The 66,577-nt window shown below is 39.9% G+C and overlaps 5 protein-coding genes across 11 annotated transcripts in view; 1 reads left to right on the top strand and 4 right to left on the bottom strand.

The window, feature by feature from the left end:
- The window catches only part of mpzl3 (myelin protein zero-like 3), a 16,201-nt gene extending 15,024 nt beyond the window's left edge, over nt 1-1,177 (bottom strand). For 2 of the 3 annotated variants that reach the window (XM_046074071.1, XM_046074070.1), the window contains exon 1: nt 934-1,177. Coding sequence is in view for 1 of the 3 variants with exons in the window: in XM_046074070.1 (XP_045930026.1) it covers nt 934-1,009 (76 nt within the window). In the remaining 2 variants the exon portion in view is untranslated. The remainder of the gene's footprint in view (nt 1-933) is intronic. The other variant, XM_046074072.1, reaches the window with a different exon arrangement.
- Nucleotides 1,178-5,955: 4,778 nt separating this feature from the next.
- LOC123986373 (myelin protein zero-like protein 2) lies at nt 5,956-24,898 on the bottom strand. The gene is made up of 4 exons (XM_046074585.1): nt 24,693-24,898; nt 10,247-10,416; nt 9,679-9,889; nt 5,956-8,445 (listed from the first exon to the last, which is right to left on the bottom strand). The coding sequence occupies exons 1-4, from the start codon at nt 24,745-24,747 to the stop codon at nt 8,270-8,272; spliced, it is 612 nt and encodes a 203-aa protein (XP_045930541.1). The 5' UTR covers nt 24,748-24,898; the 3' UTR covers nt 5,956-8,269.
- An 829-nt stretch (nt 24,899-25,727) lies between these two features.
- Nucleotides 25,728-31,171, top strand: LOC123986374 (T-cell surface glycoprotein CD3 epsilon chain-like). 3 transcript variants are annotated; one of them, XM_046074588.1, is made up of 5 exons: nt 25,728-25,849; nt 28,162-28,347; nt 28,439-28,582; nt 28,853-28,905; nt 29,593-31,171. In XM_046074588.1, the coding sequence occupies exons 2-5, from the start codon at nt 28,194-28,196 to the stop codon at nt 29,650-29,652; spliced, it is 411 nt and encodes a 136-aa protein (XP_045930544.1). In that variant the 5' UTR covers nt 25,728-25,849; nt 28,162-28,193; the 3' UTR covers nt 29,653-31,171. The 3 variants fall into 3 exon arrangements, with proteins under 3 accessions (XP_045930544.1, XP_045930543.1, XP_045930542.1); XM_046074587.1 differs by lacking the exon at nt 25,728-25,849 and adding an exon at nt 27,644-27,828 and having other exon boundaries at nt 28,165-28,347; XM_046074586.1 differs by lacking the exon at nt 25,728-25,849 and adding an exon at nt 27,644-27,828.
- Nucleotides 31,172-35,396: 4,225 nt separating this feature from the next.
- LOC123986667 (T-cell surface glycoprotein CD3 delta chain-like) lies at nt 35,397-39,549 on the bottom strand. 2 transcript variants are annotated; one of them, XM_046075056.1, is made up of 7 exons: nt 39,476-39,549; nt 39,078-39,152; nt 38,878-38,898; nt 38,525-38,707; nt 38,172-38,315; nt 36,417-36,481; nt 35,397-36,323 (listed from the first exon to the last, which is right to left on the bottom strand). In XM_046075056.1, the coding sequence occupies exons 2-7, from the start codon at nt 39,130-39,132 to the stop codon at nt 36,267-36,269; spliced, it is 525 nt and encodes a 174-aa protein (XP_045931012.1). In that variant the 5' UTR covers nt 39,133-39,152; nt 39,476-39,549; the 3' UTR covers nt 35,397-36,266. The 2 variants fall into 2 exon arrangements, with proteins under 2 accessions (XP_045931012.1, XP_045931013.1); XM_046075057.1 differs by having other exon boundaries at nt 39,078-39,221; nt 39,476-39,517.
- A 1,459-nt stretch (nt 39,550-41,008) lies between these two features.
- LOC123986666 (transmembrane protein 25) lies at nt 41,009-46,506 on the bottom strand. 2 transcript variants are annotated; one of them, XM_046075053.1, is made up of 7 exons: nt 45,922-46,506; nt 45,530-45,820; nt 45,212-45,343; nt 45,064-45,097; nt 43,442-43,551; nt 41,740-41,823; nt 41,009-41,609 (listed from the first exon to the last, which is right to left on the bottom strand). In XM_046075053.1, the coding sequence occupies exons 1-7, from the start codon at nt 46,298-46,300 to the stop codon at nt 41,536-41,538; spliced, it is 1,104 nt and encodes a 367-aa protein (XP_045931009.1). In that variant the 5' UTR covers nt 46,301-46,506; the 3' UTR covers nt 41,009-41,535. The 2 variants fall into 2 exon arrangements, with proteins under 2 accessions (XP_045931009.1, XP_045931011.1); XM_046075055.1 differs by lacking the exon at nt 41,740-41,823.
- Between the last annotated feature and the right edge of the window lie 20,071 nt (nt 46,507-66,577).

Here is a 66,577-nt window from a genome sequence, read left to right as displayed (position 1 = left end):
ATCATATTCTGATAGTTTGAAATGTTCTGATGTGACCCTGGCAGGGAAACGTTGCAACATTTGTATGCCTTGGCAGACACTGCTCTGAGAAGAAATGTAAGACAAAAAAACTAAATTAAGTTAAGTAATAGCTATTAATAAAATATAAAACCACAATGATATTAATTGGTTCCAACATTTACAGTACAGTGATACACAAAAAGCCATTACTGTATGTATCTCTCTCTCTTTATCTTTTTACTTCTGTACCAGGCCAGAGTCTTTCAAAGAGAGGCAAACAACTGCCCACAGTTCAGAGCCATGTTTATAATGTACTTGGCAAAAAGACAGTGTCTTAACTCACTGCATACCAGTTGTCAGAATCCCTCCGAGCCTGGCTTTTACACTGGCCGGTCATTATTATAATAATCCTTATTTGTAGAGCACTTTTCAAAAACAAGTTACAAAGTGCTTTAACAAGTGTAAAGAATAATAAAAAAAGATAAGAGCATATGGCCTGCACCTGTATCCACAGGGGCAGCCAGCTGATTTCTAAAGGCTATTCTGACTTATTCCCGCAAAATGCGATCATTAATTGACGGATATGACTTAAAAAGTGTCTGCAGTTAAGTTCTCAACAACCTCACATGCTATATTCTCATGGGAGGTCTGCAGTTTTTTTGTTAGTTTTTTTTAAATCATGGCGTTCGCCTTTAAGGGGCTGTAGAAGTTTCTTTCTTTTAGTAGGTCTTTTCATGGACTACTGTAATGAAACGTGGACTATTAAAAGTGAATAAACTTAAATTATCTTAAGATTCCAACTGTAAATGTCGACGCCTTTAATCGAAAATGACATTACCAGTGTAGCCTACACACAGCTAGATCTAGTTTCTCTCTGTTTGAACTTGTGTTGAAGCAGTGGCATGAAAGCGCAGCTGTGGCCTGTTTACTTACCGAATAAGCCGACCAGATACAGCAGCAAAACGAAATTCTGAACGGTAACCTTATTCCCTTGGCGAGGTCGACGCATTTTAAGTTGTTAAAACGGGTTTAATCGTATGACGATTTAGGAGGAAAAAATTGTTGCGTCAAAGCTTCAGTAAAATTCCTCCCATAGCGTATTTAGTCATGACTCAGTGTGTCTCGCTACGCCTACCTGACAAACAGGTGTATCAGGAAGTGGAGCTGTTGGAACACTGGGAGCAAAACAAGTAGCCTAACCTTCAAGCTTTTATAGAAGGACAGAATGGAATAAATAAAGAATGACAGATAAAAGTTAGAATATGCTATAACTATGATGTTCGTAGTGTGTTTCTAATTCAACCGCAAATCTGCGTGATTGTAAGCTACATAGACCATTTCTGCTGGGGACATTTCCCCACCACATTTTGAAAGCATTTGTTAAAAATGTTCTGAAAAATAACTTGCTCCAAGAAATGTTAACTAACAAATGAAAGTGCTTTGAGATACATTTATTTGCACAATATGAAAACATAATACATTTTAAATATAGAAGAAGCAAATGAGCATTCTCCATGGAAGTAACTTAAGCCAAAAAAACAACAAACAAGCTGCTGATTACTGTATTATATTCCGTTTATTTTTATATTGATGAATTTTACCCTGCCAGCTGAATTCTTTGTTTCTCTTTATACTTGTTTCTCTCTAATAAAGACATTTCCAACATAAATTGTAAGAGAAAATGTCTTCAGAAGGCAAGAAATGTAGTGTTTAATGCTCCAAATTTCTGGGGGACCCCCAGTGCCCCACTCAGGTTTTTGAGCATTTATCAAAATAGTGTTAAGAATGTTCTTGTCTTGGTCTTGTGCATTGTCATGTCTCCCAAGTGTGCCATCACACCACTAATCTGAACCCTTGTCCCCACCACTTTTCAACACAAAGTGACGCCCTTGTGATTATTTGCAGTGGTTGGAAGTAACTAAGTAGGCTACATATACTCAAGTACTGTACTTGTATGTACAAATTTGAGGTACTTGTACTTTGCTTAAGTATCTTTTCATGCCACCTTCTACATCTACTAACTACTGTACCATACTAACTACTTTACAAATTAAGTAAGTATTAACATTTTGTATGGTGTTTAGTAATAAATTTAACTACCCAATAGTTTATACAAGTACAGGAAAATGTTTAGTCAATTAATCAGTTAGTTGATTGACAGAAAATTAATTAGTAGATTATTTTAGGTTGTTCTAGCAAAACAAATGTAAATGAAATTTTCAGGAGATTAATATTCAGTGGTATAATAATAATAATAATAATATAGTAGTACAGTAGTTCTTTTCAAAATAAAGTGGCTTTTTTAATGTAAAGACAAAAGGAATTATTGCTGAAGTTGTTAATGTTAATTAGTTAGGCAGTTTAATGTTGATCATGAGCAAGAGGGCATGAGCGTGACTCTTTTGTCAGGCATCAGCTGTGGAACTAAAATGAAACCATATTAAAATATAATACACTCTCTTTGCACATCTCCATCCCCTCATGTGACCCATCCATTTGGAGGCCTGTGGCCCAGTTCTTCCCATATCTCCCCAGCCAGTGTCTGTATAAAACCTGTGGATGTACTAGTGGGACACCTCTGCTACTGCTGGGCATATTATTCCACTATCCCTGTCCCCAGTCTCCTGTCTTTACTGATGTTTAATTATCACTAAGGAATTTGTTTTTTCAGTTCAGTTCAATTTCACTCTGGTGTAAGTTTGAAGTTTATTTATGCCTTTATTTGGTGTGTATTGTCAGTTCCAACTTCACATCTGGTCTGTCAGGAGTGTCTCCTCCATTCAGACCACATGCTGGAGTCGTGTGGCATAATGTCATTTCATCTCATGTCATATCCAAGGATATTGTATTGAATGAAAGCAGCATCCACTATTACTCTGGGCCTTGCTCCCTTATATACACTGTGTGTGTATCAGCTGTACATCACAACCTATATAGCTACAGATATTGTTTTTTTGGGTTAGATACATAAAAGTATGGCACCATAAGAAAACACAACTCAAAGCAAATAATCTCATGTGTACTTTGAAGATAGCTAATTGTATAGCGAAAACTAATCTGATGTAGAGTTAATGAGTTTCAGGAAATGCTTATTCCTCATAGTAAACATTGCACCCTAACTTGATTCAAATGAAAAAGCAGCTGTGCCTAGAGGCTCTCTAATACGGGACTGTGAAAAGTGGGGTTTTCATACAATAAATGCTAATCACTGTACAACTAACATCTAATTTGGTACAAACCGTGTGGGAATTATTTATGTGGGAAAAGGCCAGAGTCAGATGTAATAAAGATGATATGTGGGTAAAACAATGTCTCTGAAAGCAATGTTTCATCACTGTTTACCTTTTGAAAGAGATCCAGCATTGTCTTCATAGACAGGCACATCAGTATACACAACTTCTTTGGCTTATGCTCTTACCTGCTTGTACTTTGTGACGCTGTCACAAACGCTGTGGATGCCCACTCTAATATGAGACAAAGATGTAGGCACTGGCTTGCTCCTCCCTGCATCCATTCACAAGTACAGTGTTTGTATTGTATCTGTTAACAATGTTATGTAATAGTTCCCACACTGAGGCAGGGATACCGCTTCCCTCTTCTGAATAGATGCTGAGTTAAAGGGGTTGCTTTACCTGGGAGCATTCACATCTTATGCTTTCCACAGTGTAGTATTGTGTTAACTATATTACATAATCTGATACAGACTCCTCATCATCTGTTAGAAGATAAAAATCTGCCTCTTACCTAGGTACTCACACACACACACACACACACACACACCATTGTGTTATATATTGTGAGTGATTACAGGGGCTCAGTTTCAGCTGAAATCTTCTCAGTCACAATGAAGGCTCTCCCCACTTACTGGCTTTCTGGCGACTCTGGGCAACAACAGACCTGTTCTTCTGTTGTCAACACTGGAGGAGACTAATAAAGGTGATTCAAATTGTTGGGGCCAGAAAATTATATTATGTAACCATTATCCTTCAGCCAAAAACGTGACAGTCCCTTGGTCTTTTCACCACTTTATTTGCGCTGAATAGTTGATGAAAGGTTGTATCTGCTACACTCCAGCACACTCATTGTCTTTTAAAGGTTTCCCATTCTGAGAAACTCTTCTCAGGGCTTGCACAAACATGACAGCATTACTCATTAGCCTCAATAGCTACAGGAGGCTCTACGTTATACAACACACTGAGGCAAATGAAGCAGACTCCTCACCTTTAAAGTGAATGGATTCATAACTGCAGTGTTTGCGTGCATATGTGGGTGTATGTGTGTGGAGCCATCAGTAGAAGTCACAGTTTTACATTCAGTCTTATAGTTGCATAAAAGTGAGGTGGTTGCCTCATATTCCGCAATCTGTTGTGCCAAACCCGTGTGTGTGTGTGTGTGTGTGTGTGTGTGTGTGTGTGTGTGTAAAGGAATTTAGTGCCTTCCCACATTACTGTGCCAGGTACCGCCCATCCTGAGGGGTGTAATTCAGACAAAAAAGAGAGAGACATGAAGCAAGACAGAAACCCAGTAGGAGGGAGGAAGACAGACATAATTTCCTTTTCGGTAAAGACTGCACACTATGGTTCATTCCCTTCCTTTACCAAACTAAGCCCACATTTATATGTTCTCTGCAGAAATTACTTACATGTGTTGCAGTAATAAACATAATGTGGCTTATTAAATGAGTCATGAAAAAGGGACGATCTCCCAGGAGTTTGGTTCACATTCATCTTGTAGACGCAACAATAAGGCAGACAGATGTTGATACACAAAAATCAGTTTGGACTCTAGCAGACAATTCTTCAACTAGTGATGTTTAACATTCGATATCTTTCTTCTTTAATTTGTTGAAGTATCAAAACCATCACCAGTTGGAGGGAACAACAGCCAATATCTGTCGGGTGTGCCAGCTGATTGCTCAGCAGCATTGAATGTTTAACCAGCTTTCATGCATTTCCCAGAATGCCTTTTTGGCAACCACCTGAGATCAGGCATGAACTTGTTGCACACAGATGTGGTTCTGTTTGTCTGGGTGGAGACAGTTACAGCAGTGATGAATTCATAGCAACAATCAAGAACAGAACAGTCTTTGTGTTCTGCGTGTAGCATTCTGGTCTGCTCAAGATGATGAGGAGCAAATGGCATATCTGCTTTTTCTACAAAATAGATGATTGTTGAGCATTGGTGCAAACATCTGATGTTTATGTGTTTAAGATAGCTAGACCCTGCTAGAAAGATCTTCACATTACGTCTGCAAAATGTTAATTTACCATATGTGACAGTCTTAACAAATTCTAGAAATGGCTTATAAAAGCTCTGCAATAGGAACCCACAGAAGCTTTTGTGATACATTAGATTATCTAGGGACTGGTTTGTCAGTTCAACACTAGTGGCCTGTCTCTAGAACAAAATTTAATGATTTAGCTTGGAAAAACAGACTCCCACCCACCCTGTCCCTCCTTTTAGTGCTTTTCAACCCTGCTCTGTCCTCAGCTACACACTCACACATACACACTCTCTGGGTCTGTCAGTCAGTAACTAAAGCTGCACTCCCAGGGACAGACTTTGATCAGTGCACACAAATGGCCCCAAATCACACATAGACAAAGTAAAACATTCATAGTCACGAACAATATCATCCAACAAACAAGCAAACTCAAACTGAAGTCACAAAGGCAGGCGTAAGCATACTAGACGTGCAACAAATTAAACAACAATTCACTGCAGTAATGCTTGCAGCTAAACAAGTGAGGAGCGCTGCAGACAGACATCATAAGCACACAACTGGAGTGCATTCAAGATAATGATACATAATAAATGGTGGATAACAAGATACCTCTCTTACATAATAGATGAATTACATTAAATCTTGCCAAGTTGTGTGCGATTCCCTTTTTCATGGGCCAACTAGTGTCTTCTCAGATGGCCTTTGTGTGACGGAATGTACATGACATGATGTGGTCAAAGGCATTTTTATTAGAAAACGGTTCTTATAAAAGCTCTATAACAAACACGTGCAGCGACATTTTAAACAACATGACAAAATACTTCTTGCATTTTCTAAAATAACACTCACACACAAAAAAGACAAATCTATAAACAAGTTACTCAGTATTACATCACAAATACACAACTCTGTCATGAAAAGGAAAAAAGGTATTACAGTCATTCATTAGTAGACGTGATGCATTCACAGACGCATGGAGTGAAAACAGGCTCTCAAGGACATTTTTTCAATCAAAGGTTTCAGATCTGACTGTCCGCTCCCACACAACACTCAGGACAGGTGCGTGCATGCGGTTGCTCGCTCACTGATCCTGTATTTGGCTTTCAGACAATATTGCAGTAACAACACATTCAAGCTTTTTTATCCAAGTAATCTGATGTGACAAGCCCCTCAGCCTACAGGAAAAACATGCTTTTAACAAGTTCTCTGAGACTGGCAGGTACCATGGTTGCGTCCATAACTGACTGAAATACAAGATCCCCAATGACTCTGAATTGTAAAACTATAATAGGAAGGACGATCCAACAGATCCTCCTTGTTCTTATTATGTCTCATTATGGCAGAAAACACCGTCATTCTTACTACTTTAGTTTGGGGCTGATTTTGGTATTGACATCCCACACTTAACAAGATCCATCACTAAAACAACGGACAGTTATTGAACACAACCCCCTTCCCTTTAGGAAAAAAGCCAAACTAGCTCCAGGACTGCAGTGCGCCACACATCTGAAGCGCTGCTGGTTTAATCCAGCATTTCGCTCCTCATATGAATATTTCTGGACTCTCTCGAAAGTAAAGTTACTATACTTTGATCCTGTTTCAAAGCCTTGATCTTCATGAAACGCATCACTCTAATCTCTTTGTTCTTATTCGGAAACTTTCAAACTCAACTTTCTTCACTTAGGGAACAGGGAGACATGCCCCTCTTACCAGGGGGAGGTAAGAGCAACACACACAAATGAATTCATGCATGACACACTCGTGAATTATTTATGTACATGCATGTGCATAAGTTGCACACACTGGAGATGAACGCAAACACAGCAACGGGGTCAAAGGGTTAGCCTCACACAGTGTTAAATCGTCCAAAGTTCAGAGTAAAGGTTGGATCAAAATCACTGTTTACATGTCTGCATCTGATTTTGGTGAAAGGATTTCTTTCCTTTGCCAGGTTTTTCAATGAAAGATTCAGTTTGAAGTCTGAATGAAAATGTGGTGCATGCAGTGAGTTATTGCAACCCAATTTTGACTCTAACAAGTAACAGAGTCTCTCTGCAATAGAGATCTGAAAACCCAAGAGAGAAACAAACATCAAGAGAGAAACAAGTCATGTGCCCAGAAAAAAGATGCATTCGGCCACCCGAGAGGCGACTGCTTGATAAAAAAAAACAACAATTTGCTACTTTGTTTATGAAATTTAGAATTGATACTGCTATTAATTAAGTGCTAGTAAAAGATTTTTACAAAAGTGCTATATGAAATGTTTGTTTCCAACAAGTGCTCTCCATCAGTTTTTGATTATTTCAGCATCAGGCTAATAACACCACAGAATGTCAGGCAAATAGAGCGATATAACTTCGCGAAAACAAAAACAGGAATGTACAACAGCATCGTCCTGGATTCAGAAGAACCACATTAGGCAGCTGATACTGTAAATACAGGGTTTCATGTTTCCCATCATCTGGTAATAGAAACTGAATTTCAGTAGAAGCTAGGAAACTGTTTATTCATTGTTCTAGGGTTTCTGTCGTTTTCTGAAATAATATATTAAACAAGTGCTTTGTCTATGTTGGTATGTTGGTTGTTTGAAATGTATTAGTCTGAAAATAAACAGCAGGAATACACCATTGTTCTAAACATTTACTCTAAACAGGAAATTTGTTTGGACGCCCGTTTAGCTGGACAGGAAAAGATGAACCGATAACAGTTCTCTCTCAAGAAATGAAAAGGCACATAGTGATGTAAAAGAAACACAGCAGTCTGGCTAAAGTTCTGCATCTACAGCTTTCTACACGAAGGCACATTCTCAATTTATGTCTGGTTAAGGACAGCTGCCCATCAACTGGTCCAGATCTCGGATTCAAAGACTGCAATTGGAGAGGAAGTAGAAAGTGAAGTGTCCAGTAGGGAAAGAGCCCCAGGCCCCAAGAAGGAGCACCACAAGCCTGATCCCCAGAGTTAGATGGAGAGCGAGAGAGAAGGTGTGTGATTCCTCTGTTCCTCTCTCTAGCCATCTCTTCTGCTCCCTTTGTCTTTCTCTTGGTCTTACCACACGGTGGGGTCTTTAGTGTCTTTACTGGGAGCCTCCTCGTTCCCTTCCCTCTGTCTCTGTGTCCTCTTCTTGCATCTCCTGCAGGACAAAATGATGATGAGGAGGATGACCACAGCGGCTATACCGCCCCCGATGCCCAACGCCAGAAGGAGAAGTTCTGAGAAAGAAGCTGTAGGGGAGAAGGAAACAGAAATGTAGACTGCATGTGCTTGTTTGATAAACCAAAATTGCCGTCGCTGCTCAGAGGCATTTTATTGTGCAGCAGTGAGCTGTTACAAATAGAAAAGAATATTTTCATTCTTAGTTAATGGTTTGGTCAGCAGACAGTGATTGTCCCCAGAGAATGAAGATGATTTTGTTGATCCCTCGACCTTTCATGTAGGGCCACCAGTACATTGACATTTTTAGCTTTTAGTGAAATGTCTTTGACAGTCACCAAATAGATTGCCATAATATTTGTAGCAATATTCATTGTCCCAAGAGGATGAAGCCTAGCAACTTTGTTGATCCTCAGCAGGTCTACATTTTCACTAATCCTGTGAAATATGTCAACGTCTGCTAGATGGACTGGTACTTGATATCCGTGGATCCCACAGGATGCATTGTAATGAATGAGGTTAACATTTCTGGTTATGAGTGGAATGTCTCCAACGACTATTGGATGGATTGCAATCAAACAGGACACAGATCCATGTACCCCACAGGATTATTTGTAATAAATCTCCTGACTGTTCCATTAGTGCCACCATCAGGTCAAAATTTAATACTAAAAAAATAATACTTTTGTTTATGACTAAAGACTTTATGTAGAACTAATGATAGCATCAGCCTCGACTGCACTTTTTTTCTAGTGCTAATTAGCAAATGTTATTAGCAAATGTTAGCATGTTAACACACTTATCTAAGATGATGAACATGGCAACATTATATCTGCCAAACATTCCCACGTTAGCATTGACACTGTGAGCACATTACCATTAACATTAGCTCAAAGCATCACTGTGCCTAGGTACATTTACTACTTAACTGTAGACCCATAGTCTTGTTGATATATTGTTGCCTGTTTAATATTTAAAGCTAAAATAATTGATTAATGCATCTTACAATCAGTCATTGAATCATGAATACGATAACCAAATGTCACAGTACAGGCTGTACCTTTACTGTAGCACCCTCCTTTTTCAACTACTGTTTACAGACTATTGAAAATAACCTTTTAATTGTTTATTTTTTAAGGTCAATATGTCTGTAACATTTGCAATCTTTTTATTTAAAATGTGTCAGTGCTGTAATATGAAATGTATACTACATCGAACCAAACAACATCCATTCTAAAATTAGTTCAAAGAATGATTGAGTGGTTTCTCTGACATGTAAATGTAAATATGTTTTCCTTGCTGACCTGTGGTGACCACACGGAGTCGAATCTCACCAACCGTGCCGTGGACATCCGGCGGATTTTTGACCTGGCAGATGTAAGTACCATTGTAGGTGAACTTGACCTGTTGAAGTATGATGGAGGCATCACGGCCCATGACATCACCAGCCCAAGCGATACGCTTCCTGAAAATGCCCTCTAGAGGAGGATATGGTCGCTGCTGGTAGTGGAACACCTAAAAGAGGAAATCAATAGGTCAATTTGACTGTTTGGATTGTCACAGATAGAAAGTCATACCAAACTGAGTCTGGGGAAGGATGGTATTTTATTCTCACAGAGAAAGAAAGACAACACCAGACCTGCTGATTCTTTTTCTCTCTATTCTCAATATGCACACACACACACACACACATACACACACACACAGACTCACAAAGGCTGTCTTGGACGCTCTATAGGGAGTCTGATGACTCACCGACTCCTCTCTCAGTTTGCTGAGGGGGTGGATGCTCCCTGACACAATGAGGGAGGTTTGAGGTTTTGATCGCACTTTCTCACAAACACACACAGACGCACGCACACATGCACTCACCGACTCTTCTTGGCCTGGTTTAAATGGCCTGAAGCTCCAGGAGATGACTATGGTGTTGGGGTTGATGGGGGAGGAACTCTGGAATGTGCACTTCAGACGAACATCCGTCCCGTTGACCGCCTCCATGTCCCCCGATGTGTATATACGCATCCCGCTGACCTGCAGCACGCCTGCAATATGCAAACATATGGCACAGCAGCAGAGTTTACTTCAACAGCAGAATGCAGGGCATAAAGAGAAAAATCAATATATATATATTATAAATTGTTTGTGAAAGAAACTATAATACATATACAAAAATACAATGAAAAACAGATGCGCTATGAATTCACCATCATCAGTAAATCCTGCCTGGGGAGTTCATGCAGTGTACCCAGTGACCCTATCTCTGCCTACGCAGTGCTGCTGCAAGAAAAATCTAAGTTGTCACAGTAACTGTATTAGACACAAATATTACAGTATATACTGAAATCCCTCAGATTGGTCCGAATGCTCAAAGTACATGATCAGATCTGGGATCAATGAGTGAACTGCTTTAATACATCCTGAAAGATCAGATCAGCAGGCCATATCTGTGAAGATTAATGATTAATAGCCACTTTAGCTACACTACTGCAGCTGAGAGGGGGCTGAAATTGAAAATTTGCTGTATCTAATATGGATATGGAGTATATCAATCTTTACAGTACATGGTAGACTTATTAGATGGAAAATGAATGGACTGGAAGAACGGAGGGGGATATTGGCAACGATTTGACTCTTCCACACAATGATGGATTGAGCTCCCCAGCATGGACTGACGCACACATACACTGCACAGACACACACACACACACACACGCATGCACTGTCCCAGACAGAGACATGCTTAATGCTGAGTCTGGCAGCCAGTCAACATCACATCAGGTACCAGGCGATCACGTCTTCATCTCCCCGAGATTGCATAGTCTTGTTTATCGAGGTAGATCCACCCTTATTCTAAAGCAACCCAGTGAGTCTCGGTGGAAGTTAATGTGCCGGCTGTCTAGTCCAAATCACCTGGTCTATTTATAGAGAGAGCTCTATACACCTGAATAATATCAAGAGCTGTGTCTAGCCTTATTCAAGTCAATGCCCAGGTACACGGCGTCTGCAGAGCTAACAGCCACAGTGAGCTCAGGGTAGCCAAGAGGGTAGCACACTCCATACTGTATATCCTCTTGAGACCTGGCAAGTCAGTTTTCAAACATGCAAACTCCACCGGGATTTTCAAACTCGGGACCTTCTAGCTCTGAGGCCACAGTGTTATCCACAGGACCACTGTGCGCCGCATATTTATGGCTTATAATGTATTTTGTTTGTGTCAAATTAGACATGATTTCCCCTACAAAGGACTGGTGATAAAAACATAAATGAAATAAATTTTTGTTTCTTACATCTCAATTACTGGAATTATGTTAAAGAAATCAAATTTTAAAACCTTTTTTTTTTCTGAGTCTCAAGAGGAGGAACCTGCAGAACAAGCCAAATCCTTGATGAGAGCTCTGACTATCTGAGACACGTCAATCTGACAGACACCATTTCATCCCAAGCCTCAGTTTTATATGAACTAATAACTTTTTGTTGATGCAATCAGCCTTATTCTGTAGTCTGATATAAACTAGATAAGATGCAACTGCTAGCTGCCCATTATTAAAAAAAGGTTGCACAATATTTGCAGCAGTTTCATAGAGCTTACTATAATGGATTTGAATTAAATTAAGAATTTAAACGCTAAAAATGTGGGTAAAGCTCTATTCTACTATTTATAATGTGGGATAAGGGACTTGAGGTGGGTTCCGGGCGTAAGTCCATGGAAGGCGATTTGAGCCATATCACTACCCCTGCATCATAAATACAGTGAGCATTAAGGCAAGAGGTATCTGGGGAAATCTCAGCAGGGGCTTGGCTTCTAGGGCAGCATGTTCTGTTCTTTATCAGACTGGAGAGAGTTTCCTGTGGGCTGGGATGAGAGAGCGGGGCGACCAGACGGCCCCATGCTTCTCTCTCATCACTGGGCCCTGACAGTGCTCTAACAGCCTAATGTGTTTTAAATGAGCCTGATGAAACCTGGGAAGAGTGTGTATGAGTGAGCAATACACTCTGCAAGAAATGTCCATCTTTGTAAATCTCTGGGTCTTTTTTCAGACTGAAAATTGTACTTTTCTTGAATTAAAAAGACATATGTTATTGCAAATCTTACCCCACTGGCAGACATTAGAAAAATAAGACTTTAACTTTTTGTATTCAGAATAATGCTTCGGTGGATGGACTTAAAAGGGAACAAGCCTCCACCTTTGTCTCGCTTCCTCGTCTACCTGGCACTGGGAACACTGAAGCAAGTGGATTAAACTGCCAGTGTTTAGGATATTCATTAGGCAGATAAGATCAGTGCTGGCTCTATCAGTACAGCCAGTAATGACTCCCTGCTTGGCTTGACTGCAAGCATTTGTGTTTGTGTGGTGTGTGTGTGTGTGTGTGTGTGTGTGTGTGTGTGTATGTGTGTGTGTGTGTGTGTGTGTGTGTGTGTTAAAACCTATTAAAAGAGTCAAAGCCACCCGCTAAATGTCTCATATTCCACGTGAAGGTTGACAAAGATAAAGAGAGTGAATGAAGTGGGGGAGGAGGAGTGGGGACAGAAAGTGTTATATAATGTCAAAGAAATGACTACTGCTCTGGTTAACAAGTACCTCTAAGTGCCTCTAATTTCAAAATAGGAATACACGGTTTTCTGTGTTTAGGCATGCTAGCCACTTTGGTCCAGACTGAACTGTTGGACGTGTTGCCATGATATTTCGTACAGACATTCATGACACCCAGAAGATGAATCTTTTGGTGACCCCTCCTGATATCATCTTGGTTCACATATTTGGGTTTTGAGTGAAATGTCTCGACAACTATTGGCTAGAAGGCCAAAAAATTGGTTCAGGCATCTCTCAAGATGAAATTATGAAGTATATTGGCGATCCTTTAAGTTTTCATCTAGCGCCATCATCAGGTCAACATTTTAATTTGTCCAGTACTTTTGGTTTATGACCAAAGACCTGCAAAACTGATGACATTCCCAGTTGTACTTTGTGTTTATAGCTAATCAACAAATGCTAATTGGTATATGGGTAATATTATATACATTGGGCATTAGCATTTAGCCCAAATCTCTGCTATAGTGCAGCCTTCAGACCCACTAGCATAGCTGTACTCTTGGTCTGGTTTATACATAGCAGAGAAGAGGTAAATCGCTGTAATTTCGTTTATTATCAGCATCCAACCCCTCCATTTCAACATCCTTATTTCAGAGAGTAGCGCACATAGAGGATTAGCTGAGCAGTATAGTGCAATGAATATCCTCCTCTACCAAATTGTTTAAAAGCTCATGCTGAAATGATTCATCATGCTTCAAATATCAGGAGAGAGAGCAGGTCCTCCAGGCCATAACACCTCATTTCAAATTTTTCCCCTTAACCAGTCTATTTACAGTACATGAATTCAAATAAGCGTTGCTAATCTCCATTCAACAACAAAAAAAGTCACACGCTTTCAACTACGGCATCCTTTGACGCAAGCTGAGCTGATTAAGAATTAATGTTAATTGGGCCTTTTTGAAGGCAAAAGGATATTAGCAGAATGACAGAACAGTTAGGGCTATGTACAGTGCCTCAATTACAGTATTAATTTGTCCTTACGGCTAAAAGTGCGTGATCACTATTTAATTGGTCGTTAGCAGGCACTAATTCCTGAGGAGGATGCATGCCATTACATGACCGGAGACATTAAGACTGTAGAATTTAATTCATTTAGAGAAAGAGAGAAGAGAGATAAACAAGCAGAAATGAGTTTAAGTGATGAACAACAGCAGGAAGATGAAGGAGTGTGTGCTGTATGGATGGAGCTAGAGGATAACACCATGGAAATCGTATTCTTCTACATAATTGCAGTCTGTAAGGAGAAGATAACATAGGAGATGCTTGTTTGTCTGTCCGTTATTGTAATCCTGCATGTCTCTCTGTCCAGTCGCTCACTTGTTTATATCTGAACATCCTGTCCGGCCAGCGCTGACCACACCCAGCTTCCAGAGAGAGAAAGAGCTTTCACAGCTTATTAAGATCAAGTTATGCACCCTACAGAGGAGGGCAGGGCCAGAGTGCAGACAAATACATGGATCCATCCTAATTATGTTTCAAATATTATTGTTGCAGAACACTTTCAGAACAATGTAAGACAGGGTCATTAGATGTTTATTTCCAAAAACTACACATTTTATGCAGAAACAATTAGTATGAACTTGCAAGCGTATATCTTTCATGATCTTGCTAAAGGTAGTAGGTGATTTATATGTTTAAGTGATTTAAAGGCTCCGTCCCCATGCTGAGGTCTGTCATGTTGGCACATTTGTAACTTCTGAGTTTTCTGAAGAAAAGAAAAGAAAAAATCTAATTTTAGTACAGGAAAAAAACTAATCTTATTCGTCAGTAAGATTGTGTTTCTACTCATATTACATATTTCCCTTGTGAAACTTATGAAGGGGATCTGACACACTCTTCACCTGTCATTAAAAAGACAAAATTAGAGTCTTTGGGTAAAGTGTGTTAACTTTTTTCTGTCTTATTGCTTGACCTTAAAACTTCTACAGCAACAATTAAAGACTTTCTCACGTGGGATTTCACCTACGGTACACGCACATGTGCGTGTCGGTTTGGCATCTCTCAGGGGGCTCAATGTTGGCACACATCCACAAGCACACATTTACTATTAGATGTACCTTTGTTGGCATTAGTCCAAAATGTCAATTTGTTCAATATATCTCAATAAAATAAACTTGCTGAACCTTTAATTCACATTATTCTACCTGTCAACACTACTTGCTACAAACTGCAGTGGTCCACTGGTCGGTCTGAAGTCAAAGAGACAAAATTCTTTCATCTGAAAAAAATATATATATCAAACCAAGCCTACAGAAGTGTGATTAGGTTTGCTTGGCTTGGCAGTCATCCCAAAATTGTATAAATGCCTCCCAGAGAGGCAGAAAAAATATCAAGCAGTGTTTGACCTGCCCATATATTTCACCCAATGTCAGAGAGTGTAGGCAGGTTTAAAACTGCATAACCTCTACCATGCTTTACAGTGTCTTTAGTCTCGCATTGCCAGATATAGTGAAAAAACAACACAGAAACTGATTTAAGATCTACTTTAAATTGAAGCATGTCTTGTGTGAGAGGTCAATTAAGATTTATTTTTTATTGATCAGAATTGACTGTTCACTAAGCTACACCTGTGCCACAATGTATTTGACTATACGAGTTTGGTTGGGGTTGTTGGAGTATAAACTTGCCCATATGAAAAAGAGCAGGGCAGAGCTGCTAAGGTAAGTTTACTATAACAGCATTCAGGGTCGGCCCTCACACAGTGGGGAAATACTAAACAGTGGATGTGATTTTTGTGAAAAGCGCTTTTTTTAATATAGGCCTAACATGTAACCCCACATTAGATGCTACATCTGTATGTATAAAGATAGTTAGACGGACATGCTAAAATCTCCGTTAGAGAAGATAAATGCAATAATCCATTCCTTACAAGGCTGCTCTTGTGTTATTGGTTTTGGATATTTAAAAAAAAAAAAGACACCGCTCTCCAAGCTCTTTAGATCATGAGTAGCGCTCTTACATCAGCCCTGTCTAGTTAGAGTTGCTGAAGTAAGACTGAACAATTGCTGTTCGGGGAAGCAGTCAGTTGTCAAGGCTGCCATATTGGACAGTGCACTCAGAAAGTGTCACTTCTTCCTAGGACCAATGCCTAACTTTCCACAACACTTCAGCTCAACTTTCTGTGATATTCTGCCAACTAACAGACAAAAAACCAAACAGAGCTATCTAATCAGATTTTATAATCCTATTTAGATAACGTTACCAAGCATTTTCAGGCCCTTCTGGGTGTGTTTGGCACTGCAGATAGGAATGGTTTATTGAACTTGGGTCAGACCTGCTCAGTAAATATTCTTTAAATATTTTCTTTGAATGTCTTAAAAACAATCCACAGAATGAAGAAACCATGCCTGCCTTATTGCACCATCAAAATCTTCATCAAAGTTTTTGTGTCGCCTTATAGCTTGAGGGTGTGTTGATGCAGTTGCTCATAATTATGCAGATTTATAAATAGGGAAAGCAGAACTTACAGAGCTATTTTTATATTTGCATAGTACATGATAACCATGGGGGGCACCATGGGGCTACCAATCACTGTTTAAGTATTTCCTTTACAGTATATACTGTAGACAAAGTCTTTCCATTTGCCAAGAGGATGTTAAGCCTTCTTGGACTTTAATAAAGGGGAAGAAACGCTGCAGAAAAATCAAGCAAGGCACAACTCCCTAAATCAGGAAATTGGTTTCATTACATTATTTCCTAGACGATGTGTGTTTGTGCCTTTCCTCTCTTCATTATGCCTCAGAAACAAAGAGACTGTCGGAGGAAACCTGGTTCTCAGTTGCACCGGTTTTGGAGGAAACACTTAGGACAGGACACACAAAGAGCTCAGTGGATTTCAAAGACCCTCTTCTCTCCTTTGTGAGAGGTTTCACAAGCCCAGTTTAGTTTTCAGTTTGATTTTTTTTTTTTAACAAGGCCTGTCTTTCATGCAAGACTGGACTGAGGGCTGGGAATAGTAGGTTCAGGTAACAGTGTGGTCGCAGAGGAGGACACAGAGTTGAGCGAGTGGGGGAGTGATGAGTGGTGTAATAGGAGGGAACCCCTGAGATGGACACAACTGCGTGTAACATACTGTGCACTATATCTTCTCCATACATTTTTCCATTCATTCCACTCAGTCATGAACATGTAGATACGTGCCAAAACACAAACACAAAGTATGCCCAAAGGCATGTGTTCACAAATTTTCTGGGGCTGTTTTAAATCTATACGGTTCTAATCCAAAACACTTTTTGTGAAATTCCTAAATAGCGCTGCCTCAGTAAATGTAACACAAACAAAGTGGCGAGCCTGAGCGATCCCCCCACATTAGCAACAGGTGGCGGTAGCACGCTCAGGCACAGGAGCAGTGGGAGAGAGAAAGTTCTAAACAAGGAACATGCTGGATTCAATCCGGGACTCCAGGCACTGTCAAGAAGGAGCGAGAATGAGGGAAAGGTCTGATGAGTACAAATTGTGAAACAAGTCATATGAGCAGGTAAAGGTGTGTTGATATCGGTGAGATGTTTCAATGCTGGACAAACCTCAGAGATTTCCGAGGTTGCTCTGTTTCTGCTGGACATGAGTAACCTTAGCTTTGCTTATTGTCACACTTCACACTTTCTACAGTATTGCAAAAAACATGCCACCTTATTGAGACTAACGTGCCCTGGGCAAGCAGACTGTGGATTCTGCCATAGTTAAAGGTTAAGTGTCTAAGATTTAGTGGCATCTAGCGGTGAAGTTGTGAATTGCAACCAACTGTCTAGTCAAAGGCATAGTACAACAATGACAAATGGAAATACGTTACTTCTCTCTGTGATTATGGACCCTCACCAAAACTGCCCGCGAGTAATAATATCTGGTAAAGAGCTTTTACTTTGAAAAATTCTGAAAAACAACATTAAAAAGAGTCTGTTGCCTGCTTCACACACCTCTGAAATCGCCGTCAGAAAACGCGATTCCCCAAAATTTCCTCCGCCTGGAGATACTGGAGAAATGAAAAAGTGCCTGTGGGTTGATGGAAAAATATCCTGATGTGAGATCGAACATGCAACTTTCTAGTTGAGAGTCTTGCACTTTACCAACTGAGCTAACAAAACAAGATAATGTTCATTTAAAACATTGTCTTATGTTCTTACCCACCATCTAATGGATAAAAAAATTGCTCCGATGCAAAACTTCTTTTCCAACCCCTGCTGTATATTACTTCTTCTTCTTTGAATGTATGTATTCAACATAGTGATGAGCGTCTACACTGCCAGAATTCTACAAGAAGAAGAAGAACGTAGTGATGAAATGTGCTCTGCAGAGCAGTTTGTCCGTTTTGGGCTACTGTAGAAACATAGCAGCACAACATAGTGATGTCCATGTAAGGAGGGACCCGCGGCTATGTAGATAGAAATATCTCAATCTAAGGTAATAAAAAATAATTCATTATGTAAGATCTTTATACACCACAGAAAACATAGATATGGATCTTATATTGCATTTATGTCAATAGATTCTTACACACTGGAGGTTTAAACAAAATATTGGGGGGGTGGAGCTTCTGAAGGAGCAGTGAAGGCAGGGGTGTGTTTGTTTGAAAACTCTGCAGTATCTCTTCAATGGTTTGGGCCCCTAAGTTCTAGTTAAAAGAAATATGTGTGCTACAAAATAACATGATGCTTGTATCAACAGTCTGGGGAAGGTCTTTTCCTGTTTCAGCTTGACAATGCCCCAGTGCACAAAGCCAGGTTCGTAAAGAAGTGGTGCAGAGGAACTTCACTGGCCTGCCCAGAGACCTGACCTCAACCCCATCCAACACCTTGGGCATGAACTGGAACACCGACTGCGAGCCACCTCGCTGATGCTCTTGTGGTTGATTGGGAGCCTTCCCAGAAGAGTAATGCACCATGCACATGGTTTTGGGAGTGCCAGTATGATACGAGTAAACACATGCACATACCAGCTACTACATCTTTCTCTTCTCTGAACAGAGTGGGGGGGACTTCCCATCGATGTTCTGTTGGTGACTGTCTTTGCTCATGCATATATCTCCTAATGAAGCTGAGGTATATAATGTATTACTACCAGAGAGATGTACCAGACACTAGCCGTTTAGAACAGCAAACCTAAAAGCTTTCATTAACTTGATTTATGGGGAATCACTTTTTTTATAGAAAAAAACACTGACATTTTTCTTTGTATGAAAATGCCACAAATTGCAATTTTCATTCAGCCTTTACTATTCGTTTTCTGCTTTTAAACCTATATACCTATGAACTATACCAGACTTTAGAAAACTACTAAAACCTGTTTGAATATACTCTAAAGGTCAGTTCCAACACAGACCAAGCATCAATCTCTTTTTCTAACTCTTTCTTCCTCTCCCTCTCTTCCCCCTCCTGCTTCCTCCAGGCCAATTGTAATTCATCAGGCGGCAGTGTCCTGAGGAAACATGTAGCGGGTGAGTGAGGATAAGAGTTTAATCCATCAAACCTCTTCCACTCCCACCTCGCAGCTGACTCAACAACTTCTCCCAGGATTACAAACTCCTGAGGGGGGCTCCAACGCATACATTTTAATTCAACACACCCACCGGCTTCTGTTGGACGGACGGTCCAACACTCAAAAGACAACCTTAGTTTCACATGTTTACTACAAAGCTAGACTAGCCATATGCTTAGTGTCCTGCTGTGGTTTGAGTCAGAGCGAATCCAGTCCCACTGTGACTTCCACCTCTGCTCCTGAGCAGATGAATAAGTCAGTTACTGACAATATATACACAGATCAGAAACCACACTGTGGAGGAGTTAAAGACCACTTCTCTTTGCCTTCTGCCTTAAAGGGGCATGAATAAAGATCTTAACTTAGAGTTTACATTTCCTACAGGTGACGAGATGAATTAAGTAGCCCTGCTCAGTTCTATACCCTGACTGCGTGTCTACACAGAAAGTGTTTCACATGCATCTGATGGAACTGATCCGTCTTTTTTAATCAATCCTGGCTACAAAACAACTCATTTCACTTGCTCTCTCTTTACTTTCATTTTACACATGTTACTACAGTGATTGTGTGTTGTGCTCTGATCGCTGCCAAAACCTTACCTTCCTGTGCCTGAACGCATCCTTCACCCTAGACACAGACGGAGCACTGAAGCTGCTGCTGCTGCTCTGTTCTGCTCACGCTACACCTCCTGTGTGGACACAATGTTAGGGGTTTTGCTACTACAGCCGCATTTGGTCTTGGTGTGACCAGTAGCTTTTAGTGGCTAATGTTATAAATTTATAAGGGAAAGCCTGTGTTACAAACTTGTAACAGAATTTGAATTGCTAAATTATTAGAGAGCCTTAATTCACATCAGACCATAATTGAAAAAGGGCTAAAAGAATGCTAAAAGTAGCATTACTTGCACATGCAGCTACTATATAACTAAGGATATAAACGGGCTAGATAATGGACTGCCGTGCTATTTTTTGCAATTGTGCCAGAGTCACCAAAACCAGAAAAGCACTCTTGTAGCACATGGAAATTAAGACAGAGTAACTTCCCAAGCCAGTGAAATTCTGTCATCATGACAGCTTTGCATTTAATTACAAATATTTAACTAATGGCAAAAAATCTGCTTGGCTTTCTACATATCATATGACTTAGAAAGAACTGCTGATATTCTGTAGAAACAGTTGATTTAGTCCATTTGCCGTAATCCTAGTGGAGGTTTCTTTAACAGGAAGATCTACTTGTTTACCTTACCTCTAAACAGAGTTTTTGAGAACGAGTGACCAGCCAACAGAGTTTGTAAGAAAGTGACTACACAACCAGTAACCCGTGTTCACAAATATGCAGTATTATGCATTTGCACAGATTCAGATGACTCTGTGTGTGTGCACAGGAACGCAAACCTCGGATGAATCTGTAAACACAAACACTTTCAATTCAACGAGAAGTGTATCTTTCAAATCCCTGTTTACACTTGGAGCCCAAGACTTTAAACATCACACAGCGAGTGCTTTGCTCTCACACTCAAACACTTCACAGATGCGACCTAAGCCCACTGTGTTGGGGATTGGTGTGTTCTTGCATATGAACGTGTCATTGTTAACTCTACACACCCCTACCATAGGCAATCCCATCAACCCAACACAAAGGCCAAACATCCTCCTAGAGTATGTCAAAATCCGTAGCAATGCTTTGTAGTAGTGACCTATTATTGTGGCAACACCATGGCAGAGAGATAACTGGTATATCCCAGTAACACATACAAGGAGCTGCTTGTCTGCTGTAAACCTAACAGGGTTAAACTGAAGCCTAAACAATCAGTGTAAGCACCTGGTACGTTGTTTGCAGTCAGCAACAAACATATGTTCAAGTATACGTGTGAGTGCGCATGCGAGTGCTAAACCTGAAAGTCAGGACAGGTTGGCACATGTCAGCCTGTGAGCATTTCAGGTTTCTGGGTAAAGAAGAAAATGCTAGAGGAAGACAAAACAAAATATAGCCGCAAGCAGCCATTCCAGGTTCAAAATTTTTTTCTGTCAACCGAAGGAAGTAGCTTGATCAGCCAAAACTAAAGCCGCAGGCAAGAACGAGAGGGTTTCAGGCTCCACAAAGCTGAGCAATTTAATTCTGTTTACAGGGGTGAGGCCAATCACACACTTGTTTCATCATCACACTGAAAGATCCGTTGTTTGGTGTTGATCGAGTCAAAGTTCTATTGATTTTACTGTTTTCCACATTATGCAATGCAATTGGCAAAAAATCTGTCATGGCTTTTCTGAGCCGGACTTGTGTGAGAAATTTCAAGTCAATCAGAATTACAGTGTGAGGAACATGGCCTTTTTAAAAAATTGTATTTTGGGGCCTTAATTAAAGCGCCACCATCTGGCCATTGGGGCTCATATTTCTCCTATCATTACAGTTGGTAGCCCAATAAGTTTTGTGTTTCCTGCTCCTTCCAGCACATGGCAATTTGAGCCAAGGCATGAGACAAATAACAATAATAAACTGACACAAACTCAATAGGGTTCCACAGCTTTGTGGTTTTGATGAAGCACAAAAAAAAATATTACAGATTTAGATTCGCCTCTGTATATGTTTGGTACAGGTGAGAAATGAGAGTAATCTGGTCTAAGTTGTTAAAACGTAGGTTTCCTTTTCTAATTAGCCAGTCTCAGTGTGTTGCTGAGTTGTTATTTTGCCAGGATTTAATCCAAATGTCTTTCAAAGTCAGACACAGGGGAAAAAAACGTTTAAATGTAAGCTGCTATGAAATTACATTATATTTAACAATTAACGATAACAAATACCAGTACGGAACAATGACGAACATGCAGATTCTCTGTACTGAACGTGGCATTTTCCTTACTTCAAAATGGAGATTTGTCCAGGGGAGTCTGACTATTAAAGGAATGTGAGGTTGTGGAGGAGACGGACCACACCACACAACTGTCAGTAGACACCAGCAATAGCTATGTTTGGGTTAAGTCATTAATTAACTGATTTACATTTTTTGAAATGTCAATGTAGAATGTGTTTATAAAGAGGCCAACTGCCCCAGACGACCAGGGGCCCTAAAGGCTCCATCTTAACTTTATGTCTATTATTTTCGGTAATTTGCATATGTACAATATGGATTTGTTTTTATCTTTTGGCCCTGTCTACCAAAGGGATCCTGTATCGCAATGTAATATTATTCCAGCGCAGGACTACAGGTTGGGTTTCTGGATCTTTGTGTGTACTGTACTTGATGGCGACTTTGGGTACATACACAAAGTATGGTTACAACTATTCTAAAAAGCAGATTAACACTTTAAGGGGACATATGACATGTTTTTACCGAGACAACACGTTTTCCTTTTATTCTGACCTTTTGATTGGGCTGTGCCTCCATGAGACTCCTGAAACACCAGAGCTTTTCAATCATCCTGTTTCAACATTGCGTCCAGCACACCACAAAAATAACACTTTAAAAAGTCCAAATCTGGTAATGATCACATCTGCTCTAGAACACAATCGGTGTTGTGAAAAGCAAAAATATTGCACCCGAAACTATCCTGACACAAATTATGGTTTATTATTTTTGCTTAAAAACTCCTGCCAAACACACTTTACAAAATACACAAAGGAGCATTGCATTTATTTTTGACAGCGATGAAGGATTTTTACCACTGCAACACTTGCTGTGATAGTGTTTGGAGGAGCAGGAGGAGAGAGAGATTATTCTGTTTGGTCTAAATCATATCTCCTTAAGAATATAGGCTCTTTGCAGCAAGTCTGCAAATGAACACTAACTGTGTTTGATCAGTGCAAGGCAAGTCAGAACAGTGGAGGGCTGATGGGTAAATACATTAGCTGTGGGCTGTTTCAAGTCACATAACCCCTCTCTGCCTGCAAAGAGGGGTATTGGGTAAAAGAGAGGTTATGAATCTGAATTATTTTGCACACATAATTGCAATTTCATACCACGCATGTCTCAGGAAAATGAGCTGGGTCTGCTGGCTTGTTTCATCTTGCCGTGCCGTTTTGTCAACACAATAAAGCCAAAGGCAATGGAAGTGATTACAGCATTAACACAGACATGAGAGCAGAGATGCTGCTGAGCTGTAATCAGTTCCAACATGCTTGTCTTTATCCACATTACTGTTTTTTGACTATCTATCCCTCTGTAGCCACACAGTATATTTATACCATCCTCCTGCTCGGCCTGTTGTGACTGATCTGCAGGCACATGCTCCTTGTAAACATAAGCAGCTTGCTATAGTGAATCCCTACATGGTGCTTTGGCAGTGGATGGACATGTTCAATCAATATAATCCACTTAACTGGGATGGCCACAGATTACTTCAAGGTTAAACAACCTGGCATCTGCTGAATGAATTGCCACTGATGCACCAATTTGTGCTATTAAATCATTTTCCATTAGCAGTGCCATTACAACGTTTAGATGGGAGCAGCTCTAACAATCGGATATAGTGTAGTCTACAATGTTTATTTCCATTGTTATGCGTGTCTGTTGTTACGATCCACCTAACATATCCTGGACCCCAGTGCACGGGAAGCAAGTGGACTTATCTGCGTCCAGTGGGCCAGTTAGGCTACTTAAGTACGGATGCACATTAATAGGCAGGAAATGAGTGAGGTTGCATCCAACCAAAACACAATGCGGATTTGAAATACTGTAAAGTCATTATGTTGTAAATCGTGACCCCTGCTGTGGCTTTTTAAAAATAGTTTTAACAGGAATTCTTCAGCGGTGTCACCGTGCCATATTCTCCACTTCCCAATGACGCACGACAGGCGCTCAGAGATGGCGGTTAAGGGTCCCTGTGGAGCCTTCACTAATGGAAAGAGAATCAGGGTTATCTCTTTTACTCTGAAACTCTATTGTCGGGGGCGTCTCTGAGGGGTCATCCTGTTATGTCTTAAGAACACTTCTGGGACGTGAAAAAACACTGCCAATGTAAACTTTTGGTTAACCCAGATATGACCAAGCAGACACCGACTAGTTTATACCGTAGAGACGTTTCATTTGTTTATTAACTGTTGGAGAATGTATTTATATATAGCTACTGTATCCTTGGATGAACATATAGCAATCAAAACAATGTGTTATTGGATAACTTTTAAAAATAGAAAACATACACGTGAATTAATCACACTAGACCACATAATGCCAGTACAACTAAAGTGTCGAACAACACACCACCCACATTAAAATCATCTTTTCACTCGGTTTATCCACACACACTAAACCTGGGTCTCACCTGAAGCTACGAGTCCAGACAGGACGGTGAGGAAATTGAGCCCTTTTACGCACATTGGATGGACGGCAGGCTGTCCGCTGACCAAGAGACCAGTAGTCAACTAACCCACTGAGACACCTCCGCCGACTCACAGAGACTTAAAACCCGGCCGACGAGACTGTGGATACCCTTTCGAGAGGGATAAAAAAAAACGTGCACTTGGCTAAGCGTCCTCTCCTCCACCTTGTCTCTCCAAAGACGCGTCCCAACTCGCTGCTGCCCTCGTACATTTCTTTTCTGCGCCCTCCCACCACATTTCCGGGCGGAGTAACAACGTCGTCCACTCTGCTCGCTGTCTTCCTAGCTCTCTCTCACATGTTAAACCCAAAACCGGCAATTTTTTTTGATGGTCACCCAGCCTGTTCTGTTGCTGCGTAAAACGCAGTCTCATATGCGGTGCCATACCGAAGCTGATGCGCAAACACATGTCCAGGACGGTTCATCACTATTGTCTAGATAGTGTATGCACATACCATGCATACTCTAATTATGATTTAATGTGATATGATCTGATGTATCACGATACAATAAAAGAACATGACATAGGCCTATATATCCATGCACTTCATGACACTTTATAATGTAACATTTTGTAGGCTTTAATGATATGTTTAAATTTTATCACTGTGTGACTTCCTGGATCAAACTTCATTTGTTTAAATGTCTATGAAGATTCGTTTAAATGTGTTGACTTAATCATCAACTTAAATTAAAAAGTCAAATTCAGTTAATTAAGTAATTTTAGTTTATCAGAGAAAATGTGGTTAAAGGGGAATTCCACTTCACCAGGTAACAAATTGTAATAATAACCAGTGAATCTGTGAACATGAACAGTTTCAGCTTCACTGTAAAAACAAACCAGGAGGTATAAGGGGAGTTGGTTCTGTCTGAAACTGGCTGTTGCTGTACTGGTTTGAACCACTTGGGGGCAGAGCTGCACTGTGATGCACGCTCCCTCTGTAACTCTGGCCTGAAGCCTGTCAGAAAGATCAAAGACGATGACATTCAGTTTTCAGCTTTTATGGCTAACATTTCAACAAATGTCCTTTACATTGGGAGTTTAATCTCATGGAGGAGAAGTGTGTGACTGTGAAATGACAAGTGCGTTTGCAGTTACGGTATGTTAACTTCACACACAAATCTCAATAGTCAATAGTCATGACATTTGCTCTGTAACTTTTAAACATATAAGTTTATGAGCTGTGATATAAAATGATGAGCTTTAAAAAACAAAACAAAAACAAAGTTGGGCGGGTCCTCGCGCGTGTGGAGCGTCAGGGTGTGACGGGGTAGCGCCACATATTCCAAATCTCTGCCGGTGCGGCCTTGAATTGTCACACGCTTTCTGAATTATGTGCAATGTTGTTTTTTGCCTTTCAAAGTGACTTTTTATGTTCAAGGACTCCTGATTCTTGTGTCTGAACACTTACAGAAAGGTTTGAGAAAATCCTACACGTGTTAGGAAGTTACAATATGAGGCCAAACTGTTAGCATGATGTTACCCTTAAACTTATGGATGACACAATTTTGTTAAAATGGCAGGGACGGGGTCATTTGAGCCAAAAGACCTGGGGGAAGTTGAGTCAGGTATTTTACTGTAATTTTACGTTGTATTCTTATGCATCACCAAAATGATGTGACATTATGCATTTTAGTCCAGAAACCATCATGTCATGCTTCTATAAATGGAACAGGCTTCAACCGGCTTCAACTCCTATTGTTGGTTTGTACAGAGTAGTGGGAGAGGCACAAAATGGGAAGTCCATTCATCAGGTGGATGGGACATGATGATAAACAGGATGGCTTTAAAGCGATAAATTGATATGAAACAACTAGTACATAGTAATGTTTCACTAGCTAAGTGCAATTGAATGTTGGGACCTGGCATTTGAGTTTGTACGATGAAATGACACTGTTGTCTGCGACCTCCATGTGGCTCCACTTATCCTCTCCCTTGGCTCAACTTACCGCTCATATTTCACATCAGTTTATTTTCGATCCAAATGGATCATTCCCAGGGATGCACCACATCCTAAAATATATGTACATATTTTAGTTGGAGACCTTAATGTCATGTCCTCACTTTAAAGACACCTCAAGTAAAAACTGGCTCAACTCACCCCGCTCTCCCCTGCAAACACACTTTACTGTAAAACCTACACAAGAGAGCCATAAGCATTATTACCATACCATTTATTATCACAATGTCATAAAGATCTGATTGATCACTTATTTGTGTAAAGTACATTTACTTCCATCAGATATTCCCAACATGCTTTCAAAGAGAGATGGTAAGTATTTAAATAATATACTGGAAAAACAATAAAATACATTTGAACAGAAAAGCATGATGCGTAACAGAACATAAAACAGAATAATAAATGAGTAATAGAAATATAAGTAAAAACAGACATAACTCATGACTTCTCTGTTTGATTTTTGATAAAGAATCAATAGGAATAAATACAAGTGTTTCTATGTCATACTCATTCAGTTTAACATCTTGAGGTTTAACCGTGAATTCATCTTGAAAAAACGCTTCCTGTGGGGTGCAAGGTGTGTGTGTGAGTGTGTTTCATGTTTTTATATCCCGGTGGGGACTTCACCTAAATGCTTTAATTAAGACATGGTCTTAGGGTTCATGTTACAATAAGGTTAAGGTGAGAGTTAGAGTTACGGTTAGTCATGTAGTGTGATGGTTATGGTTAGGGTAAGGGGCTAGGGAATACATTATTTCAAAGAGATGAATAGCAGAACAAATGTGTGCGTCTGTGTGTGTGTTCATGTGTGTGTGTGTGTGTGTGTGTGTGTGTGTGTGTGTGTGTGTGTGTGTGTGTGAGAGAGAGAGAGAGAGAGAGAGTCAGAGCGCAAACCACCAAGTCTACTTCCTTGAATCTTTTTGTCATATGGAACAGTCAGGCATTGATGCTTTTTACATCTTGCAGTGGATCCTTTAAAAAATCTGATCAATAGAGTAGAAAGCTCTAGAAAAACTGTAAAAATAACAGAGGTCATCGTGAGAAAATCAACATCATGGGTGTTCAGGCCGTGCTCGCTGTCCTCCTTCTGTTCACAGCTATCGTGAAGGCTCAAGAAGGTAAATATTGTATTGTATTTCAATTAACTTCATATTTGAAAGTCATAAAGTTTTAATATTTAGATAAACATATTTGTCAAAAACATATTTTGACAAAGAATATGACAATTAACAGCATTTTCAAAAACAACTTCTCCAATTTCCTGTTTTTAAATACGCCTTAACTGCTCTAACTGCTGTGTTGAAGAGTTGTGTCTTTTTCTGTATGCAACCTCAGCTTTCTGATCATGTTCCTTTCTACCTGAAAAGTAATGAGGATGAAGGGTCTTGATGAAATGACAAACTACAAGAAAGTACACTGAAGTAACTTAACATTTGTCCATGTGTTTTAAGGAGGAGTAACATTCTGGAGGAACACATTCACAATGACCTGTCCAAAAGAGGGGACCTGGCATGGCGAATCACTAAATAACAGTGAAACAAAAGAACAAACAATGACACTTACGTATGGGAATGATATGAAAGAATTTTACTGTACATATGGAGACACAAAATATTATTTCTACGTGAAAGGAAAGGGTGAGTAAAACAATCATGATTTCTGATGATGTGCTATCTGTGTTAGTTGACTGAGAAATCACTTGTTCAAATGCTGTTCTTTGTCCCCCAGCGTGTGATAACTGTTATGAGCTGGACGCAATGTTGTTTTGGCTGGCCATCACTGTGGATGTGATCGGGACAGTACTGGTGATGATGATTATCTACAGGTGCACCAAGCAGAAAAGCTCAACTGGACTTACTCCTGCTTCCAAACGTAAGAATCAAGCAGATCATAAAATAACACGGCATTACACTACTGTACATATCCATCTAAGAAGGGACCTAACGTGCTTTTCTTAACTGAAGCACGGTGCATCTTTAGGTATTGATGCATACTGACTTTGCTTTGGTCAACAAGTGTTGTTAACTTGAACTTGAACTTGATTTTAACTCTTGCACAATCAGCATTCGGTTAAGTAAGTAGGCTACTGTGTCTGATAGCACAAGTGATTGGTCACACATTCTTCTGTCATTTGTCTTGTAGCTCCCGCTCGTCAAGGAGGCCGGGCCCCACCTGTCCCATCTCCTGACTATGAGGTAGGGATCATGACATTACATTCATCTGATTTTACTCTTTTGAGTATGAGCACAGAAATAACCTTTAATTATGTTTCAACCAAAAACTGTAATTAACAAAACATAAAGAGATCAAAAATCATATTGTCCTAGAATTAAAATTAAAATGAGAGAGGATCATTAAAATTTGTTTTTTTATTTTTTATTTTTTTTATTTTGGGATTGTGGGATCGATACCACAGCTATGCTACCGATGGTTAGCTTAGCTTAGCATAAAGAGTGAAAGCAGGGGAACAGCTAGCCTAGCTCTGGTCAACAGTTTTAAAAAAACAGTCTGCCAACCAGCACCTCTAAAGCTCACTAAGTAACTCATTATACATGTATATTGTATGTTTTTATCCGTGCAAAAAGTGCTTTTTATAACTACAGGGAGTCACTGTGCCAGGCTAAGAAATAGTCCAGCATGTAATCCATGGTAAAAAAGGAAATCGAACTCTCAGCAATATAAAGCAAATTAGTATATTTCCCAATTTTGCAAACTGTTTTTGTGAATCAAAATAATTTCATATTAAAAATCTGCTGCCTGACAAAGTTTATTAATCCCCCTGGAAGGCAAGTGTGACCATCATAAAACGAAACATTTCACACATTTTAAGGAGTAATGTGACTGTAATTGATTCTAACGCTGTTTATATCATGTTTTGGCAGTTACTGAACCCTCGCACAATCTCCCAGGATGCTTACTCTGTCGTGAACAGGATGGGATAGAGACAAGTCGCCTGACTGCGCCAGCTTACTGGTTTAAAGACAAGACAACATTCACAAACGACACACATGAACATCACTTATGCTTCCAGGATGCAAACACAGTCTTTCGTTATTCTCAATTTAAAGGATCGTTTAACCCAAATGGCAAAAACAAAAAAATGCTCTCACTTACCCCGGGTATTACCTGGCTTGATACAGCAGCTTAAGTTTCAGTTGTCCAGGTAGGCTGCCGCCACTGTACAACAGAGGTGAGTGGTATTAAGTTTGTGGTGCTCACAGTATTTAAAAATTACGAGTAAAACTACTTAAAGACTACTTTCTTATGAAGAAATATGCCCCATGATCCAGAGTACTGGGGGCTTTGTTTCTGTATGTTGCTGTAGATTAGAATTTACCAAGGGTTCCTTAAAAAGGTTGCAACACACAGCTAAGCTAATTTAAAAAAAAATTATATTATAATTTGATAAAACATTATATATCCTCACATTTGTGTTAATGAGGAAATTAAGTACAATCCCAGGAACAGGAGTACAAATTTGTGCAACACTAATATTCAGTGTATTTATTGTCGCGATAAACTCTCAACTCTATCAGCGATCGTAGTCTGACCTGACCTGACTCAGTTGTAATACGCTAAAGTGTTGTATTTGAGAGTGCATGAAAACTAGAAAGCAAATGGCAGACAAAAAGCTATAAGTGAGATATAAATGGCTGAAATGTGAAATTGCCACCACATGTATCCCTTTCCTAGAAAAGGGGTACAATGAAGGGGTACTATAGCACAACTGACGGGGCTGTGTGGGGTACATTAGACCATTTAAAATGTAATCTTTCAACGCTGTGAGCACCATAAACAAATGTCCATTCACGCAAACCAAAACTATTAGCATGGCTATATAAGATTAGAGGTAGGTGACAAAAAAAATGTTCTTTATGTTTGTTTGTTTTTTTATATGCACTGGGTTTCCACTTCATTAGGTACACCCGTCAAATGCAATCCATAGTCCCTCCATAAAGTTCACTTTTATGATGCCTAAAAGGTTCAGTTTTTATGACACTGTCATCATACTGGTGTTTATTAAAAAAATATGTTCTAACATTGAGGTCATAGTTAATAAATATATTATTGAATTAAAATTTTCAACAGTGTCACCAAAAATGCGAACTATATAGTTTGCATTTTTATATATGTATATATATATATATATCGTACTTTGAGTGTACTGAACCTTTAATATAACAAGTTAGCGGAGAACTCTTTAACTTACAATTACAATCATTTCAGATAGAGAGATACTGATGTACCTGTTTTCTGTACATATTTTATGTTTATGTCATCAAAAGTTATTACACTGTAAAAAGAGGAGCTAATTTTTGTCTGCCATGTAAAATGTTACCGCGCAATATTGGTTGCTGTTGTTTCTTTTTTGCTTTTTCATTCTAATCTGCCATGTTAATTTTCTTGTTACTGTAATGGCCTCAACATGTGTCACTAATAAATAAACCACAGTCAACAATGTTCTCATTGTCTTCTTCGCTCATGGTGGTAAGCAATACTGAAATGCTTCGACGGATGTAACTATTTGCGACCTCAAAGCCTGCAGCTCATATCCGTAGCATGCGCAAGCACACGATCACCATCATTGTGTCTTCATCACTAAAGGCTCTCAGGTGTGAGTGACATGCCATCCTGTCTTTGGAAATATCTGACATTTCTCAATAAAAATACATGTATTTTATATCTATTGTGCACACGATGGAAATGTTGTGTCATGTTTTGTGTTTTTACAACTGCATTTTTCCCAGCAGTGACTGAGGACATCTGTGCTGATGGAAACGAAAGCGGGAAATGCCATGCAGTCTCTCTTCTTCACGAAGACTACTAATAATTGATAATAACTGATAATTCTATGACACTGTATGTAGCTCAAAGGTGTAGCCTTTAGTGGAAACACTCCCACACTTACTGCTCGGTTATCTTCATCTACATCACATCTGCTGTATGTTTGTGTGAGAAAGAAACAAAGAGGTAGAGGGGAAGGGGGGAGGTTGTATACAATGTGCTCCTCTTAACTTAAGTCAAACCGTTCCCACACACAGACCTACATCTGCTCGACAAGCGTATGCGGTTGTGTGAGTGAACGTCCGTGCACAACGTACACATGAGCTTCTGTGTGAGTGCATGAAAGTGTGTGCTCGTGCATTGAGTCAGATGTTGGTGTGCGTGTGTGTGTGTGTGTGTGTGTGTGTGTGTGTGTGTGTGTGTGTGTGTGTGTGTGGGTTCATCAGGGTTGTGTTTCTGAGCCGAGCTGTGTAAGTTTCGTTGACTGATCTCTCTCTTGTCTTCCTCGGGTAGAAAACTTAAACCGCTTGTAGCTTTGTCACAGCAGCGTCAAGAGGAAGGCGAAAGACTCCGAGCAGTGATCAAAGAATTTAAGATATTAGATTATCTGACTTGGGGAGACTTCCTCTAAAGTCACTCACAGTTTCTCTCCTCCTCGTCTCCATTTCCACCTCCTCTTCTTTGTTAGTTACTATTTTATCTTGATACATCTTTTATCTTGTCTTTTTTACCTTTCTCTCTGCTCGTCTCTATACCCCTGTGTTGTGTAATTCTTTCTAACACTGCTCTCTCTGTGTCTCTATATTCTAATCTATTTGGATCTTTGGCTCAACAGACTGAAATAGACCTCTGATAGACTCTCACCCTTATGAGATGGTAATGAAAACAACAAGAACAGCAAATGGTGGTGGAAGTAATCAGATCCTTTACTTAAGTAAAAGTAAAAATATGATAATTTAATCCTAAAAGTATTGTATTATCACTGAAATGTACTTAAAGTTATAATCCTAAAGATTTTTCTCCTGGTTGATTTGGCGACACCTGTGGTTACTGGTGGTAAGGGAGATTGCGGTTCACAGTTTATCAGATGCTTTGGTACATTTCTCAGATCAGAAGTGAAATACTCAACACTACTTGTTCAACCTCAACATCATCTAGTTCACATCAAATGCTTTGACACATTCATGCAAATGATTATGAACTGTCTGCTATTTCCATTATCAATTGCTCATGTCATGTTGATCACAATATATTATACTGGTACTCTGGTGAATAGTCGTACCTCCCCAAAAATATCAGGGTATGGGTTCATTCACTGCAGGCAAAATGGTTGAACCACTTGTCAATAATCTGACAAGCATATTTTCTATTGTTTATTAGACTTTGTTTTGTAAATGTTTCCATAATTGATGACAAAATCTGTGAGAATCTGTGGCCTCACAGACTAAGGGGTGTTTCCCATCACATTTCTAAGTGTGTAATTTTTTCCATTGTGCTATGCAGTGCTGTAAAACAGTCACATCTTTCTCTTTTCTGTGTCGTAATGATGTGCTCTGTCAAAAAATCTCAGTACAAATAGTAAAGGCGTGAATGTGAATTGTGTCCAATCTCTTGCAGTCAATGTGTAACTTTGTACTGTTGCAATTGATATACACAGTAAAAGTGCAGACTTGTGCATTTTCAATCATTGTCATCCAAACCTCAGCCATAGTTTACACCAGAAAACACTTCCAGAGTACACTGTTACATTGACAACATGACAACACTGTGACATTGACAACATTTTGACTATCTTGTTTGTAAACAATGACACAAGTACTCGTCATTCTGATGGCACTCACATATTCACTGTCATAAAGATTTACTTTTGATAGATAGACTAAGGAATTTGAGGTAGTTACGGGCTTTTGCAGGTAATGCACTGTTTAGTGCTGTTTGTACGATCTGCTTCAAGAAATTCTCTTACTGTTTTGCATATGTTAGGGCCAAAGCCACTGAGAGAAACTGTAATAATATAGGTAGATTAATGCATCTATGATACGGCTGCAGGTGAGTGAACAGTAAACAGTAAACAATGAGATAAAATTATGTTAGGTTTTCGTAAGACTGAGGACCGGGGTGCGGATACAGAACACTCAAGGCCAGTTAAAGTAAAGAGTTTATTTACAGAGAACTGAGGGGCAAGTAGTACAGAGTGGTAGTAGGTGAGATGTGAGCAGGGGCAGGCCGTCTTGGGCAGTGGCAAACAGCTCTCCTAAAGATCCTCCAAACATGACTAAAACACACCAGATTCAGTAACTTGAAAAAGGAGAACAACAAAAGAGGCATGTGTTCTGGGTTCAGGCAGAGAACACACTAGAAACAAACTAAATGCTCAAGTAACAAAACTGGCCTGAAGTACTCAACCATGCGATGCCTAGGAATACTCTGGCGATGAGTCTTAGGGAGCCCCACATCTTAAAGCCAGGTGTAGATGAGGATTGGCAACAGGTGTGTAGCCTCACCGGGTGATCAGCTCCCTGCCAGGTGAAAGACACCCACACACGCCCACAGAACACCACAGGAGGAAAAAAAGGAAGTGTCACAGGACCAACTGTGACAAAACAGTAACACTGGATTACATGCATGTCAGATTCTGTGGGAATGGCTGATTCCTCCACTAAAAAGGAAAACTACTATGTACAGAGTTAATTACAGAATGCAAATATATCGAATGGTTATGCAGAAAGAGTAGCAATCATAATGGCATCAAAAACTGGGTTTGAATTCAAGAAAATCTTGAGGATTATAACTTTAAAGAATGAAAAGTAAAAGTACTCATTCTGCAGAAAGAATTAATATGTATAACAGTCATATGACTGATATATCACTTAATTAGATTAGCACTGATGCATCAATGTGTAAGCAGTTTTACTGTTGTAGTATTACAGTTTCTCTCAGTGGTTTTGGTACATATATTGGCACAATATTTGCAGAACAGTAAGAGAATTTCTCGAAACAGATCGTAAAAACAGCACCACACAGTGCATTATCTGCAAAAGCCTGTAACTGTCTTAAAATCCTCAGTTTTTCTCTCAAAAGTAAATCTTTATGTCAGTGAACATGTCAGTGCCGTCAAAATGTTTAGACATGCAAATTTTCAATATGACGTATGTAAATTTCAGCTGTACAAAGTTACACATTACAAGAGATTGGACATGATTCACATTCGCACTTTTATGGTTTGTACTGTAATTTGTTGACAGAGTACGTCATTGTGATACAGAAAATAAAATAAAACAAGAATGTTTTACAGCAGTGAAAGGCACAACGGAAAAAATTACAAAATTCGAAGTGTAAACATGGAAACAGCCCTCAGGCTGATGTTCCTGTCTGTCGGCCCACTGATTATCATCCACATCGCAACGGATATCTTCATCAATTCAGGACACATTTACAAAAAAATCTAATAGGCATGAATAGAAAATATGCTTGACAGATTATGACAACGTGTTCAACCACTTTGCACGTAGTGACTCATGCAATGACCTTATACCTAGATTTTTTGGGGGCTAACACTATTCAACAGAGACGGGTATAATACATCGTGATCAACATGACATAAGCAATTGATAATGTAGGAAACAGCAAACAATTGTACATAATCATTTGCATAAAGGTGTCAAAGCACTGTTTAAAGGAATAATCAATTGTGTTTATGATTTGCACAAATGATAATGTGGAGGTTGAACAAGTAGCTTTGAGAATTTCACTTCTGATCTGAAAAATGTACCAAAGCAACCGAGAAAAACTGTGACTACTTAGTGCAATATGCAGTTTGGTAGTTTAGTCCAGTGGTTCCCAAACCTTGGGAACATGGTCATGATGATGATATGTGGTGGAAAAGAAGAAAACAAACAAATTCTGCATCACAAATCTGTATTTTAGACATTTATCTTTTTCTAATCTTATTTGTCAAATAGTGGATAATTAGACCTTCTTTAAGCCTCAAACAATTACTTCCACGAAACCATCTGAGTGGTTTCAGAAGGGGGTCTCTTTTGCAGAGCTGCAAACAACTCTTTATACATTCTTTTAAAAGCTTATATGTTGTTGAAGTTAATCTGAAAAGTTGTAATCATAGTTGTCAGTCAGTAAAATGCACAGTATTTACCTCTAAACCTTTTTGAAGTACCTTCAAATTGTACCTAAGTATACATGAGTAACTGTACTTAGTTGCTTTCCAGCACTGGCAATAGCTGCCAACATAACAAGACAACACAATTTTTGTTGTCAATGTTTATTTTTGCATCATGATAATGTCCATTTTGTTTGTCAAAAGAAACACTTCATTTTTAAGTCATTATATTAAGTGGCTGTTGTAGCAGCCCTACTTACAGAATTGGAAGAAAGAACATAGCCGATTCAAATGAGACGCCAACACGAGAACAACAGCTGATAAACACTGCACTATGACATACAGCAATAGGTTAACAAGTCACTTGATATGTGAGTGGTCTATTAAGAGCAACATCTTACATGCATGGTGAAAATAAATGAAATGAGATCCTAAGCTGAGACAGTAATCTACAGAGCACATTACATCAGGAACGAGCGGCGTCCGTCGCAGAGCTACACATCAGAAAGTATCCTGTCATGATGTTGAGCCTGGGAACCGATAACAGACTTTTCCCTCCTACAGATGTTTGCGTTGCAAGGACACATGGAGAGTATGTTTTCAGGCTGGGGAGGGTGGGGGGTTGGGTTCCCAGGCAGAGGGGCCACCACCCCTCTATCTTCTGTTCAGAACATCATACGTTTCTTTTTTACCACCTTGGTGTCTCAGAGGCTGGGTGGAAGAGAAAAATTGTAATTTATAATTTTACTTTTTACAAGTGATAATCACACATGCCTATTAAAACACCCTCACAATTCAGCTTACCTGGTAATGGTCACTGGAGCCTCTGTTGCTCACTTCGTTAGGAACGAGATGCTGTCTATCAGAGCCTGAGGAAATAGGTATTGAAAATATTAATATAAAAATCATCATAATCATAATCATAATTAATGTTAAGTTAAGTGTTATATTTGAATTGGTGTTATTTATCACTGGAGCTAATTTACTGCTTATGCCTATTTCTACTTTTTATTTGAGTTATAAAATTGTTAATGCATGTTTTTGTGTATGTCGTATTGCTACTTTTACTAAGGGAACTGAGGTAAACAGTAATACTTGTTGTTGTGGACTAGTTTAAGTAATACACTGATGTATCATAATTTTGGTCAACTTATCTGTTACATGTTTAGAACACAGTACAGGGGTTGAAAAACAATGCTGTATACGCTAAATATGTCGCTGGTTAGCTTAGCCTAGCATAAAGACTGGAAAGACATAAGAAACAGCTAGCCTGCCACTGTCCAAAAGTAACAAAGTCTGCCTACCACAAGGTGTATATAGCATGAAAAGTATAATATGATAGTTGTGGCTACCCAGTGTGTATCAGTGCTAATATAAAGACAAGTAGTCGGAGCTAATTAACCTGGTTCTACTGTGTTATAAGCGCGTGCTGCTGTTGCTGTGATCATGGCTGTAGCCATGCCCATGGTTCGGTTCTTATGATTACCATGACCATGACACATGCGTTCTTAATGTGTTTAGCACTAACTTCATGCAGAAGATACATATGCAGGGAATAAACAATAGACTCTACGACCTAAACCTGTTTCAGTGTTCAGATGGGCACCTGACTATTGTTTTAAGACAGACTTGAAAATATGTGAACCTATCCTTTAACTCAATATCCAAAAGAAAGAAGTATTAAAAAGCAATCAGAAACTATGTATTTATTTTATTTATTTATTCATATAGAGCAGGTCTACTGCATAATTGAATAGGCAACATTGAATATGTAGTATCTAGTAGTCTATTTAGTAATCATTTTAAATGTGAGGGTTATTGCAGCCTTTATGTTCTTCTTGAGAACTTCAATTAAAAGTCCAGTCCCAATTAGACGCCTGTCCCTTTTATTGGCCTGGTGTGGCTACACATTTTGACAAAAAAATGCAGGTCTCAATTAGAAGCCAGGTCTGATTTTTATGGAAGTTCTTATAAAACTCACGTTTTGTGCCCACGTCCATTTGAAACATGAATGGTTGATTAACTTATTCATCAATGTGTATGTCCGTGTGTGCGGATTGGTGATTTATTTTATTTCTTTATTTATCTATTTTTAACTCAATTACTTTAATGTATACTGCCTATTTACCATTTATTTATTGTACTTTGCAAGCTTGAATTTGAAAACCTCCGAGCTCTGTCTAAGCTGCTTAGATTGCACATACGAATATAACTGTTAAAACCTTTGTCAAACATGCTACACATTATACATTGGTTAGGTTCTCCACATTCAATCCTCCGGTTAGTTTTATGGAAACAATTAGCACCATTTGAGCTTGGCCTATAGATGGGCTGTCTCTTGGGGCTATATCCAATGAATGGTTCGTAATTGACATGTTATCCAACAGCTTAATTTTTAGACAACTAATATTCGTACTGGTTGAAATAAACAACTTGATAGTAGCCTATTTCCCATCTTTGCTGAGTAAGAATTTTGTGCAAAAGGAATGAAAAGCCTGTCCCAAATAGACACCCGTCCTAAACATAGGCAGGATAGTTAGATAGATAGATAGATATTACCTTTCTTGTGAGAGGCAATTGGACCGCTGCGAGTCTGAGACGCAACAAGATAGACAGCCCACCCAATCATAATTGTAGCCAGCACGTCTCCAGCAACTAGTCCAAATATTGAAGTCGGGTCGAGCTCTATGCAATTATCACAGGCTGGACAAACACAGTCACAGACACAGACACAAACACCAGTCACTTGAGAATCTCACATTTGTTAGGTAGGATTACTGTCATGAAATACTGTACTTATAATACAGTGTAATGGCAAGTAATAAAATTACACAGAAAACCCTCAAAATTTACAAAATACATGAGTGTTTTCATTACTCAATACAAGACACAGTTTTTGCAGCAGAACTTACTCCGAAATTTCACAAAGATTTTTGTTTTTCCATTTTCACAAGAGTACTCTCCTGTGTTCTCATCATTGTATTCCAATTTCAAGGATTGACCACTTGAACCATTTTTTAATTGAACTGTACTTCCGTCACAGGACACCTTTATCCCATCAGACACAGATGTCACAGTTATCTTGTCCGTTTCTCCTGTGTAGGAAAAAGAAACATTTGATACAATAAAGCTGCACCATTTGCTGATTATTGAACTGCTTCTTGTAAATAACCCTCAGGCATGCTTAGAGACAGATTAAAACATCATTTCACACATGTAGTTACTATTAGGCAACCTCATTTGGCTGTTAAAAGAGTCTTCTTACCTGAATTACTACTGACAGATGCTGTGGGAGAAATGTGGAAAGAAATGTGAAAACATTTAGTTTAATGAAACTTTTAAAATGAAAGGAGTCTATTAGTTATTATTAGTCTTTTTAAAACCATACCGATGTAAGATATTTGAAGACAGGTTGTCATTTTGGTGTCTTGTCATTAAAAACTAAAATCTTGACATTGGGCCTACCTGTCAGTGTCCAAAGCAGCAGCAGACAGGCAGGAAACACTACTTGACATTTCATTGCGTTTACTCGTCTGAGTTCTGCCGATGACAGGAGGATCACTGTAAGTAACAGCAACAGCAAACAGGAAGAGCGCCATTTTCTGTTCCCTGTCAACCATTTTACTCAACTTATTGTTAAAGATAACTTACGATGAAAGACAACCTTTAGGGTGTTGATTCAAGAAAAAAATATAAGCTAATCTATAATAAAAACTGACTTTGAGTTTTGTTGATTTTACCTGAAATATCAAATTATATTATTATCGTCATATTTGAGGGTCTCCATCAAATCATACACGTTCACAATCTGAGCTGAACTGAAAATATGAAATCCACAGCAAAATTTTAATAAAAGTACTGACCTCAAAAGAAAGAGCTGCCGTGTCCCTGCTGTCAAAGCATCCAGCCTCCGTCTGGTGAAGGGTCTCAGTCTGTGTGTGTGAGAGTGAGAAGGAAGTGAGTGTGATTGGTTTATTTTCCATCTCAGCAGGCTTTGTTGATTTCTACATCTGGAGCAATCGGTGTCTCATTAACTTCCAGCAAATGACAGCATAAGACACTGGTGGAATATAACTAAGTGCATTTACTCATGGATTGTCATTTCACACCACGTTTTTCTTTTACTCCACTAGAATTCAGTGGGAGGTGTCTCCTCCACTATGTTTATTTGACAGCTACAGTTACTAGTTACTTAACAGATCAAGATTTTACATACAAAACACATGAGGTTACGTCTTATGATGCATTGTTGTAAATTAAATTACTTAAACACTAGGTCTGTAGGTTTAAATGACCTCTGCCTTGACTAACTGTAAACAGTAAAGGCTACTTAAACATTATTGCAGCAGCATCAATAATCTAATAATTTAAAAATGGGACAGGAGACAGTTTTCTGCATTAGGTAGTCTACTTTTATTTTTTGACACTTATATTGAATTTGTTAATAATACCTGTGCACTTTTGTGTGCTTTTACTCAAGTTGCATTTTCATTGTGGGGCTTTTACATGTACGGCAGTATTTTTCCACTAGTAATATTAGGATACACTGTCATTGTCAGTTAAACTGGTATGTAATATTTATTCCATTTGCAGTCGAAAAGCTGCAATAAATTGTTAATTCATTCTCCATTCCACCGCTGTCTATGACTTTGTGTTACTGTTGTATGTTTGGGGAGTTAAAATGTATCAAGTAATTTTCACCGTTTTACCCACGTCATAATTCAGTTTGACAAAGCACCTTTGATACTTTCCTATAGATATGAGCAGCAATCTGTGAAGGAAAACCTTCATATTGACTATGCAAATGATGTCACTGTCATCCACATGGTAGCTGAAATGAGAGATGTGTGGAGCAGCTCCATCTGGTAAAAAAAAAAAGGCATTGTGTTCAGATGAATATTTCAATTCCCTGCCTGTTGTAAATGTTTGTCCCGCTGTGTGTGACAGATTACATTCCCTGTTCAGTGCAGAAGAAGAAGAAGCAGCAGCAGGAGCAGAGAGAGAGCGAGAGCAAAGAGATGCTCCCACAACACAAGTTTGCTTCCTGCCACAACAACCTGTGACCTAGAGCTAACACCTGGCACACATACACACTCATAGAACCAAACTTAAAGACATGCATTATTTGTCTGGTGCACCTGCTATTGTAAACAAAACAAAAAAGAAAGCAGAGAATCAAATGTCTTCTTTCCCAAAATCCTTTCTCTTTCACACAACAAACACTCATCACTACTGAAATGTCAACAACACACATCACCCACATAACAGAAAGTCTTACATATTTTCCAGCTTATAAACTTAGAGCGCCCCCTGGTGCGCATCTACAAAACCACCAGTTTTTTCCAGCAATTACTACATACAATTTCATTATCATCTTTATTAGACATCCTCTTTTATACACATATACATATGCATACAAATATACAGTACATGACATATCCATTATACAAATACATGTACTTTAATTATGTGCCATCTTATTTGGATACTATTGTTCAAAATGTACAATCTCACATACAGTACAGTATCTTGGACATTCTGGTGTTAGCATAGAACAATTAATGCATTCCAATAATGCAACGGGGAGGAGGACATTATGAGTATGTGGTTACAGGAGGAAATCATGTCAAAACATACAGAACATGAGCATTTATACGTAGAGTTCATACTTTGCATTATTGAGATTCAAAAAGACTCATGATGAACTCGTCAGAGAGTGTGTTGTGACCCAGAAACAGATAAGATCTTCACAACAAGACCAGTTTCCTGGTCGTCCTGGTCCAGCTTGAAGGAGATTGATGATTGGTTAAATGACTGACTGGCAGTTGTTCTGGGTTTCCTCTCGGACAGCTGCACTGTTTTGCATGCATGAACATTATGTTTGTGTGTGTGTGTGTGTTTGTGTTTGTAATTTTGCGGTCAGTCACAGCCAGATCTCCTCGCTGCTTGTGCTGTTCACTTTATAGATGTAGCCCACCATCGGATATCGGGCAAAACCTGGGAGTCATCGGGGAGGAAAGCAGTCAGACAGAACACAGCACTAAAAAATAAAACACACCCTGCAGTTCCTCCACACTGAATCTAAAGAATAAACAATGAAAAATGTATCAGCGTGTATTTCCCTGACCTCTAGCAGCATAGGCTAAAGACAGATCTTCCTCCTCCTCTTCCTTCTTCTCACCCACACTATTCTGCTGGGCCGCCTCTCGGGCTGCGAGAAGCAACAGCAGAATGCAAGAGAAAAGGCAGGATGAGTTTGAAGGGATAGTTTTAGGGGGGATGCACTTATATTTTCATGCTGCAACTTACAGAAGAGAAGACTGATACCACTCACACGTCTTTACTCTAAATCACTACAGCTGTGAGTCGTTTAGCCTAGCTTAGCATAAAGAATAGAAAAGGGGAGGGTGGGTGTACAAACACTGAAATGTGCTTTGAAGCTAAAGCCAGGAGATGGTTTGTTTAGCTTAGCATAAATATTGGAAACTTTTTTTAGGCCCATACATGTTACAGCAACAGGTCGGTTGTACATAGAGGTACATTTTAAAAGAAATTAAACATTGTGGAAAAGTGCATTGTTTTTTTTTTCTTTTTAAACCTGTCTTGCCCAGCAGTCTGGTATAGAGTATGAGGAGCTGGATGCCATGTTGTGCCAGACAGATTTTACTTTAACAAGAGAGTATTAAAATACTCCTTTTCTGTTTTATTATTTATTTGTCACTGGGCCGGACAGGGGCAGACATGGGGATGGAGGACACAAACACCACACAAACAGACAGCACAGAGAAAGGACAACACCTGTAAGAGAACAGGGAGGGGGGCCTGGGGTGGAGAAAAACAAACAACAAACAAAAAAACAAAAGCAAAGAGGCAAACAGCCGAACAGCAGCAATAAACAGCTGACATAGGAAGACAACTGAGTGAGAAATGAAAACGTGGAACAGTACAAGCAAAATAAATAAACAACACAGCACAGCCATGGGAGCTGGAATAATAACAACTAATTTAAATAAGTAACTGAAAGAAAAGCGTTTTTAGCATCAGAACCAGACTTTGGTGTTTTTAGTTAGTTAGTTGATTAGAGCTTTTCTCTTCTCAGGTCGACATTTCTGTATTATAAATTCTTTTATTATTTTTATTCCAAAATTCTAATAGTTTTGTGATATTGAAGTTTTGATTTCCATGAGCTGTAAACCGTAATCATTAGGATTAAAATGAAAAAAGGTTTGAAAGATTTCAGTTTAAGTTTAATGAATTAACCCACTATAGGGAGCCAGGGGACAAAAATATTACGACATACTACTGAAACGCAATGAATTGGGGCCCCTGACAGTCCTTGGACCCACGGGCAGTTGTTGCAGTACTCCAACCCTGACTACACTGTCATTTTATGCTGCATTAAAACTCTTTAGGAATTATGGAGGGAATAACCTGACCACAGTTGATCACATTTTACACCACAGTGGAAGTTGGTTGGAAAACTTTTGTGTTGCCATGTACTTCAGATTTCAGAATGCAAGGTACCCTATTGTCTCCATTTTGCCAACCTTTAGCGCTGCGCATTGATTGTGAAAACTGAATATTTGTATTGAGTGGTGTTCACTGACTGATTAATGTTTTAATTGACCTCCAGACTTTTGCCATCTTGCGAACCTCATGAACAAGAGTTCACAACTTCACAAATTGCATTTTTGGCATAAAAGCATACAGTATTTTCATATTTCTAAGCTGTCAATGTGATATACAGTCTCCCCCCCCCCCCCCCCCCCCCCCCACGCACACACAGCTCCACCCATCTGTGTGTGAGGTGAGGGAGTTTGAATTCTTACCTTTTCTCAAAGTGCTGAGGTCGTTGAGCTGCATGTTAGAAGGCAGAGACATGTTCTCTCTCGGGATGTGGGTCTTATCAGCTTTCTCTGCCTTCAGATTGGCAGAGTCACTGTGCAGGAAATATGGAGGAGAGATTTCCAACTTAGTGTTATTGTTCTGCAGGATGGTCATAAAGTATTTATAAAAATACAAAAACGCTTTCAGGAGTGTGGTGGTTGCAAAAATTATAAAAGGATATGGGGGGATGTATACTTGTTAAAAGTCCTTATACACAAGCCTTAACCCTCAATTGACTATTTTCAACATCACAGGTGTTTTCATGCTCTAAAAGTGACAGGTGGACGTGATTTTGTGTAATGTTTTAATGCTAGGCCCTTGTCAGCATATTAGCATCTACAGTATAATCTGCAGGACACTGTCTACATGTGTCAAGTGTTCAACATGTTTGTGTGATGCTGAACTGCCATGAGTGAATATGGGACACTTAAAAGGAATTTGCTTACTCGCTTTTTTGCCGGATGTTACTATAAAGCAGCAGCTCGTTAGGTTAACTTAGCACAAAGACTGGAAACAGGGGACCAATTATCTCATCTAACTAGCAGCAAAAGAAAGCAAATAAATTGATTGAATGGGCCTCCATGGAGTGTTTATCTGAGGTTGTCCTAACATATATAATAAATCTGTTACTCTTCACTTGTAGACAATGTTGGGCATTAACACGTTACTCCTTAATGCGTTACTGTTATATTATTACTTTCCTCAGTAACTAGTAGTGTAAAGGATTACTGTTCAGCCCCAGAACAGTAATAATATTACCGTTATTAATCCAAGTAATGCTGCGTTACTGAGTTAACAAGTAAACAGTTGTTTTGTTGTCTTTGACCTGTTTGCATGTTGCGTGGCAGATCATGGGGCAGTTCAAGTCAAGGAGCCAGATCTTATGTTGTTGAAGTCGGCTGTTAGCCAAAATGTATTTAAGCATCTGCTGACAGGCACAGCAATGTGATACTTGTATACAGAAACTCTTTGCTGACTGTCCACTACTGCCAGTGATGCATGCACTCTTTGGGAGTGCAGCAATGTTTTGTAAAAACACTGAATACTGCTCTTATAAATGAAAGTGCAGAAAGACGTTAGTTAAAAAGTCAGGATTGACTCATGGCTATATTTATTTATCTAAGCCAGTGGCGTTAAGAATACTCCTTGTTGCTGTTATGAATTCTTTCTTTCACTACCCAGTAAAAAGTAATGTAATATTATTAGTTTTTAAGGGGTAATTAGTAAAAAGTCACTTATTACAATCCCTGAGTAACTTGCTGAACACTGCCTGTTGAGAATGAGAAGAGACCTTCACTTATTTCACCTTTTCCTTTATGGCAGCAAGGCAAAATATGGCAGCAGGCAATCACAGTTGGTTTACAATGAAAACTCAGCTGGTAACCTCTGAGGTAAAGATTCAACACTTGATGGGTAAAAGGAGATACTGTCTACCATAACATATCCAACTCCAAGACAAATGCTTATCCAGTCTTGTTGGCCTGGTTTACCTACTCTCCAGGTGTATTCTATTAAGGTGGTTCACACAAATATCCAATGACAGATGTCTGATTACTTTATTTACCTTTTCTTGGTCATCAGAATCTCCACTGGCTCATCTGTAACATAAGACAAGAAGACATCTCATCCTGCTGAATAAGTACAACAATGCAAGCTACAGTCACACATTTTCCAGCTGACTTCCAACACACAGAGACACACTCCAGTCTCACCAAAGGACTTGATCTTGTTTTTTTGCATGAGGCAGAGAACTATCAGACTGAGGATGAGGAGGGCCATGAAGGCCATGGCTCCCCCAGTCACTATTCCCAGCATGGGCACCTCCACACGAGACTGAAGGAACTCTAGAGAGAGAGTTAAAGGAAATGTTTGACAATTTGGAAACTACACTTATTTACTTTCTTACTGAAACGTAGATGAGGAGATCAATACCACTCTTGTGTTTGCATGGTAAATACGAAGGTACAGCCAGGATACAGTTAACTTAGCATAAAAGAGAACTTATCATTTTGCCTTTTACCATCACTGACCTGCCAGTGTTAGGTTACTCTGCACAGTTCCCACACTGTTGCTGGCGTTGAGCGAGACATTCCCTGATAGGTTACTGAGCATGACCTTCAGCGTGTGATTGGTCAACCAGGGATAGCTTCGTGAGTCCAGGATGAGGAAGTCAGAGGTGTTGGCTACCAGCTGGCCGGACTGGTCCACAAAAGTGATGGTGGCGGGCGGGTTAGACCTTACCAAGGCGAAGAGGACCAGGGAGAGGCCGGGTTCTGAGGTTTCACTGTAGTGGGCGTTTACCCTGAGGATCTCTGGCTGAACTGGGAGACAGAGAAGATGAACAACTCAGCACTTCAATCACTGTATCCACAGAAATTAGCTGGGTCCACTTACAATCCTGAAATATTTTACACAGACTCACATTGGACATTGAGTGTGACCGTGGCATTGTAACTCTCTCCTGTCCTGGGATTCGATGCGACACACACTAGCTCCCTGTCCCACTTCCTGGCCCGCAGAGAGAAGGTGCTGTTGTGATTGGTTCCCGGTCTCATGACCTCAGAATCTTCCTGCGACGTCATCACCAGGCGCCCACGGTGGGGCTCTCTCTGCTGCTCCCCGTTCAGGTACCAGGTAAGCAAGGGAGGGGCACGGGGATCCCAGCCACCTGATTGGCAGTTGAACCGGTGTGTCATGTTCTCCTGCAATGTCACAGCTGCCTTGTGCCGTCCGTCAATTTTGGGGGCGGGCTCAATTGCACCTGTGAGTAAAGGATCAGTATTGTTGTAATAGGACTGCATGTAAAGTGTCTCTACACTAATATTACAAGCTAAAGCAGTAGTTTGACATTTTGGGAAATGTGTTTATTCCTTTTGTTGTGGAGTTAAGTGAAAAGATTAACATCACTCCCATATCTGTCAGTGAAATTTGAAGCCATAGCTAGCGGCCAGTTAGCTTAGCTTAGCCCAGAGACTCGCAGCAGGGGAAAATAGCTAACATGGCTCTGTCTAAATGAACAGAATCCTTACCAGTACCGCTTAAGCTCAATAATTAATATGTTATTATAATATGTAATTTAATCTGTACTGTTTCCTGCCGCTGTAAAACCACAGCTTGTCATATTTACACTTGTGTTCTTCCCCCTGTTTCAGTCTATGTGCTAAGCTAAGCTAACCGTCTCCTGGCTCTAGCTTCATAACAGACAGAGAGTTAAGAGTGGTATTAATTCTTTCATCTAACTCTAGACAAGGAAGTGTATTTTCCAAAGTATTAAACTAACTAAACTTTCCTCTTTGATAAAGCTTATAGTTAGGGCTGGCTCAGGTGAGTCCTGAACCATCCCTTAGTTATGCTGCTATAGGCCTAGACTGCCGGGGGATTTCCTATGATGCACTGAGCTCCTCTCTCCTCTACTTTCTCTCCCTTTCTCTCCCTCTGTATGCAACCTCATCCCATTATTGCATGTTACTAACACAACTTCTCCCCTTTCTGGTAGTCTTGTGCTTTCTCGTCCCTCTCCTCTCTCCTCCTATCACTTCCTGCAGGTGTTTCTGGCTCTGGAGCTGTGGAGTCTGGATCTGTGGCTGCGGGTCACCTGCTGCCCCCGTGTTCCTGCTCGACACCCTCTGCTACAACAACTATTACCATTACTAGTCGTATTGTTATTATAATCATTAACATTACGATTGTTATCATTAACACTACTATACATATCTATACCATTTTTCATTTAGTCTATAGCAACATCACCTTTACTGTCTGTACCTCTGTGTGTGTATATTGTGTAGGCTGACTCTCTCTCTCTTTCTCTCTCTCTCTCTCTCTCTCTCTCTCACCCCCAACCGGTCGAGGCAGATGGCCGATTTCCTTGCCTCTGCCGCCTAGTGCTTGCTCTTGGTGGGAATTGTTGGGCTTCTGTAAATAACATCACAGAGTAGGTCTAGACCTGCTCTTTTATGAAAAGCGCTGTGAGATAACTGTTGTTGTGATTTGGCGCTATATAAATAAAATTGAATTGAATTGAAAATTGAATAAATTTATTAGATCAAATGTAGTCATGCAACACTGTCTAAATCTGTATCCACCCCTCACTCTCCTACTCCCCTCTTGCCAGGCTGTCCTTGTAAATAAGAAGTTGTTCTTAAGTGTCCTGCCTGGTTAAATAAAGGTTTAATAAAAAATAAAATGGCCTGTTGTGTGATTTTGAATAATAAGTGAATTAACTGGAAATTCCACCTTCAGGCAAGAAAACCTTGTTTTGACCCCAAAGCTATAGAAATTATTTATAAAGAACATATAAAAGCAGAATAATACTCATCCAGAGACCCTCTGCTCCCACTACTCTACAGTATCTGTGTTGTATGATGCATCAGTCCTGCTCTGACATCTGTAAGTTTCAGGATGTGATACAGCAGAGACTCTTTCTCTCATGCTCTGCTGTGTTGGTATGTAGCCTTGGTGCCAATCACACATTAGAGAGCGTGAAGGCTGTGGAGCTGCTGTCCCACTCTGCTGGTGGAGCTCTGTCTTTCTCCTGAATCTGCTCTCGTCTGTGAATTTAAAATAAAATCAGACAGCGAAACGAAATCATGCGTGATACAAACTACTCTACATTTGATGCCTTCTGTGTGAAAAGTCAGAAGTGTCCTGCTTTGTCTAAACATTTATTTTAAAAATCCACTCTCCTTGTAAAATATTGCAGTCAGGGCATGTGAATACCTACATGTGCATATGGATATTAAGTAAAATACATACAGGCCATATGTTGACTTTCAGTACAAGCAGGTCCCTGTAGTTTCTCTCACTCTGCTGTTGTGAAGAATGGTCTACATTAATGATCTGACCCTCTCTTTGTAAAATGAAACACAGAAATCCAATTTATATCTGGTTTGTTGACACGTGTGAGTGCACCAAGAACAGCTTCCTATGCAGCTCAACACACTGACCAAATGTGTCGCTCCACTGAGACATCCGTGCAATGCAATTTCATTTCATGGTTCTCCAGATCTCAAGGTCACGACACAGAGAGTGTTTGTGTGTACTCATCTGTATATGTGTCTGTCTGCCTCTCTGTTGCGGTGTCTAAAAGTCTCCGCTGTGACAGAGTTCACTGTTGGTGCTGAGGAAAGTGGAAAAAAATATACTCTTGCTAAAAAATTAAGTAATTTTCACTGCAGGAGAAATTAAACTTCTTAGAGACAGCGAGATCTCACACCCTATTGAGGATTCCATACCAACATGCATTCACAGTGGAGCAAAGCTGTGTATTAACCTGCCTGCATGTCTCTTGTCTAGATCTGATCAACAATGTAGCCCAGCAGATGGTGAGCTGATGACCGTTCATAATGGAGAAAGTGAACATTAGATTACCCTATAATAGAAATTAGATTGTTTTTTACCTCCATTAAAGGAGGCTTCAGACTCTCTGGTGCACTGAGGTATTTTCAGTTTGGACATTTATTGTTTCCCTTGAAAATAGCAAAACACTCCTCTTCAAATGAACTGAAGACTATTAGTCATCAGTTTAAATGAAGGCCACAGTGTTACATGGATGTCCCTTAAGTGTCCAATCCTTGGTCCTGTCCTCTCATATCTCCCCATGTTCTCTTAAACTGTATATCTGATCCTGAAAAGGATGTGTAATCGTACATTTCTGATTTATATTTACCAAATGCTGCCCAGATAGACACATTGCAATAAAAAACTGTAATTATTTTCCCCCACTCATCTTGATCAGAATTAAGCATCATTTATTCTTTTTTATTGCTAAACTCTGTGCACAGATGGGATACAATAATGAGTGTAGTTATTTTAATGAGTGCAGCTGTGATGGGAGTGATGGGGTTTTTTTGCATTGGCAGCCATCTATTAAAGTAATGCATGTACAGTAGTTATTCATCCTGATCTCAACCTCCTCCTCTCCTACTTGTTTTTTTCCTCTTCTTCTGACACTTGCTTCTTTATTTCTTGCTCCTGCTCTCTGAGTAAAAAGTGAGTGACTTGTTTTAAACGTATTAACAACTGTAGTATTGGTTTTACATTAAAAAATGTAGTAATGGGTTGATTATGCAGCAGAGACAGTAAGCATCCAAAACATTAGATTAGACTGATAAGATGTTTTAAACATTTTTCTTCATGTTCACCTTAGTTGTTAGTATGTTTTGATTCGCTGGCCTTTCATCTTAAACTAGGTATTGTGTTTGGTGTTTTTACATTGATAATTATAAATCACAATGAATGTATTCTTTGTACAGGTGTGGCTGTTGTAGATGTAGTGGACCAAAAGGTCCTGGAGCTGGAGTTGTAACAGCAATCCGGTGACAGAACTATTTTACACCCTGATCTAGCTTTTCTAACAAAAGTCATTGTGTTTTAAATGGTCAACATAGTTCAGCTATCTATCTATCTATCTATTCCCCTTTTTTATAGGTTTTTCATTCTTCTGTCTTATTTATTCAGCATCTTTCATATTGTCTTTCCTGTCTCTTATCTGCAAAGTCTTATAGATTAGGTTTGAGTGTAAGAAGACGCTAACTCATGACTGACTGACAATTTTAAAGGGAAGTGTTTGATCCACAGCCGACAGTCAGTCACTTACTCTAATGGATGGCGTTGGTGCTCCATAACTGCAGCTGACTCCCTCTATCAGGGCTCACTGCCAGCTCACACTTAAGATCACTTTATACTTGCCAACTTATGTGTGCGTCGAGGCCTTGACAGGCAGTCATAACAGTACAGTCTGTATCACAGCTGTGATGGATGGTGACATTTAACTTCTATTTTGCATTTAACTTTGAGTATGATCTGTACTTCTGTCCAAACCATCCCCCAGAGGGCATGAATGTTGTGAAAACGGACTGAATAGTGACTCCAGTTCATCCTGACATATGGCGAGTTTTCAATCACTGACTCATTTTAGTAATTTTGAGCTTTCTCTGTGGTCAGTTTGACCTGTTACAGCATGTTTGTGTTACTCCATCTCCAGTCTGTGAATTTCCTAGCCTTTATTACTTCTCCGTACTGCTATTGCTGTTTTATTTCATTGTTAACTGAATATCTTTGTCAGTAATGTGCATTTTTCAATGTCTCCTTGTGGTCTTAAAGTCTTCTATCACATGTCACCAATAAATTAAATTAAATCTTCAGGATTCTTTGACCTATTGAATCCCCTCAAAGGAAAAATAAATGAATTCATATTATTCTCTCTGACTGTTCATCAGCTACTGTGGATTCTGCTACCATCAGCTCCTCAGAATAATACCAACATATCATCCTGCCTCTGGGAAATACGTGCAATAGAAGTGTGAGGAGGGCAAACAGAGCTTGTTAATAAAATGGGAGTGTAATCAGGGTTGTAATAATGTTTTGGGTCTGAGACATGTAAAAACTACAAATGATTCTTATCTATTGTGTTCACTTAGTCAGTTCATTATTCTCACATTCAACAGTGACCCTGAATCTTACAGGGACGATAACCAAGTAACAGGAATTTAACAGGGGCTGCTTTAACAATAAGGGTAACTTGGTGGTTTGTCCACAACATGTGTGACTGACTGACAACTTGTACTGCCGCCCTACTAGATTCTGTTCTAGCAATGTCTCTGTGTCACCACGTGTCAGCAGTCAGGAAATACGTTTTCCTTTCATGACAACAGTTTTACTGAATAAAGTTTGAATCAAACAAAATAACAGATCCTCATAATATATAAAATAATAATATTCACAGTATTTTTGCATTTTGAGAGTGTTTAGAGACGGCAAACAGGAGATGTAATAAGCTGTTGATGATTTAGCTTATATGAGAAATGAACACAGACTACAATAACAACAAGATAAATATAGATAAATATAACATCTTCCTACATACATTCCTTGACACCTGGAAAGTTCACATTAGGCAATGTTGTGAGAAACAATACTCAACAGACTCATAAAACACATTTTTCTTTCAGCAGCGTTCCCATCTGTTGTTGTGGAAGAGAAAACTCCCTCTCACTGTTTTAATCAATTCCATGTGGGAGAAAAGTAAAGTTCTGTGTGACACTCATCATATTGTCTCATCTGTTGCTGCATTTTAGCTTCCTTAAGAGGAAATGATTTCAAAGTCAACCAGTCACATTTAAACAACGGGAATGAGGATAAGTGCAGGATGGAGAGGAGCAACAGATTGTTCAGTCAACCATGTATGTCATCTGGTACTAGAAAGCTATAGACTCACTTGTTGTTTTGTATCTAATTTGTTTACAACAGAAGGTCTGGAGGAAGAGGTGTTTTGTAAGTCATGTAAACATGTAGAAATGTCTGTGCTGCAGTAAGTTGAAAACACACTACATACATCAGACTGGTTCTAACTTTAGATTTTGTTGTTATGCAGAAGATTACCTCCTTTCTTTCTCTATTTATGTTTCATTCTTTAAATATTTTGCTTTGCAAAGTAAAATGGAAATAGCATTGGATCGATGTGATCATACACATCACATTCTGTTTCAGAGCTATGAGAACAGTGATGTGACTGGCTCACTATCAACAGAGTTGTGTTTTCACAGTGAACCTCATCTGTGCTCTGGTACTGCACTGTCTCTGTCCATGGTGCTGATCCATATACAAAAGATGCCTGCTTAAGCCCTGGATATACTTGCTTTTTAACAATGCATAGGCGTAGACAGGTTTCTGCGACGCAAAGGGCTTCGTTCACATACTTGCCGGTGTACTTTGCGTGTAATTGGAGGATTAAACCTGAATCCACTAGGGGGCAGACCAGTACCGGGTCATCCCTTGCAGACACTGGATTATCGTCAGCTGTCTTACGAGGTGCAAACCTCCGAAATTTGCACCTTGTAAACAAACATAGCGACACTCAAGCAGGTTGTGAATTTAATGAGACATCATAACGATCTCGGGAATTGCGGACTAGCTCCAGGAGTTTTATTGTAAACATCCCGCAATAAATCTCCTTTTTTTAAAGTCTGCTGCTGACCTTCGCGTTTAACTATGTTGTTTAGTCTTTAGTTTTCTTTCCTCTCATTTCTTCAGTTGGGCTAAGGTTTGATGAATGCATGGGATAATTGTCCATTTCAATCCCAGCATGCTAATGGGTCTGGATATTAGCGGCCTCAAACTGCTGTTCTCAGTAAAAACACTTGTTTTTGAAATGTTATGGTCCTACTCTCACAAGCCAATGAAAAGCTTGAAGATCGTCCCGAGGTTCTGGAGTTCCCCATAAAGATTCAAATAGTTTAAAACCTATACAGCTACCAAACACAAAGCAGTCAACTTACTCTACATTATGAGCTGGGAATTTTCTCACTGACATGAGATTAGTTGGAGGACAGAAACCCTGTGGGCTGGAAATTAATTATTAATTAAGACACCCAGGGACCAGAAGCTTAGAACCTTGTGTTCAGTGTAAGAGATGAGTGAACTGGATAACGTAAGGTGAATATGAATTTTCTGTTCAATGAGGGAGTGTAATAAGATTTTTTCTTGCTTTTCATCTACAGTGATCGGTTTATGGTTGCCATAGCTGTGAAATGCAGTGGAATTGTTAAACACTAATTCATTGAATTTGAGGGTGGATTAAATTGAATCTCATGTCAACTGCATGTCAAAAGTCATGACGATTTGTTTTGTTTTTTTCTCTAATACATTAAAGCTGCAATCTTCCCACAACAGAGTTACTCTTTGCAAATTGCTGTGTGTGGGACATTTGTCTGCATACGTGTGCAGTATGGTGCATGGAGCTATGATTTAGAACAGATTTCATGACGTGTGTGCTTATGCCTGCGACTGTATCTAAATAAATCAGGTGTTTTTATATTGTGCACATCATGGGAATCGCCCACTATTAAAGGACATCTTTACTGTCTAAGAGCAAGTCTCTGATGGTGTTACATTGTGCTACAGTGGGTAAAATACATACACACACACACAAACACACACCTTACATATGCATCATGAATAATGTTTTGTCACAGCAGTAATAATGTACCCTGCTCAGTCTCACGTTTCTGACTGGCAGCAAACTTTATTTTTCATGATATTTATTTGATGATTCCACTGAACCCTTGTGTTGTTTCTGCCTTTGTGTTGCTGCTGGCAGATGAAAATGAACACTACTCTCTCCTCTGAGGCTAAAATAAAAATGAGCGATGTGGAACAAGAGCAAGGAATGTAAATGCACTTTGCCACACAGTCCCCTTGCACTGTAAGGTCTCATGCGTTGAAGCCCCACAGAGGGAAACTGAAAACAAATCAAATGATCATGAACAAAGAATATCATGGAAAATATATCAGTAACACAAGTCTTGCTATATTTCATTTAACTACAGTTTTAGTGATTAACTACCAGTTTCCTACTTTTCCCCACTTACAAGTAAACATTCATTACTGCCTCGGCATGCACACTGCACTGGTGTCTTCTCACATAAACAGCTTCTCTGCTAATGAGCTGCTGCTCTACTTGGCAGCCATACTGGAGGAGAGCTAAGTTAGAGCTGATTCGTCAATGTCAAGTCTAGTGCTACTACTACAAAACCAGAATGAAATGGACAAAAGGACTGTTGTTTATGGAAGGTGATGCTGAGATTACTCGACTAAATACTTTGATTGTCATCAATACTCATCTCAAGATTCTAACGAGACTAGGAATTTCCACATCCTAAAATAAGCTGCTTTTTAAAAAGCAGGATTTTAGTACTCATGCATGTATACACACACACACACACACACACACACACACACACACATCTGCCTTGAATCCCAGAGCGATTTCTGTTTCTACCTTGTTGTATGTTTCATCATTCTGCCTGAGCCAGACTGGATTTTCAGTTTGACACTTTCTGCTTTAATATTGACGCGTTTGGTGAAAACAGCTCACACTTCCCATGTTCAAACTTGTACTCTTCTTCTCTTGCACATGAATCATTGATCACTTGTCACCTGATGTACAAGAACCTACTCCTGTACAACTACAGTTAGCTCAGTGTAGGGTTAGTTAGTTGAATATTTTGATTGTATGTGTGTTTATATGTGTCTAAGAGGTATACAGAAAAGGGCTGTTGACACTGTTCACCACATTGAAATTATTTTGATATTTGTGAATCCACTGGACTGATTTCATTTTTTTTACATTGTTCCACCTGTCATTTCTAAAGCTTGTGGAACCATGGCTCCACTGATAGAGCTGATCTGGCCTATCTCAAGGAGTTGAATGTTCAGACAGTTACATCTACTTGTCATCTATATGACAACACTTCCTGGAATATCATTCACATTGAAAATATTTTGGTCAGGATATAGACTTTGGCTGCTTGCCAGCATGAGCTGGCACCTTTTCAGTGTGACCAGAGAGCAAGAGAGAAACAAACAAGAAAGAGTCAGTCCTAGAGACAAATACAATTTGTTTCCATGTCTTCTCTCCTGTCTAATTCTGTAATTAAACGTCAGCAGTGAGTACTGATTCTCTCCAGACTGTAAGTACATCAGCTCTAAAATTTATTGTACATGTTTGTTAATGAAGTGGTGACAGAAGCAACACCATCAGGTCGTCAGAGTCAATGCTGCAATCAAAAGTTCCCACTTAGTCAGTTTGAGGAGTGTTTCTATTCTCTCTCTCAAACTTTTAAAATGCATACATTAACGCATAAAGGAGTTTTCCTTTCAATTGTTTTAAACAGGAAATTGGCAGAAAAAGTGAAGTTGGCAACAATTTCAGTCTTTTGGTTTCCTATTGTGTATCTTTTCCTTTGCAGAAAATTGACCATTTACAGCTCAGACCATGCTGAAGTTTTTAACATGTTTCCATCATAGAAACATGTGGATTATCTGGTGGAACGCAGCTGTCATATGGGTAAGCAGCCAACAAAACAGAGCTAAAATGATTCCTATCACAGCTTCTCACCCTGTGTGTTTTCTCTGTGAGTTGTTCCTCATTAACTTCCCACTCAGTAGTTCAACATCTGCAGCCAATCCCATCTCTTGCTGGTGTAGTTCAGCTCCCCCTGCTTAACAGTTATGTTTGCTGGCTCCACTCAGTTTTAAGCTTGGAATAATTTCTCTAAGACAGCAAAATAAATACTGAGCAGTGACTTCGAGAGAAACCGTGAGGTCAGCTCAAGCCAGCTGGGGCAGTGTGTTTTTATATTTTGTTTTTTCTGCATTTTCCCAATGCAGCGGAATTTAGGGCTAATGTGAGGGTGTGTTCAGGAATATATAAAATATGCATTTTAAAGGCAGCTGATTTGATACCACACAGTACCGAGATGAGGCTCCTTTATGTTGCACTGCTGCTCCTCAAGCTGACTGAAGCTTGTAGTCTGGTATTTCACTGTTCATCAGGGTTGCATGGATGCCCTTTTCTAGAGGATTCATCCAATTAATTAGGACAAATTAAACTTTGTAATTTTAATGAGGGCTTTGTTTACTTCTTGAGTTCACAGTGAGAGACACAGAGACAGGGAGAAAGCAAGAGGAAGACTGATTGTCAGTTAGCTCTGTTTCCTTTGGGTCCTTAATCTCATCACATCTCCCTTAATGAGTCAAACAGTCCCAAAAGACTAATGAGATGTTTTGACTGCTGTGTTGGAGTGGTTAGATGTAGTAGACCCCTCAGCTACACTTCCACTTTAATGAATATAATTATGTATCTGCTCCAAATGCATCCATATGTCTCAGCCAATACAATGCCAGCATAGTTTTACAGTATGTGTTCTGTCGTACTAATGTGACACATGTTCATGTGTAGGGCCCAAATTACGTTTGCAAGACACAGACAATAACCAGCTTTTGTCTACATATTGTTGCTGTTGTTGCTGTTTTGGAGTTTTAGAGTCACTTGTAATGTTTGGAAAGATAATGGAGAATCCACATTTTAACAACATTTAGAGTTCTAACAACAAATACTTACTTCAAGTACATGGTTCAAGGATTAAATTCTAGAACAACCTTCCTTTAGTTGCCACTACAGTTTAGAGAGCAATGGCTTCATTCTAGCTTGCATGCATCAAAATGCTGAGTATTTGAGCAAAGATGTCAATCCACAAATAGAGACTCCATTTTGGTTTTGGTTTTTTCCATTGCATATGTGCTAATATTCCTGTCAGGGTTAGCTAGTGAGCTGAATGCAGGAAACATATGTTTTGGGCACAAACACAGTTGATTCAAGTGATGTTTATTAACTGTAGCACCTACAGGTAAGTGGTGAGGCTGATACACTGGCGATCCAGGAGTGAAACATCAAACATCAACTAATGAACCAGCACCTTGTGAAGGGAGCAAACAACTTAAATACAACAGGAGGGAAGAAAATAATGACACACAGGTGAACCCCCCAGACAATCAGTGAGGACACAAACACAGGAAGTAAAACAAGACAAGAACACTAGGTACAGATAAACTTCAAACTAACTACTGGAGCCAATCCCAGCTGACATCGGGCAAAAGGCAGGGTACATCCTGGACAAGACGCAAATCTATCGCAGGGCCTGGTCTTTACATAATATAAAGGTCTATTTACGTTTTTGTTATGAGTTTTGATGGAGTGTTGTCAGGGTCTTACACTATTACAGTACACTTTATGAGACGACTTGTAACCTTTAAAATCAGCATTGTTGTGACTGCGTAGAAAGGTGTGAAGTCATTTGAAGCTGCAGTTTCCAGTGGTGTTTTTGCTACACTGGAGTTGACAGCTGTAGAATCCTCAGGTTTAATATATCAGCCTCGTTCTCTTGTAAATACAAATCATGTTGAGTTAATGCTGATCAGTGTCACACCATGAAACAAATATCAGAGATTCTCCATCATGATGTGTCATTACCCACACACTCAATTATTTCATTATAGAGGTTATTAATTGTGTCTGATGACACCAGGAGATTGGGAGTAATCAGTCGATAATCAGTCATCTAATCAACAGGCTTAAAAGGCCAGTCATCAAATTGCCTGATGTGATATGACTCTATTATCACAAATTATATTATATGATGTGTATTGAATAACAAATAGGAGGTGCATAAAGCAATGAGCGATCCAGCTGAGACACAGCAGATATGTTTCAATAGTGCACCAATGCATCAGTGAAGGAGCTAATAGCAGCTCACATAATGAACTAACTAAAGAGTCTTTTCCTTTGGGGGTATTCAATGCACAGCTGACAGGCAGGAGATATTGAGTTAGCATCAAGGGCCAAATTTCCCAGCTTACCTGGAACAGGCACAACATACTATAAACTGATCATTACTCATCAGTTGATCTTCAAAGCGCTCAAAATTCCGTATTGTGCTCAGACGACTTGTTCAACATTTTGGGGGGGGAAACAGGTTTGCTTCCTTGCCGAGAGTTAAATGAGAAGTATGGTGTTGTCTAAAGACAAAGCATCAACATGATTTAAGCTCCTCATATAGTCAATGTGCTCTCCTGCAAACCAGTTTTTCTAAAACAATTCAAATCCAAGCTGTTTTTTCCTTACTTGATCAAGTCCACTGAGAAAGTGAATAAATAAATTACCGAGATTCAAAAGTTAACATATTATTAGACTTTTATATTTCTGAATTGACCATTTGATGAACTATTCTTTCTTTCAGTGTTTGTGTCTAAACACCTGTTGATCTGAGGATAAAAAACTATTGATGGCAAAGAGATGGTGATTGTAACCTTTGTTCTGAAGATTGTAGTTCTTATAATTATGCTAGAAAATGTCCCATATGCTGCTGCTCTGCAGGCAGTAGGTCATTCTTTAGTCTGGGTGACCTTTAAAATGAAAGAGTGGAACTCTGTGATTGAAATAGGTTCAAATATCAGTGATAAAACACTGAATGCATGAAGGCGTCATATACGGACATTTGAGAAAGAGTGACAAAGCGTAGTTATCTGTGTGTGACGCACCGGGTGTGTCTCTGTGACACTGGGTGCGTCTCTATGACACGCTTCCGGAAGTGTCTCTATGAGACACTCTGGGGCGTCCCATAAAGACCGGAAGTGCTAGTTATCTAGCGGTAGCTAGCTAGCTACAGTATACGTTCGTGATAAAGGTGTTGACAGCCCCCCAAAGCCCCAACCCCAACCACAACCATCAGAAATGTTAGTACCTAAACCTAAGTCACTGACTTTATGAATGTCGACCGGCTAACAGGTAGGGTTAGCCTCCCTTGTGTTGCTGCAACGTAGCAAACGGGGGCGTTTCATACAGACGCTGAAGGGTACCTTTGGCGTAAAATCCTTTCGCTTTGTCACGCTGTCTGAAAGCGTCAGTTATGACGCATTGAGATGAGAATGTTCTGAAATGTGAAACCACCTGAGGCAGGCATTCAGTACTTAATTTATATATTATTAGTGTTTATTAATAGCTTATTCCACTGATGAGGTTTCACTGATCTCAGTACTTCATTTCAACTCACTTCAGACAAAGCTGGTCATCTTTTACTTTGTGAAATATATTCAAACTTTTTTAATCAGAATCAGAAGGAGCTTTATTGCCAAGTAGTGTTTTACACATACGAGGAATTTGCTGTGGTGATAAGGTGCTACACATAGACAAACATACAGCTGACATAAATAAATGTAGAAATATATAAATATGGAATGGAAGAACAACGTTGCAGATATATACATGTGCATTATACTGGGTCTGTGTCGTGCAGAAGTAACGCAACGGAAGAAAATATTGTGTACATATCAACAACAAATATGTGTGACGTGCCACGTCTGTGCACGGCACAAGATGAAACAGTATTTACATGTGCAGAGACATTTGTATCATTTGCAAGGGGAGAGTGTCAGTGGGGGACCCGGGCCTTGTTAATGAGGCTAGTTGCAGACGGGAAGAAACTGTTTTTGTGGCGAGAGGTTTTGGTCCTGATGGACTGCAGTCTCCTGCCAGAGGGGAGAGTCTGAAACAGTTTGTGTCCGGGGTGGGAGGAGTCAGCTGCAATCTTTCCTGCTCATCTCAGAGTCTTTGAGGAGTACAGGTCCAGAAGAGAAGGAAGATTGCAGCCAATCACCTTCTCTGCAGAGCGAATGATGCGCTGCAGCCTGCCCTTGTCCCTGGCAGTGGTAGCAGCGTACCAGATGGTGATGGAGGAGGTGTGGATGGACTCAATGATGGCTGTGTAGAAGTGCACCATCATTGTCTTTGGCAGGCTGAACTTCTTTAGCTGCCAGTGGTGACTGGGGATTCACACAGGATGATGGGGGAGGGTGGGGCTGTGCTCTTCTGAAGTCCACGACCATCTCCACGATCTTCAGAGCGTTGAGCTCCAGACTGTTCTGGCTGCACCAGGTCACCAGATGGTCGATCTCTCACCTGTAGGCGGACTCGTCCCCACCTGAGATGAGCCCAATGAGGATGGTGTCGTCCGCAAACTTCAGGAGCTTGACAGACTGGTGACTGGAGGTGCAGCTGTTGGTGTACAGGGAGAAGAGAAGGGGGGAAAGAACGCAGCCTTGAGGGGATCCGGTGCTGATGGTCCTGGAATCAGAGACATGTTTTCCCAGCTTCACGTGCTGCTTCCTGTCCGTCAGGAAGTCAGTGATCCACCTGCAGGTGGAGTCAGGCACATTCAGCTGGGAGAGCTTGTCCTGCAGCAGGGCCGGGATGATGGTGTTAAAAGCAGAGCTGAAATCCACAAACAGGATCCTGGCGTAGGTTCCTGGGAAGTCCAGGTGCTGGAGGATGTAGTGAAGGGCCATGTTTACTGCATCATCTACAGACCTATGGCTCTGTAGGTGAACTGCAGGGGGTCCAGGAGTGGGTCTGTGATGGATTTTAGGTGGGACAACACAAGGCGCTCAAAAGACTTCATAACCACAGAGGTCAGGGCAACTGGTCTGTAGTCGTTTAGTCCTGTGGTCCTTGGTTTCTTGGGAACAGGGATGATAGTGGAGGCTTTGAAGCAGGCTGGCACATTGCATGTCTCCAGTGAGGTGTTAAAAATGTCTGTGAACACCGGAGACAGCTGATCAGCACAGTGCTTCAGGGGGGAGACGGAGTCCGGCCCAGCTACTTTGTGGGCTTTCTGCCTCCTGAAAATACCGTTGACTTCCCTCTCTGTGATGGAGAGAGGAGGGGAGGGGGTGGAGCTGGCCAGCTCTGAGGAAGGGGGCGAAGATGTGGTGGACTGAGGCTGAAGCTGAGTGGAGGAGTCACAGGGGATGGTGTCCGATTGACTCTCAAAGCGGCAGTAAAACTGGTTCAGCTCATTTGCCAGGCGAGAATCGTTTATGGAGTGGAGGACTTTGGGTTCATAGTTTGCGATCTGTCTGAACCCCCTACAGACAGAAGTGGTGTCGTTTGCAGAGAAGTGGTTCTTTAGTCTCTCTGAGTACAGTTGTTTAGCTTCTCGCACCTCCCTGCTAAACCTGTACTTTAACGCCCTGCTCCCGGCCCTGTCACCACTCCTAAATACCTCCTCCTTTTCCAACTTTAGCTGTCTGAGTTTAGCTGTGAACCAGAGTTTGTCATTGTTATAACTCACCCTGGTGCGTGTTGGTATACATGTGTCCTCACAGAAGCTGATGTAGGATGTCACAGCCTCTGTAAACTCATCCAGATTGTTGGTAGCAGTACTGAAAACATCCCAGGAAGTGCAGTCCAAACATGCCTGGAGGTCCTCAACAGCTTCACTAGTCCACTTATTTGATGTCCTCACTACAGAGCTTTAGTTTTTGCCTGTAAGCAGGAATCAGATGGACCATCACGTGATCAGAGTCTCCCAGTGGTGCACGGAAACTGGAAAACTATTAAGATTAGAATCAAATAAAACTAAAAAAGGAGCTTTAAATAATAGCTTAAAGTTGAGAGGAACCCAAAATAATGTCCAGCCCTCTCATCCTTTTCCTAAACTCGTGCTTGACTCCGTTAGAATCAGAATCACTTTTATTAGTCAGGTATGTGTACACTTAAGAGGAATTTGACTCCAGTCTTACATTGCTCTGAATGTACATATAGAGAACAAGCATAAACAAACAGGACAACAAGCTCAACAAAAACAGACACAAACTACGGTTCCATGTGATAGGTGATACAGTGAAGTGCAATGGTTCCGATCCCTTCCAATGTAGAGAAACTGTTAATGACTGTTCGGAGTTTTTAATTTGCTGCTTTTGTCGTAATCAACTAAGAGGTCTCAGTGTATTTGTGTGTATTTCTTCACTGTTCTTTAACTGCTTCTTGGTTCATTGAATCATGATCAGCCGAGCTATGAACACCTTTCCTACGATATATGCAGTCACCCACACGCAGCAAGGCAACATCACTGCAGTGTTTCCCATCAATTAACGAGACCCGCCACAGTCTAATTTGCTCTGCCATAGTTTCAAAATTAACTGAAAATATTTTTACACATCTCATAATAACATTACAGACCTTTAATGTTGTGTTTTGTGGGTGCTGTTCCGCGCTGCTGTAAGCTCACCCACTCACACACTTTGGCATCCAACTTGAGACAACCACTTTTCTTTAGAGGTAAGTACACTAACGTTAACGGTTTGCTTCTGTCACTCGTTTGTGAGAAGGCTATTTATTTTTAAGCTAGCCGCACCTACATTTGGAGTGCAGACATATTCAGGCCTTTATGGTAAATCCTGTGAAACGGACCAGAGCGAGGTGAAAGGCAGGTTAGCGACTTTATCCTGTCAGTTTCTCTCTTTACAAAGTGTTGCAGTATGAGAGTCCTACCTGAAGAGAGACCATGACGTTTAATTGGATTATATTCATCAAAAGTATAATATATGTATCCATTAAAAGTAAAAATAAATAAATAAATAAATAAAATGTTAGGGAAATTACTTATTGTGTTTTCTATTCTTTGATTTATGTTTGCTGGAAAAACATTAAATAAATTTGTTGACTTTTGTTGCTTTTAGCTATAGCTATACAATGGGTTTATGATCAAATAGTTTACTAGAGCACAACATTGTTCACAAGAGTGTAAAGTTCTTTATTGGTAGCCTCTTAATTTTACACCAAATTAATGTATTTAACTTTAAAATGTGCATGCCCTCTCTTAAAATCATGAGGGAAACACTGTCACTGTCAGTAGCTAAATATGTCCCTAGTAATGGAACAGCTGTCCTCCAGTACTCAATATATGGCACATTTTTATAATCATTGGGCACTGTGCTTCTGGTGTTTCAAAAGCACCTTAAACAAAGGTAGAAAATTATGTGTTACACGTGGAGAAGCACACAGAGATGATACATGGCAGATTTCTGTCTCTCCTTTGTTGCTCACCCTCTGCAAACTAATTACCCAGAATGGAAGTCTAATTTCCCATGTTTTCTTTTACCTTAATGCAGCAGAATGGCTGGAGGATGAAATGAAGCTTTGTGCCTTTGGTAGAGGGCCACTTCTTTTAACTTGCCACCAACGATCCTTACTTGGAGGGTGTAACACGTGAGAGGTGCATGCTAGCCCACTGTACTGGCACCCCAACCAACCGGTAGTAAACGATACCTTTTCAGCATCCACATGCTCTAGTGCTTTATTTAGTAAATAATTCCTGCTCACATGACAACTGTGAAGCAGATGCAATTTATTTACCCAACAACTGTAATAAGATGACTGAACCATCACACTTTATAATATGACATTAATTAGCTCTAAATTGGACTGCTGACAGACGGTTTCAACATAATGCTGGAACTCCAGGGGCTTCGAGTATCTCATACCTTCAGCACACCCAGACATGAGAGCAGTTACTCCAAAAAAGGGCAGAGGCATATTTGGTGTTTCACGCTTTCAGTTTCACTTTAAACCACCATTGTGAGCATGTAGAGACGTTAGGAAACAACAGCTAATAAACACTTGGTGTGCCAGCTGACTGCTCAGTTGCATCCATTAGGCTGATGATGCCACAGGACTAAACTGTTTAAAAGAACATCAGCGCATATAAATAAGTTGTTTGCATGATGCTGGGAGCCTTTATGTTGACATGTTCCGTGTTCGGAAAAATGTCTGCAAATTTACGATAACTGTTATCGTAAATTTGCAAAGGTTAAGAGTTGATCTCTGATCAGTCTTTAATAGTGATAGAATAACACCTGTGGGAGTGTCAGCTAACATTAACTGAAACCAAATGGCATTCCCTCTGTGATCTGAGACAGAAATGTCCACTATTATATAATCAACTGGAGAACAAAGTTCACAAAAACAGCCTTGATGTGCAACACTGCTACATAACAGGACTTGTTTACGTGATTCAGAAATAGCAGGTATCCTGTAGAGGTAATCATTTGGCAGGAATTAAACAGCATTAACACTGCATCATGCATTTAAGACTTTAAATTAATCAGTAACACTGTATCACTAGACTGTGATACACACAATTGTGGGTATTTACTAAAGGAACAAGTGAGGAACCGATGACCCATTAATAAGTAGTTCCTGAACAATTCCAAATCAAGGACTAATATGTTTATAGAGAACACACTGACAGATACTGTATTAATGCATAAGTAGGTAGTAATTAGTTCATAAATATGTGAATCAACTGATACTGACTGCTTTCTTTATGAGTTGTTCCTGATTAAATCTGAACCAACTTCTGAGTGGCAGAGAACTAATAACAACTCACTGATTACTAACTCACTGATACTGAGTTGTTACTAAGTAATTCATCATTACTTCATAATTATCTTTCCATTTTCTACAATTCTCTACAAATTTGCAAATTTTGTGCACATTCAAGTAAAACAAATGTGGAAGTAAGAAATAGGAAGAACCAGAGAATTGCAGAAAGAAAGAGTAAGAGAAGATAAAGTGAAGTTTTAAAGAGAGGGCAAAACTTCTGGTTCTATTGATTCCCAGTCTCCTGTCTACTGTTGTAATTAAATGTCAGCATTAATGACGCTCTTCAGACTGTAGTACATCAACCCAAAGAGGTGTGCTGGTAATGGAGTGGTAACAAAAGAAACACAGTGATCGATCAGCAGCTCAGTTGGACGTAATAAGGAAATCACTTTCAGTGCAAACTCAGCATCAGGTGTGGTGGAATCAGTTTGTCAGTGACCAGTTTGTCAGAGTTAAAGCCTCTCTATTTCAGTTTGAAGCGTGACACAAACTGTAGGTGTCAGCCCAACATATGACATTCATATGCAAATATATGGATATACAAAAACTCAATATGACAAACGTAATACAGGTAGGATTCACTGCAGGGCTGCTTGTTTTGAGTCGCATTAGTTTGTATAGACATACCCAATAAACTGGTAACTCAGGGTGGATGTTGGTACTAAATTTAAAGCTGGGGTAGGCAATTTATTGCATAATAATTTTTTTTTTAATTCTCTTTTCATCCTGGCAGCAATCAATAAGTCAAACACTCTGACTCCTGTGCACGATAATGTGATTTGGGGGAGTGGCTTTGGACGGAGGCCTGAAGGGAATGGGTGAGATTTTTTTCAGTTGGATACTTTCCAAGTCTAGCCATATTTTGCTGGTTCTGCCTACCTGAGCTTTAGGGGTATGTTTTACCCTTAATGTAAAATTGAGAGCGGTGGTAAAATAAGTTTTACCAGGTCTACATAGAGAACGTCATGCTGGGGAGGCTGCCATCTTTGTGAAGAACAGCTGGTCCATGTTAACAGTGATTCATCCAAGACAATCTGTCCTCATGTTTAACAGCAGAGTAAACATAATACTATTATCTGAGGGAGTTCTTAAGTACCTTCATGATGCTGCTCAATTTACCTGCCTGAAGGATTGTCTGACCATTTTTGGACCACATTGGCCTGCGCTTCATATCTAATGGTATGCATTGGTTTGTAGTCTGCATAGTGACGTTACTCACCATTGAAGGGATTCACATGCAAATATTTTCTGATGACACAGTGATTGTGAGCTACATTATGTAGAGGTTATGATGCAATTCAGTGACTGTCTTCACCTTAATGTACAGCTTTAGTGATGGGAATGCTGTTTCATTTTAGAATGGCAAAAGGACTGTTCAACTCTCTTGTCAGTTATGGGGAAAATGGTTCACGTTAAGTAAAATACAATACCTATGTGAGTGATATGTCTGTGTAGATTTATTTAAGTCAGCCAGTAAAGACATAAAAGAAACTAGACGGTATTATGCTAAGAGGTGATATCTTGACTTACATTTACATAAATGAGGAGGACAGAATCTTAGAAACAATTAATATAATGTGGTCAAATACAAGACCACTGCTGACTCAGCCCACTCTCATTAATGTGTGCAAATAACACGACTTAGGCTTTCCAACTGCATGCAGTGCTTATGCCAAAGTCAGCTTTCAGGGTGGGTGGGTCAAAAAAACTCAGGACTTTCAATTCAATTTATATAGCAATTCCCACCAAGAGCAAGCACTAGACGACAGAGGCAAGGAAAAACTTCTTTTTAAGAGGCAGAAACCTCGAGCAGAACCATGGCTCAGGGTGGGCGGCCATCTGCCTCTACCGGTTGGGGGTGAAGGGGAGAGAGAGAGAGAGAGAGAGGAACAGAGAGAAAGAGGGCAGGAGAGGAAAAAAGAGAAAAAGAGAGGGATGGAAGGAGAGAGAGGGGAGGGAGGCAGCCCACACAATATACACACACAGAAGTACAGACAGTAAAGGTGATGTTGCTATAGACTAAATGAAAAATGGTACAGATATTTATAGTAGTGTTAATGATAACAATCGTAATGTTAATGATGTCGAGCAGGAACACGGGGGCAGCAGGTGACCCGCAGCCACAGATCCAGACTCCACAGCTCCAGAGCCAGAAACACCTGCAGGAAGTGATAGGAGGAGAGAGGAGAGGGACGAGAAAGCACAAGACTACCAGAAAGGGGAGAAGTTGTGTTAGTAACATGCAATAATGGGATGAGGTTGCATACAGAGGGAGAGAAAGTAGAGGAGAGAGGAGCTCAGTGCATCATAGGAAATCCCCCCGCAGTCTAGGCCTATGGCAGCATAACTAAGGGATGGTTCAGGACTAACCTGAGCCAGCCCTAACTATAAGCTTTATCAAAGAGGAAAGTCTTACTCTTAAATGTGGAGATGTTGTCTGCCTCCTGAACCCAAACTGGAACCTGGTTCTACAGGAGAGGAGCTTGATGGCTGAACGCTCTGGCGCTCTGATTAC

The sequence above is a fragment of the Micropterus dolomieu genome, linkage group LG17, assembly GCF_021292245.1.
Source record: "Micropterus dolomieu isolate WLL.071019.BEF.003 ecotype Adirondacks linkage group LG17, ASM2129224v1, whole genome shotgun sequence".
NCBI classification, from domain to species: Eukaryota; Metazoa; Chordata; class Actinopteri; order Centrarchiformes; family Centrarchidae; genus Micropterus; species Micropterus dolomieu.
This window is presented reverse-complemented; position numbering and strand designations above follow the sequence as displayed.

What these genes read in the sequence shown, in the direction of transcription:
- LOC123986373 (XM_046074585.1), bottom strand. Translation starts at nt 24,747, where the DNA reads ATGTGCGTAAAAGGGCTCAATTTCCTCACCGTCCTGTCTGGACTCGTA. An exon ending in GTCTGGACTCGTAGCTTCAG is followed by an intron (nt 10,417 to 24,692) that starts GTGAGACCCAGG and finishes TGCATATTGCAG; the next exon opens with GCGTGCTGCAGGTCAGCGGG. An exon ending in AACCAGGCCAAGAAGAGTCG is followed by an intron (nt 9,890 to 10,246) that starts GTGAGTGCATGT and finishes TTCCTCTTTTAG; the next exon opens with GTGTTCCACTACCAGCAGCG.
- LOC123986374 (XM_046074586.1), top strand. Translation starts at nt 27,765, where the DNA reads ATGGGTGTTCAGGCCGTGCTCGCTGTCCTCCTTCTGTTCACAGCTATC. An exon ending in TTTCTACGTGAAAGGAAAGG is followed by an intron (nt 28,348 to 28,438) that starts GTGAGTAAAACA and finishes TTTGTCCCCCAG; the next exon opens with CGTGTGATAACTGTTATGAG. An exon ending in TCCCATCTCCTGACTATGAG is followed by an intron (nt 28,906 to 29,592) that starts GTAGGGATCATG and finishes ATGTTTTGGCAG; the next exon opens with TTACTGAACCCTCGCACAAT.
- LOC123986667 (XM_046075056.1), bottom strand. Translation starts at nt 39,132, where the DNA reads ATGAAATGTCAAGTAGTGTTTCCTGCCTGTCTGCTGCTGCTTTGGACA. An exon ending in GCTGCTTTGGACACTGACAG is followed by an intron (nt 38,899 to 39,077) that starts GTAGGCCCAATG and finishes TTTCTCCCACAG; the next exon opens with CATCTGTCAGTAGTAATTCA. An exon ending in GCTCCAGTGACCATTACCAG is followed by an intron (nt 36,324 to 36,416) that starts GTAAGCTGAATT and finishes TCTTCCACCCAG; the next exon opens with CCTCTGAGACACCAAGGTGG.
- LOC123986666 (XM_046075053.1), bottom strand. Translation starts at nt 46,300, where the DNA reads ATGCAGTCCTATTACAACAATACTGATCCTTTACTCACAGGTGCAATT. An exon ending in GGTCACACTCAATGTCCAAT is followed by an intron (nt 45,821 to 45,921) that starts GTGAGTCTGTGT and finishes TCTGTCTCCCAG; the next exon opens with TTCAGCCAGAGATCCTCAGG. An exon ending in GAGTAACCTAACACTGGCAG is followed by an intron (nt 45,344 to 45,529) that starts GTCAGTGATGGT and finishes CTCTCTCTCTAG; the next exon opens with AGTTCCTTCAGTCTCGTGTG.